The sequence below is a fragment of the Dipodomys spectabilis genome, unplaced genomic scaffold (genome assembly GCF_019054845.1).
Source record: "Dipodomys spectabilis isolate Male_0828 unplaced genomic scaffold, ASM1905484v1 ptg000095l, whole genome shotgun sequence".
In the NCBI taxonomy this organism is placed as follows: domain Eukaryota; kingdom Metazoa; phylum Chordata; class Mammalia; order Rodentia; family Heteromyidae; genus Dipodomys; species Dipodomys spectabilis.
In genome coordinates, this window is record NW_024870772.1 from 17,498,124 (window position 1) to 17,570,212 (window position 72,089).

The 72,089-nt window shown below is 40.1% G+C and overlaps 1 protein-coding gene across 1 annotated transcript; it reads right to left on the reverse strand.

Annotated features, from left to right (window-relative positions):
• Window positions 1-35,531: 35,531 nt before the first annotated feature.
• Window positions 35,532-56,702, reverse strand: Olfm4 (olfactomedin 4). Its single transcript, XM_042685586.1, has 5 exons — window positions 56,481-56,702; window positions 50,314-50,466; window positions 44,134-44,346; window positions 43,000-43,159; window positions 35,532-36,931 (listed from the first exon to the last, which is right to left on the reverse strand). Exons 1-5 carry the CDS (start codon window positions 56,676-56,678, stop codon window positions 36,120-36,122), a joined length of 1,536 nt encoding a protein of 511 aa, XP_042541520.1. The 5' UTR covers window positions 56,679-56,702; the 3' UTR covers window positions 35,532-36,119.
• Between the last annotated feature and the right edge of the window lie 15,387 nt (window positions 56,703-72,089).

Here is a 72,089-nt window from a genome sequence, read left to right on the forward strand (position 1 = left end):
AGTCCGTTAACATTAAGAGATAGGACTGAGAGGTATTTGGGAGTTCCTGCCATGTTATCTACCTTCTTGGGGGCTGCGAAAACTGAGTTCTTTCTATGGTTCTTGGATTCTCAGTTTGGGTGCAGTTTCTTGGCCTTTATTGCGGTCTTGTTGGTTTTCTATGTGTAGGACATCTTTAAGAATCTTTTGTAGGGCTGGTTTGGTGGAGATGAATTGTTTCAATTTTTCTTTGCTATGGAAGGTTTTTATTTGGCCTTCAGTTATGAAGGAGAGTTTAGCTGGGTACAGTATTCTTGGTTGATAGTTGTTTGTTTTTAGGGCATGGCATACATCATTCCAGGCTCTTCTTGCTTTGATTGTCTCTGCTGAGAAATCTGAGGTGATTCTAATTGGTTTCCCTTTAGAAGTGATTACCCTTTTCTCTCTGACAGCTTTAAGGATCTTTTCCTTGTTCTGAGTTGATCCTGTGTGGATTATAATGTGGCGGTGGGATGTCCTATTCTGGTCTGGTCTATTTGGGGTTCTAAAGGCTTCTTGTATCTGGACAGGCCTATCTTTTTGCATGTTTGGGAAGTTCTCTGCTAGGATCCTGTTAAACAAATTTCCTAGACCATTAACTTCTGTTTCTAGGTGCTCCTCTACACCCATTATCCTTAGATTAGGCCTTCTGATGGTGTCTTCCAGGTGTTGGATAGATCTATCATATTTCTTGGACTTGTCTTTTATGGTTGTATGTTCTTTCTCTATAATATCTAGGCTGTCTTCAATCCCTGAGATTCGATCTTCTGCATGGTCTAACCTGCTGTCAAGACTCTCTACTTTGTTTTTTATCTCTTTTCCTTCTAGTTGGTCAGCTTTGATGGCTTCAAGTTCTTTGTTGAAGCTCTGTTTTAGGTCTTGTATGAATTTCTTTACTTCCTTAATTTGGTGTTCAGTGTTTGTCCTCAAATCACTTAGTTGATTGGTTATGGTTTCTTTGGGCTCCCATTCCTTCTGTTGGGTTCCATTCAGCATTCCCTTTGTGGTCTCCCTGACTTCCTTCAGCTCTTTGTTAATGGATTCCATGAATGCCTTTAGTGATCTTTGTGTGTTCTCTACCTGGTCTCTCAATTCCTGTATTACTCTTTGATTAGCTTCCTCCCGTTCGTGGGATTCCTGCAGATCTCTTTGAGTGTTCTCAGCCTGCTCACGCCATTCCTCCCTTTCTCTTTGAGTATTCTCAAGTTGTTCACGCAAATCCTGTATCAGTTTTTGAGTAGCTTCCTCACGCTTATGATATTCCTGTATAAACTTCTGGGATGCCTCCTCTCTCTCCCTATCACGCTCATACAGAGTCCTTTGTACGTTGTCAAACTTTTCATTTATCATGTTTGCCACCAGTGTTTGTAGAGCTGTTTGGGAACTCTCCTCTGGATTATTCATTATCTCTTCTAACCCCTGATTATCAAGATTGGGAATTGAGATACCCGAATTTGCCATTTTTCTTGTGTTTTTCCGACTTACTCTGCCCATTTGAGATGAAGATAGCACCAGTTTTGTGCTAGAACACTATCTTAAGGCAACCATCAACCAAAGTTTGCATTTGTACAGTCAATAGTCTACAGACACAATCTAGTTCAACATCTATTCGACATCAAACAACTATATGTTAAAGGGCTTCGAACCACAGAGAAGAATTTGGAAAACCAGAAATTATTAGGGTTAGGGAGAGATGTGGGTAAAAAATAGGAATAGATTGGTGTGGGGAGGCACAGGGAGAGTTAACTATGTCCTAATCACAATGCAAGAAATAGGTTGGGTTGGATGCAAGTAGAGAGAGAGAGAAAAAGAAGAAAGGGAAAGGGGAATGAAAAGAGACCAGAAAAAAAAAAGAAACGTAAAAATTAATGTTATTTTAGAGATTAAAAGACCATCTATTTATAGAGGAATATGAATATGTTGAGAGAAAGGGAGGGACATAGAGGAGATGTGAAAAACTTTAAAAAAATGCTTAAAATATTATATAGGTATAAAGAGGTAGTACTGCTATTAATGAATTTAAGTCTCAGAGGTTTTGAATTGAGTAATAAGTTTGTGGATTAAGTGTGTACACAATGGGGGATAGGGTCTACTGGTTAACTACGGGTTTATCTGAGGATGTGCAGGACAAGAGTTAAGTCATATAAAGAAGAACAAAGAGGAAAAGATGGAAAGGATAGGAAAGTGAGAAGAAAAGATCAGAAATTCAGTAGAGCTAGACAAAAAACAAAAAGATAATTAAGAATGAAAGAAAAAGAGAAAGAAGACAAGAAAAGAAAGGAAAACACACATTCACGTATTCCTAAAATAAAAATTATAAGAGGAGAAAGAAAAAAAAAAAGTTAATGGAAAACAATTATTTTTTCAGAAGAGGCAAAAATTAAAGATTAATAAAAGTTTTAGAAAAGCAAAAAAAAATTTTTTTATATATATATAAGGTAACAAAAGACGAAAAAAAAACAAAACAAAAAAAAGAAAAAAGAAAAGAAGAAGAAGAAGAAAAAAAAAGTTCTTCGATTTTTTTTTTTTTTGGGAGGGGTGGGAAGAGTCCTGTATCTCCCTTTTGTCTGTAACCAGAGTCTGGTTGGAGTCTCTGGTCAGCTTGAGGTCCTGTGGCTTGATTGGTTTCTTAAGTCAGTTTGTTGGAACAGGCAGAAAAATGCTCTGCTTTACCCAAGATTTTGAGATCCCCCTCCCAGGTTAGTTTACTGGGAGGGTGATCTGCTTTGAGAATCACAAAAGAGGGGGATGCAGTGATGAGGCTAGGTTCTGGGTAGAGTTGAGGCCTTTCTACAAACAGTAGCTTTTCCCTGGGGCTATTTTGTGAAAAAAACTCACAGCACCCAGCCTGGAGCCATTCTCAGGGTTTCTGTTTTCCAATTGATTGTGGTGGCTGCTAGAGGGAGGGGCAGCCTCTGGCTCTGGTTACCCGGTGAGGAGAGCCACTCCAATGGCTGGCGCCTGAGCTGGGTGACTTTTCCCTGGATGGAACTGAGTCTGTGAGGTCACTTCGCCGTTAAGTTCTTGTGACCTGCTAAGTGACTCGTTTTATTCCAAGGCCTGAGCTGGAGCTAGCCGCTCCTCCGAGCTTTGTCGGTATCCAAGATGGAGATCACCGGTGCTGGGGGGGGAGGGGTGGCCTTCCCTCCTCTGCTCCCAGAGAAGGAGTGAGGAAGTCGGGCTTCTACTCACGCCGAGTCTTGGATCCTGGGTCGTCTCTGGTCTGCAAAGTGCAGGATGAAGTTGTCCGCTCCTTGTCGGTTCTTGCTGGTGTTGAGTAGAATCCGCTCGTCCGCTGCGTCTGGCTCCTTCGTCCTGGACTGTGTCTCAGGTGTGCCCCCGCGGCGGCGGTGGTCGCTGCCGCGACCCTGCCGCCGCAGCAGCAGCTGCTGGCAGGCGCTCAGATGTGTCTGCTTGGCTTCCCCTCTCTTGACTAACTCTCTGTCCTGTGATGGCACACTTGGTGTGATTCTCTGGCTTGGGACTGTTCACTGGAACTCTGAAACTGTTTTCTATGCAAGAGCTTGTTCAGATTCCAGCTTCTCCTCCGCCATCTTCCCGGAACCTCGATACTGTGCTTTTATGCTTTATTTGATTGATATTTTTGTTCCATTTGGTTTTAAGCACATATTATGCATGGTTTTATTATTATTATTGATTTCAGGGTAAATTTAGACTTGCCACCATAATTTATGTGTTCCCTTTGCTTCTTGTGTCCTATTTCTTCCTTTTGTACTTTTTTATCCAAACTCAAGTCTCATATTTAATAATCTTGTTAGTGAGTGCAATCAATTACCATCAATGCAAACAATAAGCTTCCTAAATCCTAGAGGGCCTAAAAATGTCCTTCTCCTAACTTCACTCTTCTACATTAATGTTTTGAGCAGGTAAAAATAAGCACATGATATATACTTAAGACACCCATAATACCTTCGGTCCAAAATAATAAGTTGGCTCATTATGAATTTCTAGATTTCCACTTATTTGCCCTAAGGACTTTGAAAACATATTTCACAATCTAATGGCAATTACTGCTGTTAAGAAGTGAGCTGCCATTCTTATTATTGAGAGATTACAGTTAACCTTTCTACTCTTCCCCTCCACTGGTTTTTAGGATTTTTTTTTATTATACTTGATATTCCACTCTGGTATTATTTAGTGTCTAGGTGTGAAATTGATGCATCAATCCTGATTTTTTTCTACTTCTTAGTATCCCAGGTGGCCAATTTTACAATTGCTCTGCTCAGGCACTATGAGCTTGACCAACCCCAAACAGATTTGAATTTAGTTCATGGTCTCAAAATTCTTGCTCCAACAGGTAAAATAGATTTTTGACCCTACACCTATCTAACATAGAGTCTAGTAGTCATAACCCAGCCCTGAGTAGTCTAATTTCCAACATTTGTCTAAAGTAGAAGCTTGCATCAGGCTGTTTAGGCTTTAATGCCCACTAAATCTCTATTTAGTGGCATTGATTTTTCTTCCCTTTATAAAAGGAAAGTAAGCACAGGTTTTGGCCCAAGACCTCACACAGTTCGTCCAATCACCCTTTACCCCCAACTCAAGGGTTATGGACTTTACATTAGCACCACAATGATGTCCATGCATCAGCATTAAGGCCTCTGTTGATTCCAGGATGATCTGAGAGAGGTGACTATGTCTCCCACTTATCAACTTGCTTTCTCTTTTTGTTTCCAGTGTTGAGCGCCCCTCCCATTTGGAGAGGATGGTGTTAGGAATGAGATGAGAATCTAAGCTGATGTTCTATCCTTGAGCTATGTTCCCAGACGAACAATCCTCTATTTTTGCTCTTAGTTATAGCTCTTAAGCATGCTTTACCCATCATCTCTATGACTTTCATTTGAAAAACATACTTAAGCATACTCAATCCATATTCTACCATAGCCAAACCAGAAAAATTCCTTGATGACCAAGGTTTGAAACTTGGGAATAGGTCCTTCCCTATTCCCTATTCAATCAGCTTCAAATACCCATTTATTCTATTGCTAAAGATCCCTCAATTTTAAAAAACTGATTGCTCAGTCACCTTTACTGTGAAAGCCAAATCCTTATTTTAGACTAGCAGTTTTCCTTGCCAGAAAGCCCTCTTTCTAGTAAGAAGCCATCAAGACTCTGGAATATGTTTTTTAACAACAACAAAAAACACAGCATTGCAAGTGCCTTAGCATAATGTGTTAATATCAAGCTCTAGGTTGATATCTTATTCTCTCATATCTAGTAACTACACATCTAAACTGAACTTGAAATTTCCTGAATCTGCCTCTATTTCTTCTGCCTGTATATACTACCCTTCCTGTTCCTGGGTATGATCACTTGCCCATCTTTTAGTCTTTTTTGTGCTCTAACATGGAAGTCTTTCTGTGACTGCTTCTTTCTTCTAGTATTAGTTTCTCTCCTCCACTAGGCATGTCAAATACATTTAGTAAAAATTGACACTGTCTCCTGCTTTTGAAGATTCATAAAAACATTTCACCAGATTGAAGTCAGGAAATTATCTCTAATTATTTAACCCAGTGTGTCTCAAATATTTGATCATGGAAGACTTTATTCCCCTATGTGAGTACCAATTTGCTTACTTCAGGAAATGCTCTAACCTCCTAACTTACATTCAGACTCAGAGTTTCCACTCCAGTTCCAGCTCCCTCACCTGCCACAGCCAGCCGCTTAATCCTGTGCTTAGCACCACTCCAGAGTGACACCAGTCCCTCATTCACTCTGTCCTTAGACAGCCTCGCTGGCTTCTGTAACCTCCATTTCTCCACTTCTACTCTCCTGAAGTAGAAAGAAATGTGTCTGCTAACGAGATACAGCACTCTTCAAGCCAAGACTCCACTTCTGCTTCTGTCTAACAATTACTATATCCTTGCCATGCTTCTCCGTCCTTGTATGCATGCCTTCATGAACACATCCATTTATCCCTTGTCACTCAGCACACCGGAAGCCCACTCTGGGCAGGTTGGTGAGCAGGAGCAAGCCTCCAAAATGTAATTGACAGAGTATTAGTTAGCTATGACTGTTGTAACAAATTACCACAGACAAGATAATATAAACAACAGAAATTTGTTGATTCTTAGGTTGGAGGGGCTGGGAAGGTGGCTCAGTGGTAGAGCGCTTGCCTCGCATGCCTAAGGCCCTGGGTTTGATTCCTCAGCACCACATAAGCAAAAAGAAAAAAGCCAGAAGTGGCGCTGTGGCTCAAGTGGTAGAGCACTAGCCTTGAGCTGAAGAGCTGAGGGACAGCGCTGAGGCCCAGAGTTCAGGCCCCATGACAGGACCCAAAAAATAAAAAAGAAAAGAAAAAGAAAAAAGAAAAGAAAAGAAAAGAAAAGTTAATTTTAAGTTAGAGGAGAGTGGAAGCCCAAGATCAAGGCATCATTAGATTTGGTTCCTTCTGAGGGATGTAAGGGAGAATCTGTTTCATACATTTCCTCTGGTTTGTGATAGTATGCTAGCAATATTTGACATTCATTCACTCACAGAATGTGCTTTATCTCTGTGTTAATATTAATATACATTCCTCCTGGTGGATGTCTGTCTCCCTTTTCCCCCTTTTTATAAGAACCCCTGTCTAGTGGTTGACTAATTATATCTACAAAAACTCTCCAAATACAATCACATTTTGAGGTTCAAGGGGTCAGGACTTTAGCATACAAATTTGTGTAAATATTGGTTGCTAGGCATGAACTGTGTAACAGAGCCAGTAGCCCCAAATGCAGTTATGGTAAGATCTGCCTGGGGCCCAGACAATGAAGGATTATGACAGGAGCTCAAGGTACTGAGTCCATGGAATACACTGGCAATCCAAGACAAGTGATATGGGCATGGCAGTTTACAAATGAGATGAGAGATCATTTAAGACACTTGTTCAAAGTGACCATACTGTTATTCAAGCCACGGGCCGTCTTGCTACAAAAATCCCTTTACTCCAACTTGCTGTTTCCCAAAAGATGATGAACCTCATTAAAATGAAATCCTTGCTGTGGAAATAATAGGGTTATTTTTCCAGCCCTCACTAATGCCTAATCCATACTGAAAAGTGGCTAAGATTTGAAACAAAGCAAAAGCAATGAGGATTCCTTCTCATCATTGAAATAAATCTGTTTAATACATAGGAAGCACTCCTGGTTAAATGTTTACCTTTTGAACTCTGTACTGAAGGAAATGGTTTCCTGAAGCTCTGCCTAATCTTTTAGCAAACTGTCAAACTAAAAACTTGGGTGCTTCTTCATGAAGATTTTAACTGCACTATTGATTATAGTGCAGCTAGAAACCATTTTCACTCTTATCTTCATATGATTTAATTGACACTGAGTGGTATTTTAATTGAAACGTTAGACTTCCTTAGTAGAACTACCCTTTGTTTCTAGCAAAGCAATCTAGCTTTTATGCTTTTAATCGCCATCTGTTGTTCAATAAATGTCAAATCGTTCCTAATGGTCTCTCTAAGCATAGGGTTGGTGTGTGTGTGTGTGTGTGTGTGTGTGTGTGTGTGTGTGTGTGTGTGTGTGTGTGTGTGCAGTTTTTTTTGTTTTTAATTTGCTTTTGTACTCAGTGTTCATTATGGGCAAATGAGTCCTTGCCGCAAAAAGTACCATTTCTCATGGTGCTTCAGTCCCGTTAGAAGGAAAAAATGATTAGAAATAAAGAGACAAGAGAAATGCTTCCTTTTAAAACAAAATTCTTCTTGGCAGTAGAGAGATTTAAAAAGTCTATAAAACATTTCCTCTCAGTATTTCTAGTGACTTTTAGTCCCATTCACAGCATAAAAGGAACAGAGACAGCCAAAACTCTTTGAGTCCTTTCAATTGTCTGACATAGTCAAATCTATTAGATAAAAGAAAACAAGTGAGGTGAGGGAATCCCCTGGACAGAGCCAAGTTCAAGATGTACTGTGGGGCACAATAAGGCAAGAGGAATAGCTTTAAAAAGAAACTCAGTGAATATTTATGGGAATCAGCAATGCAAGAACACCATTAGGCAGGATGTCCAGAATTGACCAGCTCCCTCCAGAGCTGGAAGAAGGTAGCTCTTGACGTCGACTGATCCTCGGCAGTTGAGGAAAGGAGGGAGACTCCAAAAGAAATGTAGAAAAGTATCGCAACAGACAGAAGACTTTTGTGCTTCTCTGTCTTAGCTTCTTGACATGGAATATCCTCCATAAAAGGTCATCTTCCAGGGTTAAGAAATGATGTCTGCTCCATGGAACCCTGGAGAGACCCAGAGATAAGGATGATATGGCCATGGGTAAAGGGGATGGGGTATTCATTGAGGCTTGTGTGTATCAAATCACCATCAGCTTTCTAAACAAGAAGCATGCTTGATTGCTTGGATCAGGATTTAAAATATTCTCTAAGAGCTGAGAAGTATATTCAAAGTGGTAATTAGAATTGGTTGAAATACAGGGCTATAAATGGGGGACTGGCACAACATTACAAGAAACAGATCATAACTCAACATTCTGACAACTTTTTCTTTGGAAAAGGTCAGCAAAGCTATTCACCAAGGGAAGTGGGCATACAGAGTTCTCCATCCCAGACTGTGACTGAACTTTGAACGAAGTACCTCTGTCAGGATTCTGACTCTAATTATCTGGACCAGCTTGCCTTTCCTAGGAACAAACGCTGAGGGGGCTAAATGGGCAGTTGGGCTTCCGGATGCCCTTCTGCTCTTTTTTAGCTCTCTTTCCCCCACGGGGCCAAGAATAAAGATGCTGACAAGTTCATTTTACCAGGTACTATGGTGAAAAAAGGTACAGCAAAATATTACAAAAATTGAAGTCCCTCAGACCCAAGTAGAATTTCTCACACTGAAAATAAGACCAAGCTTAGTGGCAGTCCCTTTGTCAAGCTGTCCCTACCCTAAGGAATGGATAAAACACTCACATGGGGGTTTAGAAGAAAGCTTTCATCCCCACAGCTATACAAAACATAAAAACACATGGCTGGATGATATTAAAATTCCCTGCTCCATTGCTACTGGTGTGTTATGTATACATACACCTACTCTATTGCTCATTAGGCTTGAGATAAGGTCAGAAATTATGTCCATTTTTGGTTCTCCACTTCCCATCTTTCAAGCTCAACTTCAGCAACTATTTTGAAATTAGAAAAAAGAAAGAAGGAAATAGAAGTATGGGTCAAGTGGTAGGACCCACTTGCCTAGCAAGCACAAAGGCACTGATTTCAAATCTTCAGTACCACCAAGAAAACAAGAAATCACAAACTAGCCAGAAATAGTGGCACATGACTGTAATCTCAGAATTGAAGAGACTATGCAGGATGATAGAGAGTTCAAGACCAGCTTAAGCTACCTAGTGAGTTTTCAAAGGGTCCTTAGGCCAGCTTCAAGCTCCTTCTAAACTTTACTCTGTCTCAATTGACCCCAGCAAACTTTGAGAGTTGGCTGAGTGGAGTATTGACTTTTGACTCCTATCGTCTTTCTATTGAGATCAAGCATCTGCCCTATTCCTGGGGATTTACTATAGACTGTGCAGGGACTTGACATTAGGCCTTTCATGCAAGACCAGTGCCAAGATAACTACCAGTGTGGGCATCAACAAAACTGTACATAGAGCTGCTCCTCTCCAAAACCAAATGATTCATTTGGATTTCAACTCTGTAATCAAGGTACTATCAAGAGTCAGGATTGTGAGGGAAAAGGTAGACCTACGTCTCTGAGCCATCATTCCTTCACAGTATCATCACCATCCCCATGCAATCTCATATTTACATATTTAACTGCCCCACATGAGCTAAAATGTCTTACTATTATATAAAACAACTGGGGTTTTCTTATTCCAACGTTAGTTCCTGTAAACATTACATTAAACTTAACTTTTTAGGAGATGAGTGCTTACTCATGTTAAAAAAGCACTTAGCATGTACAGTACTAGATATTATTCCCAACACAGGAAAGGGGGGCGGGGAGTATAGAGCATGGTGGTTCATACCTACTTGGGAGATGAAGGCAGGAGAACCTTGTGCTCAAGCCAATGAATCCCTTCTCAAAAACAAAATACAAGCTGGGTGCTGGTGGCTCACACCTATCAGCCTACCTATTCAGGAGGCTGAGATCTGAAGATTCATAGTTCAAAGCCAACCCAGACAGGAAAGTCTGTGAGACTCTTATCTCCCATAAACTACTCAGAAAAAAGCAGAGGTAGCTCTGTGGCTTAAGTGGTAGAGTACTAGCCTTGAGCATAGAGAGGTTCAGGGACTGTGCACAGGCCCTGAGTTCAAGCCCCAGGACCAGCCTTGGCTCAAGTGGCAAAGTACATGCCTAGCATGAGCCAGATTCTGGGTTTAATCTCCAGTACTGAAAGAAGAAGAAGGAAAAAAAAGCAATCAGACAAAAGGAAAAGAAAACAACTAGAGAGCTTTTACAAAATTGAAGGGTTATGGGTGGTGGCCATTTAACCTATCTTATCTCAGTGAAACTGTCTGTCTTGGACTCCAGATTCCAGAAGGCACTTAAGTCCTACTTCAGGTCACTTAAGGTCTGTTTTCTTCCTGACCCTCTGGCTCTGGACACATGGGGCTCACACTCAGAAGATGAGTCTGTGTAACCAAGGTAACACAGCGTTGTCTTAATTAGCCTTCTAAGATGTTTACTATAGGAGAAGACCAGAAGAGCTTTTTCAAGCCGCCTGCTGTTCAGAATTCTAAAGGTTAAAGCCTCCAGTAAACTGTGATTAGAAAAAAAAAATCAACGGAATAACTGCATAATGATTGGCTATATTTAGCAGGCTAGATTTCCAGAGTAACCTGGCATTTCTGCCCTGCAGCCTTCTTCAACACCTCAGGAAGTCTCCTAGCCAGAACATGTGATTCTTTGCCAGCCCAGCACCTGGAGTAGGGCTACAGCTCAAAATATCTCAGCATTTCGCATAATAAAAGGACATCCAATTCCAAAAGAAGAAGAAGGAAAATGGCTTACTATAAAATGGTTGGATGAGGTAGAACTGGTTCATAAAACAAAACTGTTATATAAAATTCCAGCGGTTTCTTTGTTGTTGTTGTTGTTGTTGTTGTTATTGTTGTTGTTGTTACTACTGCTGCTGTTGTTGTTCTCCAGATAGACAGGGAAGAGTTTGGGCCAGCAACAGAATCTTCTCTTCCACAGGCTCTGGATCTCTTTTTTTGTCTGACTCCATGAAACTCTTTTCTCTGCCTGCCAGTACTACTCTGCTACTCTTCTTCCCCTCGAAGGAAAAGGTCACTTGTCAGAAAGTCTGTCATTTTCACCTGACGGTGCCCTGGAATCCACTTAAGGGGAGGAAAGAAAAGACTAAAAATAATAGCCAACACTAATTAAGCATTTATTATGTGCTAGGAACTGGGCTACCTGTGCCATGTGTCACTTCCATCTCACAACTGCTGTGATATACTTGGTGATAGTCTAGCTCCCCATTCTACAAATGAAAATAACTGGGACTCAGAGAAGCTTAAAAAAAAAAAACTTGCCCCAAGGTCACCTAGCATGTAAAAGGCTGGACTTTGGACATGGATAGTCTCACTACCAATTCCATCACACAGTCCAGAGTGCTGTTCCAAAGCTTTTCATCACCACCAGGCCTCATTTGAAAAAGAGAAAATTAACTGTTAGACCAAAGATGACTTCAGATCCTGCCTGCTCTCCAGCTTGTCCGCCTGCGTAACCACTGGATCCCAGGTACTGAGAAGAGACAACATAAGGACAAGCTGGTCTTCAACATGGTAACAGAAAGCCAGGAGAGCTGCTCCCTGGGGTTTTCAAACCCTGTTTCTGGGTTCCAGGGGTTTCATGGTGGGAGAGGAGGCAGAACTGGGAACCCTCTGCTTCCTACCAGAGCCGTCCCACTGTTAACTGCCTCGCCAACATGGATTCTGGGTGGGATTTGATTGAACATAGAGATCCATGGCTCAGAAAAGTTTGGAGACCATTGAGAATGGAGCAATCCCCCAGGTGTTGGTTTCCTTAATTGCTAATCCTTTCTCACCACTGATTTACATGGTCCTACGCTCCCTGGAGAAGGAAAACAGCATAGACCTAGGGTGCTTTCTAGAGTCATTTATATGCCCATTACCATCTCTGCGACTGTCAGCTGTCCTCACAGAAAGCAGAGAGAGAGAGAGAGAGAGAGAGGGGTGGCTCTTATGGGAAGCAGACACATTAGGGAAGACTGTGACTTTATTTGCAGCCCAGGCGGACAAGCCTAGAAAATGTTTAAGGGTAAATGAAAATAAGATGAATCTGTGAGAGCCCTTCCAGCAAGCACATGTCTTCTCTTGTCTTCAACATTCTTTAACTTAGTCCCACAGCATTCCCCTGTGGTCTTTGTGCTGCTTCTAAGCCCTGTGAAATGTTAAAAATATCTGCAAACAGATGTGTGAATGTGTGTATGTGTGTGTGTGTGCGCGTGCACGCATGTGTGTGTGAGCATGTGTGTGAGATTTATGCCAGGCCAATTAGACAGTCCACATATCTCAACCAGGCCTTCTATGGAGCGAAGGACCCATGTCTTGTTCCCAGTTTGCATCTGACTCATAAATTATACTCAGAAGCACCCTCAGATTCCCAAGAGGGCAAGATACAGCATAGTGGACAATGGGAAATGCTGGAACTAAACTGCCAGGAATGAGCTCCCATCCCACTTCTATTACTTACAAGCTGTGAAACTTCATAAGCCTTCCTGTCCAAAGCTCACCATTCTTATGTACAATGGGAATAATAAAAGTGTCTACTGAGTGTTCTAAGCATAGAGTGCTAGCCGGTGGCAAGAATTTCATGAGCATGCCAGGTGCCTTGGCTCATGAACCTAATCTCAGCTACTCCAGAGGCATAGGTAGGAAGATTGCTGTCCAATGCCATCCCTAACAAATAATTGAAAAGAGGGTTGTAGACATGACTCAAGTGAGTGTTTATCAAGTGCAAACCCCTGAGTTCAAACTCCAATACCATTTTTCAAATCAGTTGCCTAAACATTAGTTACATATTACTACATACTATATATAACTACGAAAGCACCTACCAACTCCCTCCGGCTTTGCCATCTCAACCCAATCCTAACTCCATTTCCATTCCAGGAAGAGCCCGCGGGTAGCTGCCATTGGACTGGATCGCAGATGTGCAGGGTTAAATCAGCAGATCAGCAGGCATGGTTGGTGAAAGCAACCAGAAGTTACAAGGTTCCTGGGGAAGAGCGGCACTTCATCAGGGTTTTCTTCCTGGCCTAACTTAAAATGGAAAAGGCTGCCCCAAGCATCTTGTGATCAGAACAAATACTCTTCATTCATTCACCATGCATTTATTAAGCACATTAAAAAAAAATAATAGCCAACGCTGCATAAACATTCCCTGTATAAATGCTGTGTTAAGTGCTTTCCCTTCATTCACAAACAAGGCCATGAGGGAGGAAATGTTTTTTACATCTTGCACACAAGGCCCAAAGAGCTCAGGGACTCTGCCTCCAGTCATACAATACATGGCACAGCTAAAATTCCTCCCATGCCACAGCTCAGCTTTTTCAATCTTCTGTCCAAAGAAGTTAGTCCTCAAATCTAGAGACAGGCAAGGGGTGGCCTTCTGGCTCCTCTCCTCCTCCTCCTCCTACCCATCTGTGAATCAAGAGGTTGCAAATCTCACCTTCTTTCTCCCTAACTCATGGAAAAAAAATCCCCAGGCTTCTGTCTACCCACTGAAACCAGAGGAGAACAATGCTGGAGTAAGCATTGCTATTTAGCTATACCAAATCCAGGCTTCAGTTTAAACTTTGCACACAAAACCCCTCTAATCTCTCAGCCACCACATTCAGACAGAAGGTGCAAAGAGAAGCTGCCTTGTTTTCAAGCTATACAGATGTAATTGTGATTTAAAAATCTGTCTTGGGTGCGCCTGTCAGGCATCTTTTTTTTTTTTTTTAGAAATTGGGTTAGGTATTTTGGGCTACTTCAAGTACAGACTTTTTTTTCCTTTTTAGAGGAATTAAATCTTTTGTTTATTGTAATTAGCAGTGAGTATTTTATCAACTGAACAAAAACAGTAGGCCCAAAGTAGAGAGAGTGTAATTACAGAGTAATCAGAAGGCCTCTAAAAATATTCAATGACATCAAGTTAAATCTACAACACCTCCCCCACCTCTCCCCCCACCCCCACCCCAATCAACATGCTCCCTTTAGAGACACACAGAGATAGGGGGAGGGAAGAAAACAGGAGGGAGTCTTGCTTAGTACTTTAGCTACCCAATTCCCATTCTAACTCAGTGAAAGCCACAGAGCTAACACTCCATGCAGTGCTTTGAAATTTTTATTAACAGCAACAAAAAAATCCATAGAGCAAATCTTGTGCTAAAAAGCATTTTAAACTCAGAGGCCTAGATAGGAGACCCAAAGGAGTCCCCTAAATCCAATTTCAGGCTTTTAGGCTCTATGGGCTCAGCTGTCAGGTGCAGCCTGTACCTTGATTCACAGCGTCCTACATGTCAGGAAAACTATTTCCTTCCCTCAGTTGAAAGAACACAGGGACATGCACAGCCTTTTTTTGTCTCTTCAATAGCCAAGTTGCAAGATAGTGGGAAGGGCTTCTCTGGCCATTCTGGAAGCCATTTTGAATCTTTTTTGAACATCAGGAGGCTCCATCAAGTCCACCCACCCAACTAGGGACCCATGGCAGACAAAGGAGCATGCTCACTGAAGGCTATCACTCTTGCATTGTAAGCATGAATCTGCCTTGGCTGCGTTGGAAATTCAGGACCTATTCCCAGACCTCCCTGAACCTGAGTTCCCCAGCTCTTAGATGGTGACAATAGAACTCACCTCCTAAGGCTATTGTGTGAAGAAAATGCACACACATACACACACACACACACACACACACACACACACACACAATATTTGGCAAGTATTCAATTTAAGGCTTGGTTTGCATTTCTTACAGATTTTCTCTTCTTCAACTAATAAAATTAAAATTTTAAATGGTTGATTAGCAATCTTGGCAAAAAAGTTTTAGAAAAAAATTCTGAAAAGAGTGAAGCTAAAATGAGAATGGAATGTTGCTCAACAGAAAATGGGAATTCAGTTCACCTGTGACTACCAATGAAGGGAATGAAGTGAATATTCATCTCCTTGGGTACTTTGGTTGATGCCACTACCAGCAAGGACCAGACATCCCCCTTTGTTCTCCAGCCCACCCTCTATACACTCTCTACCAAGTCTTTGTGACAAAGTCAATACCAAGTCACATTTTTCAAAGACTATACTAATGGCTAAGAGGTAAAAAAAGATAGACAGAAATGATAAGCAACCAGATCATCTGACTTGCATTCTGCAGTTGCGTGATTCATCTGCAGTAAAGACTTCCTAGGGGGAGACTTGCTTTCCTGTCTACGTTCTGTTTCCATTTAGTCCTACCCCCTTGGGGTCCTAGGAATGGCCAAGCCATGGCTTACATGCTTCCAGTCTTCCCTACGCTATTCAGGCAGACATCACTAATCAGAAGCAACATTCTTCCTCTTTGAGGGAGGACCTGGCTTCAGTACTCAGCTATCAATTACCAATCAATCAAAGTCAAAGCAAATTATGATTTCTACTCTGGATTACTCAATCATTAGCAAAATGGCCAGAACTCAGAGAAGGGCAGGGAATTCCTTCACAGGCCTGTCTGAAGTCCATCTTCTAAGTTTTGGTTTCCTGTTTGAAGAGCTTCTAGTCTCCAAGCAAATGACTTGTCTGGAACAATTTACACCAAGGGAACTAACAACTACCTCAAAGATGCGCCTCTCTGTCCATCAATCCGAATTGCTCAGGTGAAAGTAAGAAAAGGATCCTTATAGGAATACCCTTTCATAGCTACCACCTCACCTCCAGATCCAGAACCAAGACCAGGAGCTGCCATAATGTTTGCTAAAAATGAACATCATAATTCTCCTCTATCGTTGTCATCACTAGAAATAAGGAAAACTGCAAGCAACTAACTGATGGAAGACTTCCTTTGTGCTTCATACCACAATTCTCCAAAGTTTCGCAAAAAAGGGGGGAACTTTTTCTTCCCCCAAAATAGAAACATGGAGATTCTGATTGCTAGGATGTGATTATATCAAAGTCCAAGCCAGTTGAAATTATTCCCTCCTTTCCTGGAGCTTTCTGCATTGCTCCTTACGTCTGGGGAGGAAAGCACCCAATAAGTGCCTTACTATGTCATTCATTTTCACACTTGGTTAGGTATGTGTTCTTACTGCCTGTTTTACAGATGAGATCACTGAGGTACAGAGAGACCAAAAATCATTTGTCAAAGTCATACAGCCAGTAAGTCCTGGAATAAGGACTCAAACCTGGGACTACACAGCATCTAGTGCCAAGCTCTTCCAACACCTTGCTGGCTCTGTGACAAGTGCTTCCTGGCCATACTCTAACCCAGAATGTCTCAAGACCAAAGTCCCTATTGAAATCATCCACCTTAAGAGATAAACAAGAAAGACTCTGATCCCCAAAGCAGGCCTTTAATACTGTTCACAGAGCAAAGTGTGCTTGCATGGTTAATACAAGTAGCTGGTGATGACTGAATATTGGTATCTCACCATGGGTCAAGAGTGCTAATTTAATGCTTCTCAGTCATCACCATGATGCTAAAGGCAGACAAATGAGAGCTCCAGACTGGAGATTCTAACCACAACCAAGTCATCAGCAATAATTGTCAGGCTGTATCTAACAGGAATCTCAATTATTTACTTTCTTTCCTTTCCATTGGTCCAAATTACCTCTCTTCAGAAATACCAAACTAATTTATTAGCCATCTATTCAATACCAAACTCTTGTTTATATGGCCATCATACTTCCTTTCTCCTACCAGTTGCTTTTTGTTGCTCTTTAGAATAAAACCGGGTTCCCGATGATGGTTTAGAAATTTCTACCTCATTTGGCCCTTGCTTATTTTCCTCACCTTTTATAATTATTTATCTGTTCTGCATCCATCTGCCCAAGTAGAACATTTGTTTGAGGAAAGGATATTGTCTGTCTTGTGCATTTCTATACCCCCAATATCTAGCATACTGCTTGGCTTACGCTAAGGCCCCAAATACTGGCTGAATATATAAATTGTTATCTCTAAAATGTAGATGAATATAAACTCTCATCTCAAGATTGCTTTGTTTGATGGGCTAAACGAGGATAATGTTTTAAAAACCAAAGACAGGGCTGTGTTGTCACACTGGTGTTTGAACATGAGTCTAGGAAAATCCTCAGCCTCAATTTCCCTGCTGCACTGTTATCTTTTCCGTGGACATATATGATAGCCCTATTCATTCCAGTAACTATAATGACTACTATTCGTAAAGTACTCTCCTGGGTATAGACAAGGCCCATATGAATAAGACACATTCTCTCTGTCAAGGTGAATGCAAATTTGGGGTGAGCACAGTATGTAAACAAGTAGCAAATATGATTATCTAACTATGTGCCCTAACCGAAAATCAATGAAGATTCAACATGACACAGAAAAACAAGAGGACAGCTCCAGCTTTTGAGTGAAGACCACTCTGAATCTGGGTTTTGCCCAGATGTCAGATTTTTCCTATCAGGAGGGTCAGACTCAGGTGGAACATATACCAACCATCACGTGCAGGGAACAGGAAGTGATTCAACATGGCTGCTTACAGAGTGTGAAGGGCAGAGGTGAAAAATGAGGTTAGACAGGTAGACTGGAGCATGGAACAAGGAACATTCATGCTAAGCTAAAGGATTTAATTTTTTATCCTATACAAGAAAGACTTTAAACAGAGGCAAACCTAAGTTTGTCCTTTAAAAAAATTATTCTGACAGCAGCCTGAAGGGTGACTTAGGAGAAGAGCATAGTCAAATCAAGAGAGCAAGCTGTAGCAATAATCCAAATTAGCAGGCTCCTGAAAGTATCGAGTAGGGGAGAGGTAAGACAAGCAGGACCACAGAGAGACCAGTGAATGAGGTGTAGGAGATTGCTGATTCGATTCCATTTCCCAAAAACAGCATACAGGGAGAGGGTCAAGTTTGGAATGAAATGTACAAAGTTCCTTTGGAACCTGTAAGTCTACTATGACAAAAAAATGGATAAGAACAAGAGGTTGTGACTGATGCTCTTATTGTTTTAGCCTAGCCACCGAAGCTGGGCCTCCTTAAGTCACGCACCATTACTGTCTCTTCTTGGGCATGGGAAATGCCAGTTATGGCCTCTTTCCTCATGGGGATGTACTGAAGCTTTGATGAGCTCTTTAAAGAGCTGTGCCACATTCAGACAAAAGGAGCTCTGTTAGCGAGGAGCATAAGGAACCCAAGCACAAAGAAGTATTTAAAAGGCTGCCTGAAGGGTAGGAGGCAAGCTTGCAGGGGGTTCACTCTAGTTTCATAATTAGATTTAAAGATTCAGAGATGAAAAACAAAAAGATACAGACAGCAGAAAACACAGATCAGTTCTCTCTCCAGATGGATTAACATTTGGATTGTTTTCCCCAGATGTGACTGCCCAGGATTAAAAACACACCATATTTCTCCCACAAGACGACGCTTTACACTGAAGCAATAGAGATCCCAGAGGCCCTGAACACACAGCTGTCGGCTCATCAGCTCACCATGGGGACCTTCCTCTGCAGAGGTGGAGAGGCTGGGACCAGCCAGCTTCAAACAAGATGCAGCTCTTCAGATCCCAGGGGGTCTCCACCAATCCTCACCTTTCCAAAGCCCAATGGGAAATGCACATCAGACGCCTGAGCCCAGCAACCTGGAAAAAAAATTAGAAGTTTGCTTGGTCTTACGCACCAGATGGCTCCCTTTCAGATAAGATTTTCCAAGTGTCCGCAGCATCCTTTCTTCTCGGCTAACCTTTGAGGCAGCTCCTTCTCCATCCTCTGCCTGCACCTGGCTCCTGCCAGCTGCTACGCCCCAAAGGGGCTTTGTGAAAATCAGTCAGACTTTGTAAGTTGGAAAACAAAAACAAAAAACCCAACTTCTCCTCCAAGTTACAAGTCTTTGGAAGACAGAGAAGCTTCTTCTGCTGTATGGTATGACTCCTCACATCCACTTTTCCTCTACTTTCCTCTTGATGCCATTCCTAGCACTTGAATACTCTCACTTATCCTTCAAAACCTTGACAAATAACCTCCCCCCTTCCATTCTCTGTCTTTCTATCTCTATCTTTTCCTTTGTCCCTTGCTCCTTCCTCTTTTTTTAATTTTTTACTTGCATTGCTGTGCTTATTGTGACATTGTTCACAATTTCACAATGCCAAATTATGGAACCAGCCTAGGGTTCCCATCCTTGGATGAATATATAATAAAATTTGGTTATATATACTAGAAAATTTCACAGAACTAATAATAGATTCAGCTATTCACTTTACTGATGAATGGATCCTCCCTCCTCTTTTTTAACTGTTGTATTTTATTTGTTATAACCCCCCAATTTAAGTCTATTTGCATTGTAGTGCTGTGGCCCAAAGCCCTCCCCCACAATCCTTCTTAATTCTCAGCCCTGGTAGCCTCCAGGTCCTGTCCAATCAAAGCTGTTTAGTCACTGATGGTTGGATTCTTTAGAATAGGTGAGGACAAGCAGCCTGCTGCAGGGCAGCAGTGGGAAGAGGCAGCTGTTTTCAAAATTAACTGTTTCCATTAGTTGCTTAGATTTCCTAAGTCAGTGTTGTTGCAGAAGGATATAGAGATGTCCATCAGGAACCCTGGTTATAGGTCTGAGATTATCCTCCAGCCAGATGTGCAGGAGGTTCACAAGGATACCTTCAAGCCCCTATGTGACTTTGAAGTCCAGAAGTAACAGGAAGGTTTCTAACACTTTCAGATCCTCAATTTCTTCATCTGCAGAGTGATGATACCTATGCTTGAAGATCATTGTCCAAATAATATGCAGTGAATTCTGTGGTACAAATAGGTACTTTGCACCAGTGTCTGGCACCAAATAGGCATGCAATCAATTCGTTGAATAATTCATTTGTTGGTGGAGAATATTAACTCAGAAAAGGCACCTCCCGGAGATGGGGGATGCACAGTCTGTGAACCAGACTGGATCTGTGATGCAGATTAGTCCAAGTATTTAGTTTTGATGCATATGGAACCTAAGATAAAAACTTAAGCTTTTATCTAGCTGCTCTGGTGCCCAAGAATATGCTGAGTAACTTTTCTAAGCCTTGACTACACAGGGGCAAATCCATTGTTCTCACCACAGGATTACTGGTTGTAATAAGCTACATGTGGCTGTTGACTCTCGAATGCAATGGATGCATATTACACAGCCCTGTAACTCAGACCCCACTAAACAAGCCTATTGTACTATTATCGTTTTCCCCCTCTAGACTATAACCACTTTGGAGTTCGCAAACTTTATCAGTCTTGCTTCAAGCTCTGTACTCACATCCTTAATATAGTACCTGATAATTGAGGGTCCCAGGGAGTGAGGGAGGAATAATCTGGCTGCTGTTTTTAAACTCAGACGTATAAAGACTGATGATTAGTCATGTGTGTTTCATTCTATTAGCATGCAGTGATTTCTGGTCAGATGTAGTGACCTATTTCCAGGCAGGAAACATCTCAGCTGTTGAATCAGTGATTGCATTGTATCACAAATAAAAATAAATAAACATTTTTCACAATCTAGTTATTATTGCTGTGCAATAATTGAGGATTTAGAGAAATTCTATGCTCCATTTTAATGTTGACCAACAAACTTAGAATCTCGAATGCACAGACATAATTAGTTTTGATTGACTAGATTTGCAAACTTGCTTTATACTGGGAATTCTGCAGATTTTCTTGACCACAGACATAGTCCCTATGAATTGCCACTGAACCAAAAACCCATACTTGTGACATATGTCCAAACTCGTGGTGGCTGTAGGAATAGAAAGGAAAAGGGAAGTGATCATTTTTAATGGACCAGCATCCAGTACAGGGATCTGTATATAAGTAAGAGTAATCCATGTTACCCACCAAATAAATGTTTCAAGTTCTTTTTTCCCCTTTCCTTTGCCCTTCAAGTTAGGAGTTACCACACAATTCTGTGATTAATAGAATGTCAGCAGAATAAACACATGTCACTTCTGTGAGGTCTGAGGAGCCAGTAAGCTATTTTGTATACTGGCTTTCCCTCTGCCCTGGTACCATGTCACAGGATGCATCCTTCAATAGCCCAAGAACCAGAGTGAAGATGATCTAGAACAGAGTTCCCAGCTGAATCCCCACAAATATGTGGCATTATCAAGAAATTTAAGTCACTGAGACTTAGGAAGTTGTGGGTGCTTCAGCATAGCATGCTTTCTCCCTGAAGAAAATAATGTACTAATTCACTTCACTCTGAAGGAAGGAAGGAAGGAAGGAAGGAAGGAAGGAAGGAAGGAAGGAAGGAAGGAAGGAAGGAAGGAAAGAAGGAAGGAAGGAAGGAAGGAAGGAAGGAAGGGAAGAAGGAAAGAAGGAAGGAAGGAAGGGAAGAAGGAAAGAAGGAAGGAAGGAAGGGAAGAAGAAAGAAAGGTAGGAAGGAAAGAAGAAAGGAAGGAAGGAAGGAAGGAAGGAAGGAAGGAAGGAAGGAAGGAAGGAAGGAAGGAAGGAAGGAAGGAAGGAAGGAAGGAAGGAATCACAAAGTAGGCATTGGAAACAGTGCTTAATGGGTCTCATGCATTCTGTTCATCTTGCAAGGAAATTGTCTTTGTTCCAGACTACTCATTACTGTTTTACACATGATGAAACTGAGCTTCACAAAGAATGGTACCCTTGGTGATTCTTCTAATAATTCACTGATCACATTTGTCCTTTATTTCCTGTTGTTTGCCTTTGGAAAAAATTCTCAAATGTAACTTATTCATTTATAGAGTTCTAAATTCATTCACTCACCTATTTAATATTTGCTTAACACCTACATTACTTCAAGCACAATCCTAGGGTTCTGATTTCTAGAGTTCTCTAAACATTTCCATTGAATTTGCCCAACATGACCAGTTGCCTAAAGAAACACATTGGAGATTGTTACAAATCATGACATGAAATATAGCAAGTTTTTTGTTTGTTTGTTTTGCTTGTGAGACAGGGTGTCACTGTAAAGCCCAGACCGATCTTAAATTTGCTATACAGCAACTCAGGCTGACCTCAAAGTCATGTTCTTCTTGCTTAAACTGAGATTACAGGCTTGAGCCACCACACCCAGTTACTATATCTATTTTCCACTGCCTTCACCTAGTGAAGCAAGGCGTCAAACATCCTGAAATCAAGCATGGAGTACATCCTGATTATTAGCTCAGTAACAGATCTGGGAGCCACTGAGGTCTCTAGAGGAAGCATGTAGTCTGGGTAGAGTCAAAGATATTTGGGGTCCTATAAATTATTTGCTGCTTGTCAAGAGCACTGAGACCCAAACAAGGGCTTGGACTTCTGTCTTCTTTTAGACACTGCAACAAATGGAGAGGAACTACAGTTAGCCTAGCAAAATTGAAATAGTGGTTTGCAATTCCCCACACTAAAATAAGGATTGAGAGAGATCTTAAACCCCAGGAAACTGCACTCAGGTCTCATATCCAGTCCAACCTTATGTCTTCCTTTCCTAGTTGTCTTAGTGTAAAAACCCCAGACTGATATATCTGGGATTCAACGCTTGGCTCCAATCCTAATCTGTTACTTCAGTGATTTTGGTGCAGGTGTTTTAATCTCTCTATGCTTTCATTTTCTCTTCCACAAAACAGTTATTATCCTATTTTACAAAATTCTCAAGCAGATTAATAAATGAGATCCCATATGTATAGCACAGAATCTGATGCATAGTAGGTTTTCGAAAAATAGCAGCAACTCACATTATTACCATCATCATTTTGCTTTGAGAGGGTAGAAGGAACATCCCTTTAAACAAAAAGAAAATTAGAGACTAGGTGCAGAGCCACTGGCTGTAAGCCAAAGGGGGAAGATAAAGTGTTATAATTGCCTCTCCTGGGAAAAGCAATAAATCCAAGCAGCTGTGCTGCTCCCACTCATTGGCAGCTAAAGGAGAGCTGGGTCCGAAGACTTCTGTCTCTTGCACTCTGCATTAGGCCTGGCAGATAGCAAGATGGGCAGACTCAGTTCTGCCCTCCAAAGGTTTATCATCTGTAGACCAAAGGAGACTTAGACCATCAAAAAAATGACTCTAATATGAGACAAGCTGAGAAGAGAACATGCAGCAGGTGATCATGCAAAGTGAGCTTTCATTCTGGTGAAGAGTTTTAAATCAGACTTCAACATGAATATAGAGGTATTAGGGATGAAAACTGATAAAATTGCAATAGAAGAGCATGAGAAAGGAAAAGTACTTAAGGTAAAGGAAAGTGAAGAGTGTGAGAAGGATTTTGTCCATTCAGAGAACAGTTTGGCTGGAACATGTGATGGGGTAGCCAGGAAGAGTGTGCACATGGATGGACTTGAGAGTAGGTTTAATGTGGTTGCCAATGAAGAGCAGCAGCCCCAAGACCCTGGTGAAGAAGATTAATCTGGCAACTATGTAGAACAGGTTGGAGGGAGAAGTTGGCAGCCGAGGAGAACAAATGCGTGAGTATGCAGCACTGGAGGCATGAATAATAGAAGCCAGGAACTCAGAATAGCAGCATGAGGATAGAAAGACTGATTCCAGAGAGGTAAAGACTTTGTATCCAAGGAAGAGATGCTTAAAGAGAAGCTTCACAATACGCAGGTCACCAGCAAGTATTTCCTGCCATGGATGTAGAGAGCACACATGCAAAGCACCCCAGAATGGCACTGCTGTCTACTCACTGTGAAGGGAAGGCATATACCTGACCTCTCTGCTCACTAGAATCAATCTGATCTAGGGCTTAAGGGTCAACCTAAGCAGTAACTTTGTAGCAAAGCAATGATAGCCTAAGCAAAGAATTCATTTGGTTGAACTGCCTTGGAATATTTTAAAGATGGGCAAGATTGAGGATGTTGTTCCTCAATCCAGATGCAGTTCCTCAGGCCAGAAGCTTGGGATAAGCTCAAGATGTTTTTGAAAAATAAAGGTAGTTGTTCACAGAAAAATGAAAATCTTAGGCAAAAAATAGAAATCTACTGAATTATGCATGTATTAGGATACAATGATAGAGTACGTGTATGTGATTGCATCTTCAACCAGTTCACACTGGGGAAAATAATAGTGTTGAAGGCATGAGATTAAGGAAAGTTTTATTTCCTTCCTGGTATTCTTATAAACTTTTGAATTTCCCTATGAATAGTATGCATTATTGAAGAATTACTATGAGCCAGGTAAGGGTATTGCAAATTACACACACACACACACACACACACACACACACACACACACACACACACACACTTAATCCTCATAATAATTGCTACAAAATAGTCATTATTCTCACGTCTATTTTAGAGTTAAGGAAACAGAAATAGAGAAGTTTTTTGCTCAGGGTCACCTGCGTAGAAAAGGAAGGGTTAGGTGTCAAGTTTGAACTCAAACCCAGTGACTCCAGTCTCTCTACACTTAATTATTGCATTAACTTTCTCCAGTCATAAGTATATATGTGTGTAACACTTTTAATTCTAAAATGCCCTTTATTCCCTCTGCATTTTACTTTTAAAGAATGTGGGATATTCAGAAGAAGAAAATTTGACCTTCAGGAACTAGACTCTTATTTTCTGCCAGGTAATTCATCTTTTATGATGCCAATGTCAATCACAACACCAACCACAGGAACTTCTTTAGAGTGGGAGGAATGTAGATTACAAAAGGTCGAAGAAAACAACCTTCCATTGTTAGCAATTAGCCAATTAAGTAAACTATTTTAAGCAGTTAACACTAGAACTCCTCTTTACAATTTACAAGTAGATTAAGAACAAATAAGAATGTGCTTTTTAACTTCAAAATAAAATACAAGGAGGAAGATCTATTTCCCTCACTGAGAGCCCTACCTGTGTTGGTTAGATTAGCAGAGCAATGAAGGAGAAGCACCATAATAATAGCTGGGTTTGACATACAGCCTAGTCCCTTTTACCTGTGTGAGGACCAAGAGAGAGTCACATCTTGGGTCTTGACTCCCTTATTCCCCTTTGTAAAGAGCCTAGGTACTGTTTCCTTCCTAATGATCTCTGCTTCTAGGTATAATTAGTATAGAGGATACTCCAACATCTCACAAGGCTGGCAGACTCCCAGGAACATATTTGTGGTCTTTTCTCCTGTGGAAAACAGGACTTTTCCCTTCTCAGTTAAAGTCTCAGTTAAAACCATAGGACTCAGTAAAAAAAAATTTGCAACCAAACAACCAAAAGGGAGGTGATGCTAAGGAGAAAAAGTGGGGTGCTGTGGGAGGAGAATAAGGCTCCCTACGGGCTGTCAAATCAATTCTGACACATGCTTTTCCTTTGGAACGGCATTCCAATTCCTTTGTTCTCATACACACACACACATTTCTTAACACTTTTTATGGGACTATAGGTTCATAATCCCAAGAATCACTTAGCTAAGTTATAAAAAATGAGAAAAGGAAATTATTTTCTGTGCATATAGCATGACTCTTCCCTACCGCTGACGTTGCACACCCTGGGCTGGCAGTGCCTGGCTTGCTTCTCCTCCACACCGATTGATATTCTGTTCACAGAACAGCACACAGGAAAGTCAAGGCCAAACACCAATGATGCACCAGAGAAACAGGCCAAAAGCAGCTGTTTTCTGAGACTAGGTCCTCATACCTTCTTACTGTTTTGAGGTAGCCTGAAACAGGAAGAAGAGTAAGTCCTGCACTGTGTCTTTGATAGCAAACACACCCAAGATGTCCCTGCAGGAACATCAAAGAATCAAAATATAACTCTGAGCTGCACAGATTTTGGTCAACCAAGCAACCTTCCAGTGCCCTATCTAAATTCATCCCTTTATAACCACCAGACTGTTGGTGAGCTAGGGACTGGTCCATGCTAAAGTATACAAGGTCATATGAGTTGTGCTAGTCCTGGATGGTGCCCAAAAAGAACATAAAAAAGCAAAAGCAAATACAAGATTAACCATGGTCATACCTTTCGGCTGGAAGAGAGGACGCTTATATTTTATGCAAGCATCTTCCCGCTCTTCTCCCCGGCTCTTAAGTGGAGTCTAATCTTGTGGGTCAGCCATGTTGCTAAATATTGGGACCTATTTTATCAGATAAACCTTTCGCATTTCATGGGAAAGAAAACTGAGACTTAGGGTCTGAAAAAACTGACCAGGGTAACACAGTTAGGATATCCTGGAGTTGAGAGGATTTGAACTCAGTTTTAAATGCCCTGATTGCACCTCAGTCTTTCCCAATGATGGCATACTATCATGCTGTATACAATGCTGAAGTGTGTTGTATGATGCGTGTGTCTGGGACTTCAGCATGGGTCAATCCAGCAGAACAAACCTCCCAGCAATGTATTTTGTCCACTTTCCCCACTTCTGAGAGTCCCTTGCCTAGTGAAGGAGTCAGGATGAGTTATCAAACTTCACGACTCTTGTGTGTAGGAGAAGCTGTGACTGTATCCTCCCCTGACTCTGAGTACTTCAACCACAGAGCTGCATCCTCAGCATATTGTACCCTCCAAAAAGTTCCATTCAGGCCACTGAGCCATAAATAAAAAGAGTCCACAATGCCACTTTCCCAAAGCCGTCTCCGTGCAGCCAGGACACCATAGTTTTAGTGCTGAGTAGTGCTCTTAGCCAACACTGAGGGCCCAAAGAGGAATCAGGGCTCCAGGGACCCGGTGCTCCATTTCAATCTCCATTTTTAGTGCAGCCTGATTTCTTTCAGGCCTGCCTTGGCTTTTTTCCAATTGACTCATGTTTCTGCTTGTCACTAAATTGCTATGTGAAAGTAGAAGCCATGTGTCTCTTTGAAGCTTCCCCAAGGAAGATCAATAAAAAAAGTGAAGAAATCAACAAAAAGGACAAAACAAATGACCTTTTCCTATGAAGTATCCATGGTTAGGGCGACTTTTGATTTATGGTTCCAACTGGAACCCTCTGAGAATGAAAGGGAATCCACTATCAATATTTATGCCAGGATAAGAAGTCATAAACTAAACTGTCCACACAAAAGAAGATGCCACCCTTCTGTGTAGAATGCAAGTCTCAGAGAACAGAGTCCTTATGACTGTTCTTGTCTTTGTAAGTGTTGAGGGATATTGTTGTAGCCTTTAAGAAAAAGAAAAAAGGTTTACCCTCATCCCCAGAGAGGGGATAGAGACAGGAATTCAGCAAAGGTCTTTCCTGCCAGTATGTCCCTCAATCTGTCCAGCTGGCCCTCATCCATACTAACTCACACCTTTATCTAATCTTTATGCTTCCATGACTCAAACTTTCCAAGCAAAGTTTTAAGAACCAAATCATTCTGAACAAATTCTCTTTGCATTTTAACTGTGAAGAAGTTGGAGGCAAAGGAGTGGCTCTTGGAAGCTTTGAATCCATACCAGGCAGACAGAAATGCCTTGGTTCTCTTGTAGTAAGGTTCCTTTATAATGGAAAAGGGCCACCTCCTCCCTCACTGTGCAGAAGGTTTAAAGGGAATGTCCTGGCTCTCCTGCATACTGAATCCTTACAATTAACTGTCTCTAGGCTTTGTCAATAGAAGATTAATGAGAGTCTCATGCTGAGGATACAAGACAAGCCAGTCATACATCTCTGCATGTCCCATGGGCAGAGGGACCTGCTCTAGACTCCCTTATCTCCTGTTGACAAAATGATGTTTCTCTTCCTTCAGGCAATGACAGCCATTCAGACCAGAGGTCTGCTGTTGTGTTGCTGACCTGGTCTAGCCAAATGACAGCAGAGAGAGAGAGAGAGAGAGAGAATGAATATATATCCAGGGTACTTCTTAATTAGGTGCATGGAATCCAGTGTCAACTAAGTCATTTAAATACCAGCACCATTAACCACTTTGCTGTTGAACTACCTACCAGATGTATAACAACCATATTTACTTGTCTGTTTGCAGCTGGTTCTACCTTCTCTGGGATCATGCCCTATTCGTACAAATAGCTGTTTCCCCATCTGCTTAGATGAAAGAAATGTGATACAGCCCCAAGACATGGCCTCCCACAGGCACACAAACAAAATGTCCAGCTCAGGATCAGGAGGGAGAGCAACATCAAGGTCAAATGACTGCAGCCATCTGATTATTATTAAAAACAATATTTAAGAAGAACAAACATCCAATTGCCACCGAAGTAGCTGTACTTTATTTTTCTGCTGGGAGAAGAAAAGCTCTCTGAATGTTTTATTCAGCAGGAACTAGAACACTGTTATTACAAACTTTCTTCCCAAAACTAATTCCCTGAGCTTATGCTGCCAGAATTCCTCCTCTCCGGGGCATTTCTGCCTTCACTCATTGACTTCTCAGCTCCTGATAGGAAACCTGCCACCCAGGGAACAGCAAGCAGAAGATTGCCTCAGTGAAGCTGTGGGGTTCTTTGTGGTTAAAAAAAAAAAGAAGCCAGTTAAACCATGTGGGATCATCAGACAAGCTCACAATGCTTCCATGACTTTCCTAGACTCTTTTCAAGTAGAGATAAAGTCTGCTGAACTCCCTGGGATGGTCCCTAACCTGTAGTGTCACTTGGGATTCTGGGTAAAAACTTCTTGAAGCAGAAGCTTGTTAGCCAAATAATGTCAATAGACTAGGCAAAGTAAAAAAAAAAAAAAAGACTAACAGGAAGAATATAAGGAACAGGGAACAACCCCCCTCCCCAATTCTAAAAGCTTCTAGGTGATTCTACATATAGAAAAGGTTTTTACCCAGATGCAAGGAAAAAGAAGTAAGATGCCTATCTTTCTTGGGACACTGGTGGATCACTGGAGAGTGGTTCACCACACAGCATCTTTCGTCTCCAATGGAGTCTGACAGAGCAGCTTTAAAGTTTAAAAGTGAGATTTCATCTATGGAAATCCCATTCAGACTCATCACTGTTGGAGGAGAAACTCTCCCTCATTCTGTTGGCATCAGGCCAAACTTGCCACTGGGGTGTGAACATTAAATATATAAATATACACTCACACACAAGCACATACACACAGAGAGATAGCCTTGAGTTAAGATGATTTGACTTTATAATAGTGCAAAGCAATACAAATTCAGCAGAAATCATGCCCCAAATTTTGAATTTGGATCTTTTCCCAGGCTAGTAATATTTGGTATAATACTCTCGTGCTGTTGAGAAGTGGCAGCAAGCACAGCTCCCAGTCAGCTGTGCGATCACAAAGGGAAACAACTGATACTCAACAGTGTGCTGTTGCTAAGCTATAATGTTTGGTAGGTTAGATGTATTCGGTGCATTTTTTACTTGATATTTTATACTGAACGATCAACAGATTTATTCAGACATAGCCACATCACAAGTTTAGGAGCAGCTCTACAAGGGATGACCAGGGAATTAAGGAGATGCTGAAAGATACAGTTACCATAGACAAAATAAGAGCATCAGGAATGACAAAAGCAGTAGTCACCAATATCTGAGGGTGCCAGATATTGCCTGTCGGCACCATCATCAACTTCTAACTTCTCCTATCATCTTCTCTGTGTCACAATGGAAGAAAAGATTAAAACCTCATTTCCCAGTCTGTTTCGTAGAATCTTGGATTTTAGATTCAGTCACAAAGATGCACTTAGGTTAGATCTGGAAGGTGGAAGGCTTTCTGTAGTTATGGGGAAATAAATGAGCCCTATAGATGGGACTATATGGTCTGTTGTATATTGTGTGGACAATGTATGTTCTGCCACTTGTTTTCCATCTACCAGTGGTAAATGGTAGTAGCAGTACGTATAGGCTCTTCATTTCTGAATGTAGATAGTGGATGACCTTGAAGTGTCAAATGGTAGCTTCTGTTTGCTACTCCTACTGTCTTTCCAGTGATTCTGTCAACACTAGCTCTCCATATTAGGTGCTGTTCTTATAAAACCTAGCATGGTGAACATAGTCATCAGCCCATTTTCTTTTTTTAATTTAACTTAATTTTTAAAATTATCTTTAAGTTGTTGTACAAAGGAGTTACCATTCCACAAACCAGTTCCAGTTTCTTTTCTGCTATTCGCCCACTTGAGTATATATTTCCCAGTCTGCCTTGCAGCTAAACTATGACCTGGTGCTAGACTGCCAGTAGGGATACCGGCACCATTTTCAGACAACAGCTAAATCAACCTCTTGCATGAGATCCTCTGCATGCTTTCCCTTCTGTCTGCTGCATGAATACGAGCCCAATGAACTTGGAAGCTATCAGCAGAGACGTTAGAGTCACGAGATAGAATAAGCCTGCTTAGAAGAGAGTCACCTTGAAAACTCAGCTCTCTCCCTTCACAGTGACACCAAACAAAACACAACTGGAATGTGAAGGGGAGAAAAAAAAAAGGTGTGGGGAAGAGGGAGGTGTGAAAAGAAACAGCAGGACAAAACAGCAAAGGTGCTGTTGTGCTCAGCCACCACAAAAATCAGATTTATCTAACAAAGCAGTTTCCAGTACCACCATTAAAAGAAGTTGGTTCGGTTCTTACACAGAACCCTGGCTGGTAATAGCCACCAGGGTGAAAGTCAGAGTAAGTCACCAGGAATAATGATGTAAAAAATAGTATTGGGGGTTGGAGTATAGCCCAGTGGTTTACAGCTTGCTTAGCATGTGAAAGCGCACGCACACACACACACACACACACACACACACACACACACACCCACACACACAACCAAAAAGCATATATATGTAGGCAGAAAGGCAGACTCCAACAAAAAGACAGGAGAACTGGTACCCATATGGGCAATAAATGTGCTAATTAGATCAAATGTGTCAATCATTTCACAATGGATATAGAATTAAAGTCATACACCCTGAACATATAAACTTTCTATTGCCTTTTTTTTTCAATAAAGCTGAAGACAAAAATGCAATTTGAGAGTTGGAATCATGCAAACATTTCCTGTGTAGAGGTAAAGAATGAGATTCTTTTGATGACACATAAGCCCTGGCCCTGGCCATCCTCATACCATCTTCACATCACTGAGCTCCAGCCAAGCCACATGGAAGACATTAAACCTACTACAGGGCTTCCTTCAATAGTTCTGAGTGGCTGAGGGCTAGGGAAGCATCCTCCCATGGGACTCTTGGCTCTAAGAGATACAAGAGAGGCAACTAAGAAATGCTTCTCCTTTGGAAGTCTGAACGCCATCTTTTTCTAGAATAGGCCTTGACTCCACGGGTTTTTTCCCCCCTGAATGAGTTCTAGGAGCAGATGCTGATCTCGGGACACGTGGGCACATTTCATGCTACAGATGTGGGGCCTGGCAAGTGAACTGACAACTCAAATAACATCTCTCACCCATGAGCCAGGCCAGCTGGTCTGTTTCACTGGCTATGAGTGTGCTTTAAAAAATACACTTGCCTTTCATTTTTCTGATGTGTCACAACTCACCCTTTTGTTGCTTTGGAACATTCCGGAGCACAGGAGGCTAATCACCCTTCATGACATGCATCTGCTTGAGATGGATGAAGGCTCATACCCAGAACCTTCCTGTGTCATCCTGAAGGTAATTGTGCAGCTATCCTGTCCTGCTGTTGTCAGTAGTTCACAAAGCAAGGCGAAGAAAAAAAACACACTACTGAGGTTAGTGAACAAATCCTAAAAAGTAATTATACTTTAATAAAAGTGACTTGCAAAACAAAACACTCATCCCTGGCCTGGAGATTGATACTCTGGTTGACTGCAGCAAGAAAGTAGGAAAACATGTGCATCTATTTTAGTCTTACTCATAGAGCTGAATCAAAGCTAGCTTTCATCAAGACTGAAAAGAGGAAAAAAGAAAATGGGCTGGGTTTCTACTGCTCACAGTGGTCTGCCTTTTGGAATCAAAGCATAGAAAGCATCTACTTTAAGGACTGATGTTGGAAGTGAGGACAAAAGAGGATGTTCCCTTGGAATTCTTTCAGGCCAAATTGCACCTGCTTCCTAGAGTCACTACTTGCAACAACTCCTATGGGGGGGAAGGAAAATTCCAATCCCAGTTTTACCTTTTGTCAACCCAATAGCCATTCTGAATCTCATCTGAAGGGAGAAGCAGAGATGACTCTTTGTGAAGGGCAAAGGAGATGTCAGGACATTTACTAGACCCCTTATAAACTTACTATCCAGAGGACTCTGAGCTAGGTGACTATTTATTGGACCCAAAGACACTGAATCTGAGAGAAGTGAAGAATACCTGCCCAAACCCATACCACTTGTTGTAGTAGAAGGGTTCAGGATGTGGATCCTGTGCTCACCGCTACTCCACATCATTAATCTAGACTCACCTGCATAAGGATGTTCATGGCACATAGTAGAGCTCTGAAGAAAAGAAATCCTCAGGAACAAGGAACAGTCTATGCTTTGGAAGTGTTGCCACCTAGATATAATCGATACTCTGAGCTAGACATCTCCTTTTTAATAGCAATTCCAGGCCATTGGGTCACTTCAGCTCACCACATCCTCCTGTCCAATCCTAAGGAAAATACTTTTTGAAAGTGTAGTGAGCCTCAAGAACCTCAAGGTACTTCGAACCCACTAGCTCTCCTCAAAAGGAAAACTTAAGGAGCAAGCCTCTACAACACTCTGTGCCCATGACATCCTGGAAAAGCCATAAGCACTGTATAGGTTATGAAGACATATCAGTGTCTACACAGGCTGGGCCTGAGGTAAACATTAACTGCAAAGGGGTGTAGGATAACATTTTAGGCAGAATAGAAATGTTTTGTTTCTTAATTGTGGTAGAGTTTATGTGACTATGTATTTGTCAAAACTCACAGGATTGTATACTTCAAATTGGAAAAATTTACATGTGTAAATGACACCTTGATAAACCTTATTTGAACATCTATTCATATATATGCTTATATATCAAATATATTTATTTTATGCGATGCGTATTATATACATATATTATAAATATATTATATACACATATCATATACATATATTATAAATATGTTAATGTATGCAGTTAATATATCATAAGCATATTTTATTTATTTATATAAACTGTTTTAAATAAATGCATTACATTTATATATCATATAAAGTGTATATATTATATTATAATATTTATATTACTATATAACTCATATACTATATAAACATATTTGTACATAATATATTTATATCTTATAAAACATACTTATAAATATATTACATATAATATATTTATATACTTAGTATCTATAATATATAATTTCAATAAGGCACTGCCTGATAAATCTCAAAATGAATTTTCCTTTGGGCAACTGCATTGCAGTAAACCTATGAGCCTAAATCTATCAGTTGTTCAAGTTTCCCAACTGGGAGATTTCCCACAGGCACAGGCAGCCAGTGCAGGCTGTTACACCATGCCCAGTGAGAAGGAGGTTGTAGAGAGAATTTTCCAGCACATGCTTCTGTAGCAGCTAAAGTGAGAAGCTGATTGCTTGGGTTACCTTGGCTTCCTGCCTCCTTTGCCAAATCTTCAGAGGTCATACTGTATACTTGATAGAAACACTCATCTGGAAAATTGCCTTAAGCCAGATTAAATATAACATCAGTGTTTTTAAACTATATTTCACATGACATGCATGTCTTTATCTTCCTATCTTGTTGTAGTTTGAAGGCCATACCTGTCTCTACACTCAGCCCTGGAAAGAGAAGAGAAAAATCCTTCTAAACATTCTAAACATTGTAGCTTCCAGCTGTTTTAAAAAGCTTGGCATGGATTTAGAGAATAACTACACTAGCCTACTCTGTTTTTCCAGCTCTAGGTCACTTGTCCTTCTACACATTCTCTGTGGTACCAGGGCTTCCCTTTCTGACACAGCCAGTTATTCCTGTGTTTTCTGTCCAAAACCTTCTGTTTGAAGAAGAGCTGGAGACTTCTGAACCATGTTATTAGCTCAGTTGGAAAAAGAATGATACCTACATGTATTCCAGCATTGGAAATAATCAGATCAGCCATGCAAATTAATAAGAGCATAAGGTCATATACCAAAAGATAACAAGGAAGTCTCATATAATAAAAATTAAATGAGTTTTTAAAGGAAAATGAAAATCAAAGAGCCAGCCCACTTCAGACTCTCTTAAAAATTATTGGCTTTGTTCATTGTTAGGTATGAGCACCTAGATCCTGGTGCTTGGAACCATTCTCCCTTGTTCACAGCAAGATGTGAACTGCCTTGTTAAACGTGTGGGGGAAGCCGGGTGCTGGTGGCTCACATCTATAATCCTAGCTATCTGGAGGCTGAGATCTGAGGATCACAGTTCAAAGCCAGCTCAGGCAAGAAAGTCCACAAGACGCTTATCTCTAATTAGCCACACAAAACCAGAAGTGGAGCTGTGGCTCAAAGCAGTAGAGCCCTAGACTTGAGGAAAAGAACTCAGGGACAGAGCTTAGGCCCTGAGTTTAAGCCCCACAACTGACACCCCCCCCCAAAAAAAATAAAAAGTTTGGGATGTGTGTGTGTTTAAAATCAAAGAAATAAAAGATGCTTTCTTCAAATTATAATTAAATGCTTATTTTAAACAGTTCAGTATGGAGTTTAAGGAACTGATCCTGTAAGACTAGGAACCTGAAAGATGACAAAACCATCCCAACATAAGAATGCCTGTGTCTGCAAGGTTTTCAACTCTGCACTGGTATACTAGTTACTTTAAATGGCATCTCTTCCTTTTAAAACTTCTGTTTTAATTTTCACACAAGTTCAAGGCTTAAAGACAAAAAGTGCATGCAACAATTGATATGACTGAATATGAATCTCACATACCCTCGAAGTTTCTTTATTATATAACCTGAAGTACATCATTCTACCCCTGTCTTAGATCCATGTAAATGAATGTTCATAGAAGAGAAAAAGAAAATTAATTTTTGTGTTAGTACTAGACCAAGAATTCAAGGCCTAGACACTGTCCTTTACCTTTTCATTTAAGAATAATGCTTTACTTGAGCCATAGCTCCACTTCTGTCTTTGTGCTGGTTAATTGAAAATAAGAGTCTCGTGGGCTTTCCTGCTCAGCCTTGCTTCACACCACAATTCTCAGATCTCAATCTCCTGAATAGTTAGAATTGTACATGTGAGCTACTGGTACCCAGCAAAAGAAATTTTATTTATTTATTGTCAGTCATGGGTCTTGAATTCTAGGCCTGGGCACTGTCCCGGAGCTCTTCAGCTCAAGGCTAGCACTCTACCACTTGAGCCACAGCGCCACTTCTGTTTTTCTGGTGGTTAATTGGAGTTAAGAGTCTCACAGATGTTCCTGCCCTGGCTGATCCCCAGATATCAGCCTCCTGAGTAGCTAAGGATTACAGGCATGAGCCACCAGCGCTCAGTAAAATTTAATTTTTTGACTTGTGATTTTCCCTTAGAAAATGAGTTAATTTCTTTTTCATAAAAAGCACACAATAGAGAAAGGGAATTAGTTGGAAAGTTTGGTTCTCATCTCCTGGCCTATCTTTGGAATTAAATTACAAGGTAGAAGATTATACTGACTTTTACCATGGGTGGACAGTAAGAGAAGAAAAAAAGTTCATCATCCAAAGAGCCTTCAAGGATTTTATTGCAGTGTACAGTTTAATGCATAAAAAGCCCTTTCTCTAGAAAATACAAAACACTTTACAGATATAATATCACATGAAAATTTTATTTTTCTGGTATGCACAAAGCATCATTCCAGGAGCTAGTGAAGAGAACAAAGTGAGAGATTTCGTCCCTAAGGCAACTTCAAATTGAAATGTGCCGAGTGAAACCCCAGATTCCTTCTAGGCATTTAAGAATTAGTGGGGTTAAGGATCGGTCATTGAGAAAATCTATATAAAGAATCCCAGAAGCCATACTTAGGGTCCTCTTTAAGTCCCTTAATTTCTAGGTTCTACCACACTGTATGCATCATTAAACTCATAATGCTCCTAGATATCTGACAATCCCACCCTGGAAGGTAGAAAATACATCACTAGAGGCAATGGTTTCCAAGAGAACTTAACAAATCAAGGCAAATATTCTCACTCTCTAGTTAGGTGCAACTATCCATACTGAATACCACTAAAGAAACACTCTTCTTGATTCTCCAGCAGATATCTAAATAAATGGAGAAGAGCATTTCAACAACCACTGTATTTTTAACACCTAGACGTTTTCCTGAGATTCCTGTAGGAAGACCAGATTATACTCCAGTAGGTAGCCATCATTATAAACATAAAGTTTTTGATCAAAAGGGTTATAGTTAATGCTCTGTATTATTTCCTGCATCTTTGGCATTACAATGGCTAGATTTCCTTGCCTGCCTGTGTTTGTGTCATAGTAGTAAAAAATCTCTTCTGTTCTGGTGTTCAAAGTACGAGTAGCATAGAGCACCCCACATACCATAAAGGCATTAGAAACAGATGATTTGTATTGCTTGGTAACCCAAGTGTTTAGCACCTCAAGTGAGGTGTCATTGAGTTTGCTAATCACTATATTACCAGTGCTGGCTTCAGTTGCATAAATGACCCAAAGTCCTTGTTCATCCACAGCAAAGTCAATATCTTGCCAAGCCACATTAGCATATGAAAAACGGTTATTATAGGCAGCACCACGGAGATTTCGAGTCACAGCAACAGTGTTGTCGGTCAGGTTAACTTTAGCAATGTTCCCAGTATTGTACCAGTTGACATACATGTTCCCTTTGTAAACTGCAATACCACCACCTTGGCCATAGACAATCCGATATTGTTTAGCATATGTGTACAATAGTAAATCATCCAGTGTGTTGTAGAGTCTGTAATATTCCAGTACTCTTGCATCTGTATTGAGAGGTGCCACCCAATACAGAGTTTTCTCAGGGTTCTCAGGAGAGTAATCCCGACCCCAGGCACCATACTTGTAGGAAAAGCCTTTATAGTTGAGCTGAACCACTGAGGGTTTGCTGATGTTCATCACACCACCGTGACTGCAGCTCCCTGTACAAAGAAGAAAAATGGTCAAGGGCATTCTTAGAGAAAATGAATGATCAACTGCTTAGCATCTTAAGAACCAAAAGCATCCCTTGATATTTTTCTTGCCAAAGTTTAATGAAAACAGCAGCTCTGCTGTCAAAAAGTCACAGCTTTTCATAGTACCTGTCTCTGGGCCACTCTACTGTTAGACCTACAAAGAACCACCACAGATGGACTTGTAGTCCATACACGGGGATAATGAAACTGCCCACATCCATATTTTAAAATTCAGAGGACCCAGAGAGAAAAGGAAAGACTTTATCATTTATTTTCATCTATCAGAAAGCATTTTGCACAATTCAGAAACCTATTCATTTTTCTCATGAAGAAATCAAAAAAGTAAGATCACTGCAGAATCTTCCCCTATTTCCATAAAGCCACAAGGTGCTATTAGTCAGAGGTCACTCCCAAGAGAGAACTGTGATGAAAGGAAAATCATCCTGGTTCAGTCTCCATGCCCTTCCCCACTGTGCTTTTCCTGAGACCCCCCAAATACATATTCACTAGATACCAGTCCTGCTCCAAGATAATCTCAGAAGAGCAATTTTAAAACCCAACATTTTATAGATCCAGAATGATGGTCCTATAACAGTGGGAATTCAGCCTTGAGAAGCCTTTAAAGGTATTTTAGGGCACTACTGCCTGCTCTGTGCCCAGTGCATAACCCATACCATAAATCACGTGGTGATCGTCTTGCTACAGAGTTACACAGTGAGTCCTGCTGTTCGTAACCCATATGCTACCATGCAATAGAGGATGACAGGCAACTATTTCATCCCTGCCATTCTGAAAGAGTCATTGTCACAGTGTGTACAACCAAGTGGGACCAGATGCGCTGGTCCATTGAATTGACATTCCCCGAAATACTTGGGTAAATGACTCAGGCTGGGCAACTGGCCCTTCTCATTTCACTCCCTCTGAAATGCCTGCCAACCCAAAACATTTATGAGCTATAAAACATGAAATAAAGTTCCCCTAGTATTTTTATAAGAACCATCCAAAGAGTTGAACATTTTTTCTGGGATCTTAACAAACTCTCTTTAAAAAAAAAAAAAAAAAAAGCTGGTAAGAAATTGGTGGTTTATTGGGTAACAAAGACAATCCAACTTCAAGTACATTTAAGGTCATTTTTGTTCATCTTTGCTGCTCAGAGCAGAACAGGTAAAGGAAAGAAAGAACAGAGCTTGAATCAGTGGACCTAGTTTTTATATGCCTGGGTGGGGGGGAATTGGGGAGATATGGAAACCATGTGAGTGACAGGAAGCAAAAGCAGCAATTTTAAGAGTCACCTGTGATTAGTACTGTGGAGATGGCAGGACAAAGTTTTTGTCTCAGCCCAAGAAGGAAAGAAGCATTCTTTTCCTTGCTGAATGCCTTCTCAGATTTCTCACACAAGTTCTGCTCAGAGGTAGAACTGTTCTTAGAAATCCTGTTTCTATTTTTCAATCTGCTGGGACTTTTTGATATGTGCTTCTTAAATACTCTCAGAATTCCACAGTTGGTAGGAAAGCCAGCCAACCATACAACAGGTAGAGAAATGAAACAACTCTGTACCCAGCCTCAAATAATTTTGCATCCCATTAAACAGAACACAGTCGCAGGTTTATTTTAATAATACATGCGCCATTTCATAAATAAAAAAGCACTGTGTGTTCAGCCAGGAGACTGCTTCCTACTAAAGAAATAATAAATAATATTATAAATTATTATTTCTTCTCCTAAAAATGATCTCTCAGATGAATGCTTGTTTGCTTTTGTTTATGAAACAATGCATGAATTATTAAAATAAAGTTAGTGGTGTGTTCAGTTTAATGATAACAAAAACTGTTCTAGTTCCCATATGCTACCAACTAGGTTTTCTACTTAAAATATCTTCCTGAGAACTTATTTATTCAACTACATTTCACTGTGAGGAAATGAGAGGAAGTTGTGTGTTTACTTTTAGGTTAGAAGGTTTCAGAGTTGTTTACTTCATTGAACTTTACCTTCCTGGAAAGAAAATGCCCCAAACTAACTATAATAAAATATTTCAGGAAAACTTACGATATATATGTCTTGTTCAAGCATTAAAGATAAAGCCCAGACTATCCTAGCTGCGTATGTAGAAACAGAATCTTTAGATATAAACAAACCTAAATAACTTTCTCAAAAAGTACCTATTCTCATTATTACTTTGATTACATTTCTATTTTTAGCATAATACTATTATTATTGGTGATCATCTTAGTATGGTTACTATTGATGATAATGATAATAGCTTATCATTTCATAAGTTGACCAGAAAATTGAAATTGTACCTAATGTAAGTATAAAATGGAATGTACCATTAATAGATTTTCCTTGCTTCCCATCCATTCCTAAATGCTCTCCTGTCCATGTTGTAATTCCTCCCTCTTTATCCCTTTATCCTTTTATTTGAGTATAGTTAAGGTCCTGGTTTGATTCTGATCCAAAAATTTTCACAAGCTTCACCAGCAGTGAAAGCACCACTTTGCATTTTCTGGTGCTAGAGTACACAGCACAGAACTATCAGGAATGGAAGTACCCTTTCAGCTTCTCCATAAGCAGGGAAGCAAAGCTAACAGATGTCAGTCGGGTAGGTGTATTGTTAGAACTATCCTATCACTCCAGAAATCACAGTGCACTCCTCCAGTAGAGCAGATATGCAAGGCAGCCTGGTACAGTGAAAATCCAATCAGACAGGTTCCAATTCAAATAGTGTCTTTCATACTAAGTAGTTACGTATCTCTGAACAAGTTGCTTCACCTTCCAACCCTCAATTTCCTTATGCTAAAAGAAAAATCATAACTACTCTGCAGAACAGTTGGAAAGAATAGAGAGAAGGCTTGTAAGTGCAACTCAAGATGATAAGTCCAATCATTACGATTGTATAAGGTTACAGGTGAAGTTTTACTTGACTGTCTCCTTTTCTGAGTAGTGGCTTCTAAAGGTTTCTTTCCCTATCCTGGTAATTCCAGTACCAGTACAGAGACACTGAATTACTTTTGCAGAATAAAGGAGCCAAAGATTAATCAAATCACCTAAACTCAATTTACTTGTTCACAAACACTAGCCTGGCTACACAATTAAGGTTTAAAAATGTCTTATTTACTCCACAGATCATAAAGAGAAGAAGCCTTTACACAAATCCAACTTTGGTTGACAAATCTCTTTATCATGAAATTCATGAGTTACTTCCTTGGTAGTCTGAAAATATCCAGGGAAGCCATAGACATGACATTTCAGAATGGGCTTTTTATTTTTTTACCATCACAGGGTTTTTAAATTTTTTTACCATCATGGTTAATAGTGTTTTCTTTTAAAAGCAAACATTACAACTGGAGGTATGGTTCAAGTGGTAGAGCAAACCAGTCTTGAACAGAGAAGTCAAGTGAGAGCACAAAGCCCTGAGTTCAAGCCCAGATACAAGCACAAAAAATGAAGTAATAAATAAAGAATAAAGCCAGATATTATAGACTTACAGAGGAAACTTAATTTTATTTCTGTCAGTTCTCTCACCTGGGCAACTGAACTTCATTTGAGTCAAGAGAAGACTATGATTAACTTGTAAGAATTAGGTAATTAAAATGATCATAATTATAAAAACAAACCTAAATTGACTGGATTATTTCATTAGACTCTGCTCAAAACTCTAAGTGTGAGGTTTTAATAAGTCATCCTGGATTGTCCATATCCCATGGAATCACTAACCACGTACTAAACACCTACCATGTACCAACAGGGACTACCATCCCCAAGCAAAATGATGACTGATAGCTAAACATACTCATCACATTTTGCAAATATGGAGTTCATTTAGATTTGGGGAGGGAAAGGCAGGGTGGAAAGCATGGAAAGTGAAATCAGTTGTTATAAGGAAAAAAGTTAATGAGCAGAGGCCAATTATTTTAAGTTAGAGAGTCCTATGAAATGAAGCAGAAAAGGATGCTATTGGCTACCAAAAAAAGGCATAACATGCATTTTATTGAACTCAAAACACATGTGCTGGTTCTAAGTTCAAGCTGACCACAGGGTTAGCAAACACAGTCATGAGGGAGGAGCAGGACCACTTTATAGCTGAGACTTGCATATAGTCTTTTTTTGTTCTGTGCAACTCTGCAGTGAAAAAAGCAGACAGGCCAGATTTTAAAGTCCCATAATAGTGAGTAACTTTAATTAAAGTCTCCACAGGCTCACAACTTTGTGGTGCCTGGGGATTTTCCAATTCTGCATTATCAACCAATCCAAACAGAAAGAGAGCAAGTGAAAGAAATTGATTTAAAAACACGACAAAAAGTCAGTTTAATACAAACATCATAAATATAATATGAACAAAGCTGGAGAAGGGCCAAGTGACTTGGCAGGGATCCAGGCACTGCCAAGGTTGTGGGAAAGTAAGTGGAAATCTGTGTTTAGTTTGCTTAAACAACACAGCTGCTGGGCTGAGATGGTTGACAGAAGTGTTAAGTATGACGGTCTAGGGGAAATTCTGAGGAAAAAAATAAATTTCTAACAAAAAAAATAATAATCCAACAGACTTAATTTACTTTCCTCTCTAGATACTAAACAGTGCATTTTCTCCCCCAACACTATCGTCGGATGGCTGATGATTGACACTCTGAGACGGCCCTGAATTTCAGCTCTGTTCCTAACTACTGAGAGCTTCAGAAAAAGTAGCATTTTTGCTACTCATGTCCTCTCCTCTAAGACAGTGAGGAGCTAAGTTAGGTGGCCCTGAATGTGTTTTCTTGATCAACAATGCTCCTTATTTTAAAGAATACACAGACATCTGTGCCAGAAAAGCCTGTCCCATTTGCTCAGGGAGAGGGATATCTGCTGCTTAGTTATTATCAGAAGTTGCAACATTACCTTGACTCCTGCTGCCATGAGCCCTGTGGAACTACAGCACCAACTTTCATTTCCATTATACATTTTATACCACTGGTCTCAGACTACATTCAGCCTAAGTTTGTTTGTGGGCTTTGCCCTAAACATCCTCTGTGTGTCTGAAGATCTTCAAACATAGAAAGAGGAAAGTGTACCCTGAAAAGACCAACAGGCCTACAACTATGCCCATATCTAAGCCTTAAAGAAAACAGCTATATTGACAAGGATCCAGAAACTCACAGACGAGAATTAGTTTTTTTTAAGCTGCACAATTTGATGAAAAGAGACCATCTGCATTCAGGCAGAGATGCTCACGACCTAAAGGACAAGTCTGAATGTTATGACTGGGAGACTAGAGGAATGAACTTTGCTGCATAAAGATCTATCCCTGCCTCTGTCCACAGCAAGGTTTGCATGTCAAATAATATCATTGCTAGTATTATGAGCACGGATTACACTGCCCTGAGCTTCCCAGGCATTGTCCCATTAATCTCCATAGCAACCCTACAAGGTAGCTACTGCTATTCTCCCATTTTACCAATGAAGGATTTTCTCCCCATGCAGCCACAGAGATGGGAAGCTCAGAGCTTTAGGACTCCAAAGACATGCCCTTGAGCCTTCACTCCACTGACTCTATTCATAGATGTATTTAACAAAGCACCTCCTCTGTGTTATATTTTAATCATTGGAGAGTGAGGTGGCATCCTTTCCTCCAAGAAAGGATCTATCTCTTTTATCCTCATTGACACAGAACCTAGAATCAAGAACACAGAATCAAGACCCTATACCCAGCTTGTCAGGGAAATCAGCAAGTCCAGCCTGTCTGGGAAAACAGAAGCCACACACATAGATTCCAGAGGCTTTACCTTACACAGCTCCCCTGCCACCATAGAGATCATTTTCCTCTTGGTAAATATAAAGAGAATATATGCAACTTGTGGGTTTTGCTTCAAATCAGCTCTTTGTTTGTGCCTTTCCTCTGTGAGCCACAAAGCATGACAGCAGAATTACTTGAGGTAGGAGGATTTAGGACATGGAGGAGTAAACTTAGAACTTCAACCACTGCAGTCCTGAATCCCTTCCCTACCCCACTGCACAGCTCATTCCAAGGCCTGACTCAAGTGATAGACATATGGCATGCTTACCAGGAGCAGGGGGAGGCAAAGGAACAGCATTCAGTTCACTTTTAGACTTTTCACATTCTTTCAGCTTGTTTTTCAGAGCCCAGATTTCTTTGCGAATGTGAAGGACATTGTTTTTGTCTAGCGTCTCCAGCTTCTCTACCAAGAGAGTCATATTCCTTATCTAAGGAAATAAAAATTCAGAGTGACTTTATATTATTGTGCAATTTCTTTCATAAACATTCCGGGGCTGAATTTGTCATTTAGTGAAACATTGCTGCAGAATACGCCAGAGATTCTTCTGAATGGTTTCATTTGGAAGAATACATTTTATGGTTTAGCGTGAATGCCTGTCACATCTCAGGCAGATGTGTGTGACAAGAAGAAAATGGCAAAGATTTTAACAGCTTTAATAATAGAGTTGAGGCTCATTCTAGGCATCTACAAATGTCCATTAAAGTTCATTTCTAATAACCTTCCTCTATAAACTCGTGTTTACTCATGTTGTATTATAATTAAGTTTCTAATGAATGGTGAGGGCCAGAGAAATCTTAAATTCTAAAATATATATAACTAGAATTCTCAATTGTAGGCCATGTTATCACTATGCTAATAAATTTTCGTTGATATAAATTAACCAGCCATAACATACATGTAATGGGCTTTACCCATAGATCTAAAGCATATAAGAAATTTCTTAAAGGAGGTTGCCAGTAGGTATAAAGAATTCCAAGAGGGATCAAGGATGAGGTGGTCATTTAAGAGGGGAAACAGACTTAATGTGTTCACAATTAGGTAACTTGTAGATTTCTAGATCCACAAGGATAAATTCAGATCAGAGAAGATCTAGCATGGTCATGGACAATTATCCAGACTTAGGTCATCTCCTTTGTAAGAAATGAAAGGCCATCTGGTTCTGGGCAGGACTGTGACCATTAAACTACCCTTGGCTCCTCAGTCAATGAGATTCCAATATGTTTAACTTATACAATAACAATCATGTTTCTATCGAGAACAGAATGTTAGGTGTGCCATGTTGTCAGGAGAAACAGAATTAGAACTGAGGGGATTGAAGTTCATGTCCAAGTACTAGCATTTTTTCATGGTCACTGAAGAGAACATATTGCAGACTTTCTGAGAAGTTCATTTATTCCTTACCTCCACTTCCAACTGGTCAATAATAACTGAGCTTCCAGCAAAGTTGTCCTTCAGTGTTATGATCAGTTTTTGTATCTCCTTCATTTCTATCTTGATCAGCTCAAAGTCCAATTCTGTGAAAGAAATGCTATCCTTTTCCATGACCTCTACTCGGACAGTGAGGTTTACGAGTTTCTTTTCATATATGCTGATTAATTGGACATATTCCTTCACCTGAAGTGGAAGCAAAAAGTTTAAGTCAGTCCCCAGGGTAATATATTTTTAAAAAAAGGTTCCTCCACTGTCTGTCTGTCCAATCCTTGAAAATGATTTGACTTTTGTCAAGCACTGGTTTTTATAAAGAATTTGATCAAAAATTATATTCAACTACATTTTTGGCCTATCTAAATGTAAGCTAAAAGGAACATGTTACTATAGCTAGGGAAAGATTTTGCACTTACCTACACTAAGAACAATTTGTCCCAGAATCATCATTCGTGTTTTAATATCCACTTTGATGTTGGAAGACATTACCTCCCCAGACTAAACTGGTTTGAATCCGTCTCCTGCCATCTCTGCTTTCTGTGCATTTGCAATGTATTTGGATTTCTCCACAATAGTGCTACTAATAATTTAGTTAGATTTCTTTCTTATGGGATGCTGTGTCATGTGTTGTAAGATAGGCAGCTGTTCATATTCCAGTACCACCCTCCCACCTGCTTATGATAACCAAAAATGTCTTCAAGCATTACTAAATGTTCCCTGAGAACTAAGTCATCATTACCACTGCTTTCCCTTTGTTTAGAACCATTGTTCTAAATCTAAGAATTTCCTAGAAAAAGGGAAAAGGCACCCAGTAGTTCTTCTTTGCTGATCATATTCAATGACTTTTAAGACCCCCTGCCTTCTACAAAGTGGCATTAATACCCAATTTAGTATACAATATGTGCGTGTATGTGCAATTATAAAGTGCACACGGCATTGAGCTCACATTTATTCTAAGAACTGATTATTGCAATCAGACCTTTAAATTACACATTTGTTGCATATATTTGAATGTCTGATCATTAAGTTAAAATACTTCCAAAAAAGCCTTTAATGGTTTGATATATAATTGGAATCTCCAAATGGATATTTCAATAAACGGTGGTACGTTCTATATCTGATCTCTCCAAAAGAAATGCCATGGCTTTTTCAAGTCTTGCTCATTAAAAGTTGCTGGTCTAACTTGGTTTTTAAATTTTTTGAATATATGTGCTCCAAACTGCATGAATGTCGAGTAGCTGATCCAAAATACCTGAATGAATTCAAAGCCAGATGTTGACCCCTAATCCTTCTAATACCAAAGGCAGCCTGAGCTTCTGTCATTTTAGCCTATCCACTTAACCCCACTGTCCAAATTAGAATAGACTCATAGGCCAAAGACCTAAAGGCCCAGGGCTTCAGGCAAAGAGTATTTTAATGAAAGTTGAAAATGCAGCCCTTGGCACTGCTAGTATCTCCTCAGGCAACCGATGCTCGCTGCCATCAAATGTGCCATCACTCCAAGGCTGATAGAGCTCGTGACATTTTGGCGAAAAGAGAGGTTAAATATACATCTATATGAGTGTATAGGAGGAAGGTAAAACCCAAACAAGTTCCCCTCCAAAGATGCACACAGATACATGGTAGCCACATTTCAATTTCTACATAAATTGGGCATAAAAGCCTGCCTGTTGTAAAATAATAATAACAAAGTACCAATCCATTGGAAGTTTGAGAAATGAATTTGCTTGTTGGCATTTGGCCTTGCCAGCTCTTGGAATAAATAAAACACTCTCAGCTTTCCTGGAACATTCTAGGGCACGTCACAGCTGCTATGCTGCAAAAATGAGTGATTCAACAGTCATCTCTGGTAAGTAAAATGTGTCTCTCTGCAGTTCTCACGGAGAACTAAGATATGACCTGGAGCCTGTGACCTCTGACAATGTTCACTGCACCTGGCTGAATTCAGCGACAGAAGGAAGAGCCTCACAAAATCTGTCCCAAGGAAGAAAATAGGGCCAGAATTCTTTCATCTTGCAGTCAGAGGAAAGCTCAGTAGTGTTTAAGACTTATACAGAGAGACTTGCCAGGCCTTGTCCAGGCAAGCAGACCTTGAAAAATGGACCAGAAAGACTTTACAGTGTGAACTCTGCTAATTTAAGCAGATTATTCATATCAACCTTCCACCTGAATGTGCCCAACAGCATGAACAATTCTGAGAACAGGCCAGCTCTTCTTTTCTGGGAGTTTCAGATCCATCTAGGCAGGCTACCCTACCTAGTCATGAGTCTAGCCCTATATTCTAGGCATTTGATACACTTTGCACATTTGTCACTTTTCTAGAAAATCTCTAGAATTACACCAGTGGAATTCAGCAATATCTGACCACATCCTTAGTTGTCACAGTTGGGGGAGGCAATGGGTAGGTGGTATTGGTATCTACAGGATGGGGATGCCATAGAACATTCTAGTAAGAATATGGGTCTAGCTATGAATAGCTATCAATATCTTTACCTAAAATTTCAGCATTGCTACAGGTCTGAGTGTTAAAAAACCTCATATACTTGTCTTCAAACCACCAATCTAACATTCAGAAGTAGCATTTCATTTTGTTTGTTGTACACTTATGTCATAATAAATTGCCATTATTTCTTACCTTATAATAAATAAGGATGTTATATTAGTAAGCTAAAGAATTATTCCAATTCATATTTCAGCCAATTCCTCAAAACCTATGATCATAATTATGACCAGATTGCCTGACATAACTAAATACAGTCTACAACATACTGTTATTTTTAACATATCCTTAAAAAGAAAATACAATTAAGTTAATGGAGCTTGATATGACAATGAAGACAAGCACCCGGATGCTAGAACTACCTGACCTCAAATCTGACCTCAGTATGTAGTGAGCATATACCTAATTTCCCTAAGCTTCTTGCAGCTCACAAGATTATTGTAAAGACTAAAGATAATGTCCATAGAGTGTCTAGCTAATGAATGTGTTATCAATTGTATAAATTAACCAAGAAACTGTGACTTCAGTGTTTTCCAAACTGACCTTTTAATTTATTTCATTTCATTGCACAAAACATTGTTTAATCAATGTTGTTTGTTTAGGAGTTGTCTAAATATCTCCCAGACCACTTCAATCTTCTCATGCGTGAGGATCTATTTGCAAATGTGTCGTTTTTAATAACTTGCCCCAAAGACCATAAGCCTTCAGAGGAAGAAAAACTCCTTTTCTGTCACCCCCTCCCTAAGTGAAGTCACAAAAGGCCAGGCCATGTTATAAACAACATAAAAGTAGAAAATGTTTTCAGCATCGTATGCAGAGGCAGCTCTCTGTCTTCTCTGTGTACAGACAGATAATGAATCAATGTAAGGCAGTCAAAAACCCTTTTGACTGGTCTGCCCAAAACAGTCATTCCCCCAAGTCCCTTGACAAATGGTGATTTCCAAGGCAACCTAGGGACAGCTACAATAATTCACCTGGAAATTCAACAGCCCTGAGCTAAAGAGCTAACTTTGGATTTGAAAGTATTACTGTCTTACTGCATCTCTTCTTGGCTCTGCACAAGAGGCTGTTAACAGCCTGGCCATGAGGAAAAGAAGCTGGTATGATTGCAAAGACTCAAATTCCTGATCTAGTTTAACCAGCCAAGAGAAGAACAATGAGGAGAGATGATGCTAAGTGAAATGAACCCCAAGATATGGACACAAGAGGCCTTTCCTTGTTGTTGTTGTTGTTTTAAATGTACTATGTGATTTTGTTTTGTTTCCTTTGTATGTTCTTCATTTGTTGTCACTGTACTTGATTTTGGTACCATGCATCTTGTATATACATTTGTCTAATTTGGGGAGGGGAAAGGTAATAACAAAATGCTGAAACAAGCCCCACTGCAACAATGATACCCACAAGACAGTATATTGGAAATGAACTTTACAACTTTGGGTTGGGGGGGAGGAGTGAAAGAGGGAAGGGAGGGAAGGGATAGTGGGAGAACAACAAAGGAGGGGGTAGCAATGCTCGACAAGAAATGTACTCATTGCCTTACTCATGTAACTGTAACCCCTCTGTATGGCATCTTTACAATGAATAAAATTTTTTAAAAAGAATTCTTAGGAAAAAAAGTTTCTTCACCTTTATGAACTTCAGTTTTTCTATCCCTAAAATGGAAGAGCAGTTACCTGACCTTGTTCTGTTAAAAGCTTATTTGAAAAGAAAATAGAACTAGAAATGATTGGGGAAAAAACACAAATAAAAGCCACTACTGTTATCATTGTTATTATCACCTTTCCTATCAAACTGATTATGCAAATTCCAACTGGCAGGGAAACTCCTTTATTGGCTTCAATCACAATTTGGGGGAGGGGAGCACTGGCCATTGCCACTTTCAGAACTAAAAGTTGTCTACCTACTCAGCACTTTTTTCCTTTCCAACTATTAACAAAGCATATGTCATACCCCAACTCACCCCGCACACACACACACACACACACACACACACACACACACACTACAGACTACAGCACTGGAATTAAAATTTTGGCAAGCCATTTATTCCCCTGGAGCAACATGAGATTTCAAACTGCCCTTCACACGCCTGGCAGCAAAAATGACATGCAAATCATTGTTTTCTACTATTTCAAAGCAAGTGACTCCAACTAAAAAGATCTTTACCTAGGATTTTCCCCTACTTGTTATGTTTTTATGCATAACTTCTTATCTGTTCTTGATTATGCTGGAATAAGGCTATGAATATTAATGGATGGAATTTATAATTTAGTGCTGTGCCTTTTCTGCTGATTAATTCAAGGACATTTTATTTCTTAAGAAGCTAGGTTGCTGGAGTCGTCAAACACATTTTCCTGGACACTCATTTAAACTTAGAATATTTATCTACCAATTCGAGTTGAAAGTAGGGTCTCAGCCTCACCATAATTTTTGCCTTAAAGGATAATGATGTTGGATGTTGAAGTGCCTAAGCTTAAATTGCTCTGGAAAACTTATTTTGAATCTTGCGGTAAAGCCAGATCTCCTTGCAAATTAATGGGGTTATATTAAATAATGCATAATGTGATTATACCTTAGCTTGGACTTCACCTGTATATAAAATAGGAGTCTTTCTAATTGATTTGTAACTTGGCTAAAAAGCAGGAAGGGGTCAAAATGGGGTTACGGAATCACATTGCTGCAGCCAGTTCAGAGAAAGGTAAACATTTTAAAATAATTTCCTATGGCTGGAAAGAAGTAGTAAGTAGCAGGTTGTATTTAAGGTTTTCCCAAGGCTGAGAGAGCTATTAGTCTTGATTTAAATTCCCAAGAAAGCCTTTAATTTTAGTCTAATGTTAGACACAACTAATAAAATCTTCTTCCTGTGAAAATAGAAATCAACTATCAAGAAAAATAAGAAAGAAAGAAAGAAAACAAATTATACAGATAGGTAGGTAGACAGATGCTAAACAGATAGATAGATAGATAGATAGATAGATAGATAGATAGATAGATAGATAGATAGATAGATAGATAGCTAGATAGATAGATAGATAGATAGATAGCAAAAGGAGAAAGGAAAAAGGAAGCAGTATGGCCAAAAGGAAGAAGAGGGAAGACAAAAAAAGGGATGGCATACAAGAAAGAAAGACCAAAAAGAATACAAAATAACAAATAAATAAAAGATTAAAGAAGAAAAGGGAAAGAAATTTTAAAAGGTATGGACAAGACTGAGGCAAGTAGAGGAAGAAACAAAAGCAATCAATAGAAGGAAAAATACAAGAGAAGTAAGAGAGCAGAACTATGGATTGTGGGGGAAAGGAAAGAAAAGAAAGCAAAACCAGATCTAGAAGAAAACCATAGAGAAGCAATAAAACAAAATAAAAATTATAGTATTAGGGCCTACAGGGGAATTCAGGACCTCTTTCCAACCGTGCAGGCCCACAGCCTTGATGTGGGCTTTGCCCTGGCATAGATACCCTCCATTCTCATTCCTTGCTGTGCTCTCATTTGCCCCGCTATTAGGAATCCTATAAAATAATGCTACAACTCCTAGACATCTTAGACAAGGGAAGAGTCACGACTCATAATGTCCCTGAATTTTCCTTACAGTGCTTTTTTTTGCTGATTTATTTGTCCTCATCAAGATATCACCTGAAAAGTAAATGCTTACTTACTTTAGAAAATTCTGCCTCAAACCTCTGAGACAGGTTGTACGCTGTGTACTCCAAGCGCTCCACTCTGTCCGCAGGAAAGGTGGTGTCTGGCAGGGAGATGGCACACTGGCAGATTCCACGGTCATTCACAGAGCCGGTAAAATTGGAAAAGGGCTGAAAATAACAATTCAGTGAACATTAGTAATAAGTGGGAAGATGAGAATTCTTTCTTCTTTTCTTTTCTTTTTTGGGGGGAGGAGGGGAGGATAACAGGAATTGCAGGGATTGGCTTGTCCAAAGAGCACTGGGAGGCAAGCAAGTGAAGTCCAATACACAAAGGAACAGGATCACAGGAACAAGCGGAACTGCATTTCCACCTGTTCCATGAAGCCATTGAGTCAAAAGCCTTTAGGAAAGGGAAGGCTCTCCATTCTTAGACATCTAGAAAGACATCATTACTGTTTCTATGCAAAGAATAGGAAATAAAGATTTAACAAGAGCCCTATGTTTGACTGTCAATTCTACCACTCTGTGGGACTCTCACTCAAATTTATTCCTCCTCAATGAAATTGAGGTAACCTAGTTGTAGGGTCTGTCTTTAGGAAGCCATGTTTGTCCTCACTAAGTTAGGTGAGCCAAGCCACCAACACATGGCAGGTGATCAACTACTGTTACTTCTTCCTTCCTTGTATTACTTGATCTTCTTTTGTTCATCTTTACCCAAGCCCAATCCAATTCCACCCTACTGGAATGAAGAAAGGATCAAAGATGATGTGGGCTATGGTGAAAATATACAGTACAAATTCATATCTTCTCTTCAGCCTGGAAATTATATAAATAATATTTTTTCAAATGAGGACAAACCAGCTATTTGTTAAAAATTGAGTGGTATAAACCACGCACAGTGGCTCTCGTTTGTAATATTATTACTCGGAAAGCTGAGATCAAGAGGATCATGGTTCCAGACTAGGCCACGAAAACAGTTCTCAAGACCCTAGCCTGTCTCAACCATTAAAAAACTGGGTGTAGAGGCAAACGGGTAGTGTAAATAGGAGGATTGAAATTCAAGCCAAATAATCAAAGTGAAAAGGACTGAGAATGTTGCTCAAGTGGTAGAAGACCTACCTAGCAAGCTCAAGGCACTAAGTTTTGGCCAGTGCCACCAAACCAAAAAAAAAAAGATAATAAAAAAGAAAAAGTATCTAAGCAGTGTATGAACCAGGAGTTTTGTGCAAATTACTTAAATAAAGTTACTCTAGCATACCATTTGCAGAAAAGTCATTTTAAAATATTTGATGTTTCTTTAAGATATTCAGGCTCACACTTCGGTGCCACTGCATATTTTAAAATGACAGGTTTGAAAGATCCTGTTTTTCTTTTGTCCCCTTTGAACTACCTCAAGGGGATCCTGGCACAATTAACATTTTTTTATTGCTACTTTTGCCTTACAGAGTCACTCTTGGCAGCCAAACCAGCTGTGCCTTTTAATGATCTCATCTGAAGATCAGCCCAAAGCTCACCTGTGGAGCATCAGCCTGAAGGGGCTCTTTATGAATCTCTGAAGAAAAGAGAAGTGTTTTTCAGAGTCTGAAGAAACTCAGGCCAGGTCTCTCTAAGTTCAAAACAACCGGCTGAAGTTGTATGCTCTACGCATTTAATGTCTACTGATCTCCAAGACTCCTTAAGAGCTAGGAAGGTAGCTCATTGTTAGAGTGCTTGCCTTGGATGCATAAGGCCCTGGGTTCGATTCCTCAGCACCACATAAGCAGAAAAGGATGGAAGTGGTGCTGTGGCTCAAGTGGTAGAGCTGAAGAGCTGAGGGGCAGTGCCCAAGCCCAGAGTTCTGGCTCCACAACCAACAAAACAAAAAAGAAAGAAAGAAAAGAAAAGAAATGTGGCCTAGATGCTTCTAGAAACAAGATCTAGCCCATCAATGATCTCTGGAAGACTAAGCTTCTTCCAGTTAATTTGTTTTTGTTCTATATTTGGATTATGTTTCTTTAAAAGTGTGTGTGTGTGTGTGTGTGTGTGTGTGTGTGTGTATACAAAAAATTCTCCATGACTTTCTTGACATTGGCCTCTATTTCCTTTTCCAATTACACCCCATGCCTATAGGAATAGGGAGTAAGCAGGAAGGACAAGCAGTTTTATGTTGCACATAGGGTAAGGAGTAGAGAAGGTAGGGGAAGGGGGTTTTGCCAGGGATGAATAAGGACAAGACAGCATGCACCAGGAGCCTGTCAAAGGTGACTCTTCTTCAATTCTATCTAAAGATAGAAAGGTTCTGGCTTAAGCATGTCAAGTCTCTTACAAGAAGAACCCATGTACCATGAACTTTTTGAAGAACTAGCTTATAATAACTGTCTAGTAAAGAAGAAAAAAGAGGAGGAAGAATATCTTGCAGTACAATTGACAAGGGGATGTTAATTAGCTGCTCAAGACAGAGCTGGACCATTCCTAGTGTTTTCTGAAAAGCTCTGTCAACTTAAGAAACAGTGGATCTCATCAAAAAGTCTCTAGACAGTCAACTAGGAGCCACGAGCTAACAACTTTTAGCCTTGAAGTTCACCTGAAAGACAGGCAAATAATTATGAGCCTGCTGACAGCCGTTCCCCTGGCTTCTATTGAACATCTCTGTCCCTACGCTGTGGACTCCTAGCTTCCATCCTGCTTATCATCAGCCCAGCATGCTCAGCTGACATCAAAATGGTCCATAAGTTTGATCAGTGTCTCCCATTAGAGATATTTCTGCTTCTTGAATTCAAAGACAATGAAGCTAATGGTGATGAGTCTCTCTCTGTGGTGAATGCTTAAACTCTACGTGAGCCTAATGTGGAGAATGGGAGACAAAGGCAAGTGTTTGTCCCCTCGGCCCATGGAAGGATCTGTGACTTCCTTCTCTTCTTTGTGGAGGGCAAATAGGATCCTGCATGCCTCACCAAACAGATGATAGTTCTGGGCTCCCACTCAGCATGTCCTCAACATGTACTATGGTCTACAACATGACAAACTCTGGTGCTAAAAGATGAGTAAGACTGTTTCCCACCCAGAAATCATGTCCATGGTTGTTTAAAAGCCATACTGTTTTTGTTTGTTTCTTTTTCCAACCAGCCCCAAAGCCATATGACAAAAGTGCAGGAATCATCCTGGGCCCCACTGTGTCAGTTACTGTGTGGAGCAGATCCCTGGGCCTTTCCCTCCTCTGTGAGAGGAGAGCTGATACAGCTCTTTCTGGGGGGCCCACGAAGATCTAGTGCCTCAACTTCACCCCAAAGGTGTGACTCACATTTGTGACTTAAGGTTGCAATTGGCTCTAATTAACAGGCAGGTCTAAGTGCCCACAAAGACTCAAGGCATAAAATAATGGTACTCAACATGTTCAAAGTACAGAAAATGATACATTTGGAACTTGCAAAATGACAGTTATAAAAAGGGTTTTCCACCACTTTGCTAAGAGCTCATCAAACTGACATCCAGCCCCAGAAAATTAGATTTATAGTAGGATTGACACCTAGTCCACCATAAAAGGAGGCTGGCGTCGTGATACTGACTCACCACAGGGAGATAAGTAAACTAGGAAGGAAATTAAAACCTCTAAGTGCAATTTAACTACCATTTCTTATCTACTTTTAAATATTTGTCTTCTTACTAGACAACATACATTTTGAATACCTCTTTTCCTTGGCCCAAATTTTATTCTATTATTGATGATGCGCTTTTTTTTTTTACTGGTGATAAAAGTTTATAATAAGTTGTTATTATTGTTTGGGAAGGTAGGTAAGGTAAGAATGGCACCCAGGAATGGAGGAAGGCATGGTAAGCAAATGTAGTCATTATACACAATGGGCACTATGTAAAAAATGAGCTACATAACTTGGGGGTTGGGATAAGAGGAGAAAAATGGGGGAGAACAAAGAAAGGGGTGACTGGCCAAGAAGCACTGTACTCATATCTGACTTATGGAATTGTAACCTACATACAACTAAACAACAACAATATAAAAAAGATGAAATACACTTAAAAAAAATTTTAAAGTTATTGTTAACCTCAAAAAGAAGAAGAGGAGAAGGAGATAGCCAGTTCCAATTGTTCCCAGAAATTATTTCGTGTCATAGGACAGAATTATGTTTCTGATTTCTGACAATACAGAGTCCTTGTGCCTATTTATGGTTCTCAAATCTTTCTCTTCTCAAGACTTGAAAAAAATCATACTAGGTGAAGTAAACTAGACCCAAAGAAACGTAGGCTCCATGATTTCCCTCATTTGTAATCATTAGTAGGATAGTCTAGGATAATCGTAGCAGAGGTTCACTATAGCTCAATAGCTATGTACCATATAAAATGATGCTAATCAAAATGAACTCCATGATGTGGAAACAAGAGGGGTCTGTGGTTGTTTTGTTTTTCTTTCTTTTTTTTTCAGTGTACTGTTTGCAGTTATTTCTTTTGTCTTTCTTTTTTTCTCCTCTGGCTTATTCCCCATGGTTACCATTTCCTGATTTCGGTGCTCTTTGTCTTCTATCTAAGTTTCTGATTGGAGGAAGGGAAAGAGAATCACAGAAATGGTGGGACAGAGGGCAAACCAATGCAACAGCCATACTCACTAGACACTATGTTGGAAATGAACTTTACAACTTGGGGAGAAAGGAAGTCAGGGGAGAGAGAAAACAGGAGAAAAATGAGAGAGAGATAACACTACTCCAAAAGAAATGTACTCATCAACTTACTTATGTACCTGTAACCCATCTGTACATTACTTCTACAATAAAATAAAAACAATTTTCTTCTTTAAAATAAGTAATTTTTATCTGTACTCCCTGGAAGTTTAGAAATGGTATATTGGAAACAAACTTTACAACTTTGGGGCTGGGGGAGGAGTCTGGGAGGTGGGGGAGGAAAGGGAAATTGGCACAACAATAAGGAAAGAGGTAACAATGATCGACAACGTACTCATTGCCTTACTCATGTAACTGTAGCTCCTCTGTACAGCATCTTTACAATAAAATGAAATTAAAACTAAAACATAAAAAAGAAATGGTAGTCACTATAGGTACCCTGGAAATAAGTTGAAACCCCCATGAAATAACTAAATTAGCATGAGTAGACTGATAGCCAAACTATGTAATTTGCATGCTTAGTAACTCGAAGCCAATGACTTCACCTTAACAAGCCTCAGTTTCGACAACTCTAAAATGGGACCGTTACTTTGACCTAACTCTCCCTGATATTCCCTCTAAACCCTGTTCAAAAACCATATGGTTATCACATTTGCATTGCCTGCATATTTCTGATGCTGCAATGAAAACCACCAATAAAAGTCTCTCCCTTTCCCTTTCCTATTCACCCTTCCTGTTCATGGAAGCAGCTAGCTGATCTGAGTCAAGATCCTCAAAATGCATGTCCATTTCTCTTCCTTTGAAGGAAATCCAAAGGGAATTCATCCCCCAAGGCCTTCTGCACAGGGAGCTGTGCCAGACCTATTTCTGAAGTGCACAGTGGCTTGGTTGGTTTCTTTTATAACTGCAGTCATTTGGTGTTCCAAATAGTCCTAGAAACTCCCTATAATGAAGACTGAGAAAAGTCAACATTCCTTTAGGAAATACCCATGCATAGTGGCACTTTCCTGAGCCAAATATCTCATCCCTTTACTTGCTATCTATCTATCTAGGTACAGAGAAATGGCCAGACCTCAGCAGGAGCCCATAAGTTCTCACTCGCTCACCGTCTCTTGTTCACCTTCCAGGGTCCCTTCTGTGCAGCAGCAAATTCACTGAACAAACTTTCCTGGAGATGCTGCTTACTGGGTCCATTTCCTAATAGTTCCTTTATGGAATGGGTATCAGTATCACCTGGGGAGAACTTCTTTTAAAATATCTGATTTGTAGTCATCTTTCCCAACCAGAACCCAGGTACCGGGATTTGCCATCTTCCCCCTACTAATGGTCTTAATATTAGCAATCTGATTTGAGAATCTCTTCAACGCATAGATTCTTTCCTCCCACATTCCCCAGCTAACAATTTAATTATTTGACTTAGATTTTTAATTCATTTCCAGGGCACCTAGAGTGAACAGAAAGAGTCATTAATCTTTTAGAGTGCCCACCTCTAGCCATCCATGAAATTGTATTCAGGTCCCCAAAACTGAGAGGAAGGGAAGCTAGCTCACTTAGGTTCTGCAGCCTCCTCACCTGGCTCACAGCACCATCTGCTGCCCATGAAGTGGCCATGGGTGCCACCCAAGACGTTCCAGCTGGCTCTGTAGGCTGAAGTTGAGCTGAAACTGTAATCGATGCATGGGAAGCATCCATGATCGGAGGTGTCACAGTTCCTGCAGCAGGGCTAAGGAGGCACAGAAGGGCAAGCAGGAAGGCAAGCCTCCACTCCATCTTGTCCTCTCTGCTGAGCTGCTGACTTCTGCCCTGAGCCCAAAGATTCTTATAGCATCTACCAGGGATTTCCCCATGGCCAATTTATGGAGAAAGAGGAAACAACCACGGGACACATGACCCACCCCAGAAGGGTCATGACACCAGAAACTTGAGTCATGTCCACACCTTGCCACTGAGCCCCACTCTGTGACCTGCCCTTAGATTAGATTAGTCCCTGCCAAATATTAACTTGAATGTGTCCATTCAAGGCCACAATCTGGTCTCCACCTCGGTACTTCCTTGAAAGAGATGGGATCAAAGAAGTCTTCTTTGTGGATGAGACTAGAGGTTTGGGAAAGAGAAGCAACCTGAAATCCTGGGGCTAGAAATCACTTCTAGGGGTGACCTCCCATTTTACTGAAGTCTGCTTTCCAGAGCAGGGAAACTACAAACCCCCCTATCCTCTAGAGTATCTGAGCTTCCTTTTTCAGAACCCACCATCCACGTTGTCTCTGACGGTCTCTTGCGATGCCTGATTCAGAACCAAGTTCTCTCTCAACAACGTCACTCTGAAGACAAGACCCACAGGGCTTTGTTCTCTGGTAATCCAGACAGAACTCTGCACTAGACAGCAAGTACCACTCCACAGTCTGATGAGAGGAGAGAAAGAAATCAAGTGAACAAGCAATCCCTAGAGGGCTGAGTGCCTACCTCCCCAAGACACCCAGTCAAAACTCCTCCCAAGTGAGAATCTTGCTCTGGTAGCAGTCTGTGTGACCTCCACTGCTCCCAGCTCTCTATGTGCTGGCCAGGCTTTGGAAATTCCAAGTTTACACTTCATCCTTATTCTCCCAGGCTCCACAAGCTCTCAGAATACATTGCTAATGGGAGAAATTCCTAAATGTTGAGTTCACTATTCAGAAGCTCAGGGGAGGGGACAAGGAGGAAAAACACAAGTGGATGGATAGAAAATGAAGGAGGAAAAAAAAAAGAGATGGAGGAAAAGGCAAGTCTGTATCTTTGGCCCAGCACTCCATACTGCCCTCTACTCTGAGGATTTGATGGACATCCCACAGAGACTAATCTTCCCAACTTTAGGGTCTACATTTCCCTGCTACTCAGAGTGGTGCTGCTGCCTCTATTCACTTTCCAGAGTGAAACACACACGTTGAGCCACCCAAGGCTATCTTCTCGCGCCAGTCTTTTCTCATTTCATGTCACTGTGGGTATCAGAGACAACTAGAGGAGACTAAGAAGGATATAGGAACATTTCCCCAGAAGCTTTCAACAAACAACAGGTCTACCCAGACCATCTTTGTGGTGAAGACAATGGTCAGCAGTAAGTAATGCATGGCTTATTGTTAGGGGTATCTGTAAGTTCCCGTCTCTCACTCAGATTCTTCCCTCCGTAGGAAAGCAACATTTAACAAATAAATATACAGACACCCAGTTTGAAAATATGTTTTCATTCTGCAGCAAAATGAGTCATGTTAACAAAATGCAAAGCTAAACTAATTTTAAAAGGGTGTGGGGGCAACTGAAGTTAACCAGTGCAAACTATGGTGTGAATGCAGAAATACAAAGAAGATAGCCATTGCTACTTTTTTGTTTAGGAAATTTTATGCTTACTTCAGCAGATGGAATCTGCCCAGAGATCTAGAACCAAGGCTGCCACTCAAGTCCTCTCCTCTTTCCATCTCCTGCCTGAGTCATTTGAGACTCCCTCACTGCACCCTATCATACACCATTTTTTAATAACTTGGATATCAAAAATGCAAACTATCAAGCCCTATGATGATTAAACTTCTCATAAATAACAAAGTCATTTTAATATAAGTATGTCCCCTTACACTATTTGGGATATACTTCCTGAAAATATGTATTTTCTGTTCCATAGTCAAATTGAACTAGATAGCTTATATTTTATCAGGGGACACCCCACTACTCATGTAGAATATGGACTATAACATTCACTGTTCCCTATCGGCAGCAGTCCAGCCATGGCCCCTTTGACCATATGTTCTAGTCTCTTCTATGCCCAGCCCAAGACAAGAAAAACAGAGGGAATGTATGACAATGAAAAGTGACCTATTATTCTGACATCAAATGCTAGGAATATGGATAAAAAGAGGAAGAGAGCATGTCTCTATTTTCTATCTCAACTCCCCTCTTTCTCCTACTTCCCACCAAAGCAAAGGGCAAAAATCTGTTCTCATTTACTGGTAGCCTATGTCTGAGATTATAATGAGACTTTCTTGTCCTTAAAAAAAAAAAAAAACAACAACAGCATATTGGTGCCCTTGTGAGGGGGGAAAAAAATCTCATTAACAATGGTCTCTTGTTGTCATGACTACCTATGAGGTCTTCTATGGCCAATCAGCAGGTCTTTGCAAAGACCCTTTACCAGACGGGTTATACTCCTGCAGAACAGAGCAGTGCTTCTCCTCAATACAATAGTAGCTTAGCCAGGAAAACCATCACCCCACTGTGCTCATAAGCTGCTTTGTTCCTGTACGCCTCCATAGTTTTCAGAATAAAACTTTAATCTATTTGGTAACCTCAAATGCACAGAAGCATTGGTGATGCCTCAGTAATGAGATTATTAATAATAATAGTTAGATCGGTTCCTCTGAAAATACCTTTGTTCTAAGAAACAACAAGCTTCTTGTTATTTCATCAGCCTCAGAGATAGAAGAAAATTATCAGGGCTGCAAAGCAAACATTATTTTATTTATAAAAATTTATTCCAACCCTAGGGTCCCTTTAGGGAAAAAGGTCACTGAAATTCATTTGACTAATATGGCATTCCTCCCTGACAGCTTGAAAGTTATTATTCATGCACTTCAGGAAGTAATCCCCAAAGCAGAACTTCCTGAACAGGTGCAACACCCAAGGAAGATAAGTATATAGATATCACTTTAATCCATCTGTCATAAAAAATAAAAGCAAATGCAAACACACCGTGGTACTTCAGAAGAGTTTGCCTACAAAGTATCAGGTATATACATGGACAATAGAGGCTATGTTTAGTCTACAGATTGTCTAGGGAGCCTGTGCTGGGGTGACCCTTTGCATGTCACTTGACTTTCATCTCCAAAAGCATTTAAATATCTGTTAGAAATGCCAGAAATTATATGTAAAACTAATGATTAATTGACACCATTCATTCATTCTGAAAAACAGTCTCTCTGTTAACAATGTGTATTGTTAGTCCCTGCAAAGTATCAGGCCCTATGAGGAGCTATTATTTACCATAGCTAAGATATGGAACCAACCCAGATGCCCCTCAGTAGATGAATGGATCAAGAAAATGTGGTATACACATTGGAATTCTATACCTCTATCAGAAAGAATACATTGCTCCATTTGTTAAGAAATGGAAAGACTTGGAAAAAATTATATGAGGTGAAGTAAGCCAGGCCCAAAGAAACATAGGTCCCATGGTTTCCCTTATTTGCAATAACTAGTATATGTCTGAGATAAGCAGAAAAGGTCAGATAAGATGATGTTAGGCTAAATGAATCCCAAGATAAGGACACAAGTGGTTTTTCTTTCTTGCTATTGTTTCTAATGTATTTATAAGGTGATTTTTTTTATTACTGTTTATGTCCCTCCCCCATGGTATAACCCCTGCTTTCACTGTATTTGATGTTGGTATAATTTGGGGAGAAGAGGGAAAAAACAAATCGTTTAAATAGGGAAACAGGTGGACCCATTGCAACAATGAGATGTACAAGACACTATGTCAGAAAAACGAACTTTACAACTTTAGGGGTGGGGGAGGTAATAGTCATGGAGATGGGAAGGGCTGGTAGGGAAAAACAAAGAAGGAGGCAACAAATACTTGATAAGAAATGTACTCATTACCTTGCTCATGTAATTGTAACCCCTCTGTACTGTATTTTCACAATAAAAAAAACTTATTTAAAAAGAAAACGAAAAAAGAAAGCATGAAACTTGCTAAGGAAAACGTCTAGTCAAGGATGACAGGCCACTTCAGGGAATAGACTGAGAATACAAATGACAAATTAACCACAATGCCAGGTGCATGAATACTGAGGCATGACCAGATAGATTGTGGAATCTCAACCTAGGTAGATTAAGGTGGGAATAATTTGCCAGGTGGCCTTTATTTCAAATCTCCACCATCTAGCCCAGTGTCTAATTAGTGTTTACAAATGGAGGAATATATTCAATAAGTGAATGAATTAATGAATGCATGACGTAATGGATTGATTTAACAAGAATTAAGAAGGAAATTGTTAGATAACTATTGGAGAAAATATGCATTGTTTAAACTGGTGGTGGAAGAAAAAGGGGTGGTAGTGAATTCCAAGCAAGAAAAAAATTACATGAGTGAAAGAACTTGGGCAATCTGAATTCCCTCCAGGGTCATGATCATACACTTGCAGCCTTGTGTTGCCAACCATCAAAACTTGCCCTCAGATTGGAGCTCCTAACACTGTTCCTCAGCCTGGCTTTCAAAGCCCCAAATCAACATTCTCATTCCCCTAAGCATTTCTTCTATCAGGAACTACCTATACTTAGCCATTCCATCATGGCTTAGGACATTCAAACCCCAAATTACAGAATTTTCAATCATATACTTACGTTTTCAATCTGCAGCAGAATCATTAACGTTGACAAGGTGTAGAACTAACTAAGCTAGTCAAAAGAGAAACTAATAGAAGCTAGTACAAACCTCTGTGCAAATGCAGAAAGCCAACAACAGGAGTGTTGAAAGTTTGGGAATGCTAATTTGTTTAGAAAAAAGAGAATTTCACCTCCCCTACAGTGGGAGTTCAGATCAATGAGCTGTAACAATGTTTAGAAGTACTTTCTTCAGTCAAGAGACATCCGCACTCACCACCAGAAGTCGATGGACTTAGGAGTCATCCAACCCCAGCAGATGGAATCTATGCAAAAATCTAGAACTTAAGGACTGCCCCTAAATTCCTTGTGCTGCCTCCTGACTGACTGATGGAGACCCTCCTTCACTCCATTCCAACAATATACAAAGGTTTCCATACTCCTTGGGTACTATAAATCATTCAGTTTTCAGTCAAAGCCTTCCCTAAGCAGAAGTGAAATATTTTCTATTTTTACTTATCTGCCCCATTGTCAAAGCCTCAGCTTGCCTCACATCCAAACCACTTGAGTTATGATAGCCACATTCTCAGCAAGAACTGTTTTCTCCATGGTTGGTTGCCTGTGCCAGACTCTGATCTGATTGACACTTTGATCTTGGAAGTCCACAAGTAAAAGGAGTAAATTTCTATTGTTAATAAACTATGAAGTCTATGATACTGTGGTATAATAGCTCAAAGGAAGATATTCTTCAAATACCAAACCCAGGGCTGAGAAGGTGGCTCAGTGGTAGAGCGCTTGCCTTGCATGCATGAGTCCCTGAGTTCGATTTTTCAGCACCACATAAGCAAAAAAGAAAAAAGCCGAAAGTGGCACTGTGGCTCAAGTGGTAGAGCACTAGCCTTGAGCTGAAGAGCTGAGGGACAGCGCCTAGGCCCAGAGTTCAGGCTCCACGACCAGACCCCCCCCCCAAAAAAAATACCAAATCCATACATAATGTCAAAATTCAGCACTTAAGTCAATGTGGTGAGAAAGACAAAATGCCTAAAATCATTCAGCCCTAATAACTTCTGAGGCAAGATTCAAAATTATAGTATGTCAGACTTCAGCTTTATAAACATGGTAACCAGTAGCCACATAAGACCACTGAATACCTGACATATGGCTACTCCAATATGTACTGGAGTTCAACTACTTAGTATGAAAGAAGAAAGATAAAAATATCTCATTGATAAGTTTTATATTGACCATATATTGAAATGATAATAGTTTAGATATGTTGAGTTAAATTAAATATTTAATGTTAATTTCATCATTTTTAATTTTTTATGTAGCACTAAAATTTGTTATTACACTTGTAGCTTTCATTCTGTTTCTCTTACAGTACTACACTAGAGCAAGCAGTATAGTTAGCTTTGATAGGAAAGCTTCTAGAGATTACCAGAACATAGGAAGTTGTGCCAAATATCTCTTCCAACACACAGGTGGTTAGCTAACCAGCTGAGTTGCTGTCATTTAGATTTCAACATTCATATTTCTTCACAAGTGTTCAATGTTATAGGAACTCTCTCTACAGGACCTCAAGATGAAATGAGAGATTTTTTTCTGTATATTAAAAAGCTTATTACATGAGAAATTTTTTAATGTATTAATATTATTTGCCACTAAGTGAAGAAATCATGTCAAGAATTATGTCTCCAAGAGCATCACACGGAGACTTATTTGAGCCCACATTGTTTTAAAGATGGGAATATTTCATGTAAATTTCTCTATTTGAAGTTTCTCAGGAGAAGGTCTACTTACCTTTTGGTCACAATGAGCTGGGGCTGAACTGTATCAGCCCCTCTAAGCGGTCCATGCTCCCAGTCTCCTCCATCCTCCACCTTCTGTCCTGTATGTAGTGGCCTGTCTTACCTATATAGGCCTTTCAGGACACAATTATTATCACAAGTTTTCAAATTTGAAGAACCTGTTTTTCAAAAGCAAAACAAAATTTCTTTAAAAAAGAAAACAATAAGCTGGGAATGTGGCTTAGTGGTAGAGTACTTGCCTAGCATGCATGAAGCCCTGTGTTCGATTCCTCAGTACCACATAAACAGAAAAGACCAGAAGTAGCACTGTGGCTCAAGTGGTAGAGTGCTAGCCTTGAACAAAAGAAGCTCAAGGACAGTGCCCAGGCCCTGAGTTTAAGCCCCATGACTGGCAAAATAAATAAATAATAAATAAAGAGCTGAATAGAGCAGTTCAAATGATAGAGCATTTGCATAGCAAGTACAAGAATCTCAGTTCAAACCCCAGTACTACCAAAAGAAAAAAGATTGTCATATTTTGGATATTGAATTTCTCTCTCTTTCATCAGAAAATTATTGGCATAATGTTAAAATACTACCTAGGATGAAAGGCTATAGCACTAAACTTTGATTTCATGAGTTCTGGAAAACTATCAGAACACCAGAGACAAATTTTTAAAGCCACTGTTGAAAGGGAACAGTTAATGTATCATTAAGTGAAGCAATGGCCAAATACATGCAGAAAATGTATTCAACTAAATTTCCACAAAAGCATCAAAGAAGTCCAACTTCACCTATAGTCATATGGACACAAAGGAAGACAATGGTTGGTTGTCCATCCTAGCTCTCATTTAACACCTCACCTTGACACAGCTGAATTACTGATAATATTTGGCTCCTGGGGAATACAAAGCAAAATGAAAATGTGTAGCCTTTGTTAAAAAATGACTAAGCATTTTAAAATAGCAGAGCAGAGCATTAAGCTCAAGTCTGAGATCCTTCTAGAAATACATATAGCCTCTGAGTGCATTAGCTCTAATGAGGGGCATCTAACCAATTCAAGAGAAGATAGGAAGAAAGTTCCTGAAAGAAGAAAAAAATCCCCAAGTGACCCTGGAAATATTATTTTCTAATCTGTCATCAACGTGAAAGAGGTACTCTTGGACCTGTCACCACCTTTAGAATCCTAGGGACAAAGAAATGTGATAAGAGAGCCTGAGGCTCTTCTAATTTAATCACACTTTCAAGAATTTTGTTCTTTGGTGTCTGTGTAATATTACACAGTTTCAGAATTCTTTAGTGAATGCAAATCTGGCTACCATACTTACAGTTCAAATGGCTATGGCTTTGGAATCATCATGAAAATTAATATTTAATGAAAAGTTTACAATATTAAGATAAGTACATTGGTAAAGTATTCTCCTGATTTTTTGAAGTTCTGTTGCTTAGTTACAACCCACTGGTGATCAGACCAACCATTACCAAACACAAATAGTCTATATTCCAACTTAACCCAGCACCTCCCTTCTCTTTTGGGGATGAACATTTCAGTTTTGCTATGTATGCCTGTGCTTGATTGAATCTTTACTTTATATGTATATGTATATAAATGTTTTGTTTGGGGTTTGATCTTGGATTCCCAGTTTTTTCATTTAGGAGATAGAGAAAGAAGTATAATATGTTTGTTTGATAGAACTGTTTATTTATTTACAATATTTTATGTGTGTGTTCTATATTTCAAGCACTGTTCTAGATGCGGGGTGATACAGCAATGGAACAAAAATCCCCTGCCCAATGGATCTGACAGCTTGATACAGACATAGACAAAGTGAGTAAATAAAATAACCACAAGAGATAATCAAAATGGAAAAAGGAAGCAGGAAAATAAAGGGAGCAAGGGTTCCATATTGAAGTAGGGTGGTACAAAAAAGCCTGGGTGGAAAGCAGACCTTGGTGTATCAGTGCAAGAGGAGTAAGGAGAAAGACATACCGCCAGTGAAATGAGAAGGCAAAGTCTGAAGCTGGCATGTGATGTGAAATTGAATGGCACAGAGAGGAGACTAGTATAGTAGTTATAAAGTAAAGTAGAGGAGAGTGGTCTGATGTCAGGGGAGTGACATGTTGCATAGAACCTTTCAGGTCATTATGAGTATTTGGGCCAGGCACCAGTGGCTCACACCTATAATCCCAGCTACTCAGGAGGCTGAGATCTGAGGATGACGGTTCAAAGCTAGGCCAGGCAGGAATGTCCATGAGACTCTTATCTCCAATTAACCACCAGAAAAGCAGAAGTGGCACTGTGGCTCAAGTGGTAGAGCACTCTCTTTGAGCTGAAGAGCTGGGGACAGTGCCCAGATCCACAGTTCAAGTCCTATGATGAAAGAAAGGAAAGAAAGAAAGGAAGGAAGGAAGGAAGGAAGGAAGGAAGAAAGAAAAGAAGAAGGAAGGAAGGAAGGAAGGAAGGAAGGAAGGAAGGAAGGAAGGAAGGAAGGAAGGAAAGAAAGAAAGAAAGAAAGAAAGAAAGAAAGAAAGAAAGAAAGAAAGAAAGAAAGAAAGAAAGAAAGAAAGAAAGAAAGGAAGGAAGGAAGGAAGGAAGGAAGGAAGGAAGAAAAGAAAGGAAGAAAGAAAAGAAGGAAAGAGAGAGTGCATTTGGGCTGTTACTATGAGTAATTGAGAAACATTTAAGTAGAGAGCAACATGGTCTCATTTGTATCTGTATGGGGTCACTCTACTGCTCTGATGAGCTCAGATAATGAGGAGCAAAGTAGAAATGGGAAATCAGGTGGAGAATTCTGGGTTAATCTGAGCAGGAGAGGATGGAGATATAGATCAGAGTGACGCAGTGAAGATGGCGAGGCACAGACATTCTAGATGGCTCTTGGTATTAGAGATGGAAAACATGGGCTTATGGACAGTGAGACAGAAAGAGGATTCAAGGGGGATTCTGCAGTCTTGGCTATTAATGAGTAAAGGGAACAAGTTGTCATTAGTCAAAATGTGAAGTTCACTGAAGGAGCATCCTCAGAGGGCAAGTCCAGATGCTCAGTTGGTAAATGTAAAGTTGCAGATGGTTTTTGGACAACCAAGTTATATGATGTTTAGATCATTGGATATATGAGTCTGGAATGAAGATGTGAGATCTAACCTTGAAATAAAGATTGAAGAATTCTTATCAATGGTATACAGAACCATGAGACTCAATGAAATCAGCAAAGAAGGAAGTAATGATAAGAAAGCAAAATAATCTGAGATCTGGGAGATCCTAAAATGGAAAATGAAAGAAAAGTGGCACGAACCCCAAAGAGATGAAGAGAAGCTGTCCATGAGGTCAGAGAAAAGCCAGGCAACGATGACATCCTTGGAGCCAACTGGAGAAAGAATTTCAAGGAAGAGCAAGCAATGGACTGTGTCAAATGAATCAAATGGGTCAAATAAGATGAGGAGACAGAATTGATGCCTGGAATAGCAGCCAGCCTGTCATAGTGACCTCCCTGAGCACGGTGGGCCTGGAAGTGTGATGGGGTTTAATAGAGAGAGAGAAGAAAGAAGCCGCAGACCTCAAGTTCAGGCAACTCTGAGAAGAGTTTTATTTAAAAGGACACCAAATCTAAAGACCAAGTGCAGTTGTGTGTAAAAGCACTTAAAATGCTTATGAAAGCATTATGTAAATGATGAGTGCAAGTATAAGAACTAAGACCTGCTGTGTGCTAAAAATATGGCTTTCAAAAATGTCAGCTAGTAAAGGTACATGACTGTATAAACAGATGAAAAGAAATATAAAATTTTTATTGTTTTTTAGAACTATAAGAAAGTTTCTTCCTTGCAAACAACAACACTTTTAAAAACATGCTATGGTATAAACAATTAAATACGTAAATTCTTTTAGTCTAAAAAAAACCAAACAAACATGTCAACTAGGCTCCAAAATCTTTGTGCCCAATTAGAGTTTTAGCATCCTCAATGATCATGTCCTTATTATACCCAGCATGTTCAAAGCAACCACCAAATCCTCAAGAAATCATAGTTCAAAGACTCTTGGTGGTAATGTGTAGGATCTGCTAAGCTTCTCCACCCAACTTGGTTTCATAATTGGCCCACAAACTATAGGACAAGGAAAAAAGTGAATGTTCTATACACAAAGAAAAACTACAGTTACTCTTTAAACAAAGAAAGAAAGAAAGAAAGAAAGGTCCTTTGTTCTTCTAAGTTGTAGTGCTTTCTTTGGAAACGTCTCAATCTAATCAGTACATCTTGTTTGATTACATGATCAAACAAAATGGGGAATTTCCAGTAAGAAAAAATGTCCTCACCCACAGCTTCTAAAACAGAAAGAGCATGATGGTATCGCAGATGTCGTAATTGTTCAAAATGAGCACTTATCCTGTTCAGGGTACCATAAATCTTGGCACTGGAAATATGAACTCAAGTGTACAAGGTGCCTGAAAGATGGAGTTCACAGGCTTATCATTGGTGCCCCATTCTGAGGGAGGAAGTATTCCATCTCTTGAGGCTCAGGCCTACAGACCACTGAAAGACATGTTGTCCATCTCAGAGCCCTGAGCTTGAGAAGGCTGAGGGATCACCCTTGGAACCCAAAGTGGTAAGCCAGACACCTATTCTGTCAGATCAAGTTACTCACCAATACATTCATTCATCAGAGTGGATAGCAGGCAATCCCTTCTAAGCTAACACAGTCTAATAGAAATAAGATGTGAGCCACAAAGGCAAGGCTTATATGTGACTTTAAATGTTTGAGTAGCTACATTTAAAAGAGTAAAAGGAAGCAATGAAATTAGTATCAATAATACATTTTATTTAGCACAACACAGGCTAAGACTTAGCATTCCAATAGAGTCAATATTAAAAGTTGTGAATGAGCATGTACAGCGACTTTGCTTCTTTTGTACCAGGCTTTGAAATCCTGTATGGGTTTATAGCTTCAGAAGTTGCAGTTGCTGAGGAACCACACTTTGAGTACTTAACTAGCCAGCTGTGGCTAGTGGTGACCAAAGGGCCAAGTAACAAAGGACAGGAGCACTGAGGATTCCACCTCAGGGAACTTCCTTCTTGTGGTCTGGGAGAAGGAAGCAGGTACTGAAGAAACTAGAAGCACATGAACTCCCAGGTTTATGGTGCTACAAGCACCTCATCACTGGTGAGTGTACTATGAATGATTTCTCCATACCACCATGGTTACCAGCTACTATGCTATCAATGTCAATAGCTCTCTGAGAACAAGGAGGGCCCCACAAGCTGTGACAAGCAGGTTGGTGTCAGTTCATCAGAGTCTGTGGCTATGTCAAGGAGCTTGAGTTGAAGCACACAGGGAAAATTGGAGATAGTGCTCTCTCTTATAGGCCAGCTCCTCTGCAAGCTATGGGCCTGCTGGGCTGAGCAGGGCCTCTTCCGGTTTCCCTGCGAAGTCTCAACTGCAGTTCAGCAACTGCAATTGGGCAACAGGGTATGTCCACAGTCTCTGGCACAATGTCCCACGGGCCACAGACCAGCCACACCTGTCCTTGTTGTTTGCAAGGAAAGACAAAAAGAAGGGACAAGAGCTAATCAAGAGCACATTCTGGAATGATTTTTTTCTCCATACAAAGCTAAATATATTGTGTTATCCTCTTATATATAATTTTACTTTAATGATAAGCCTAATATCTGATGGTGAAAGATAAATATATTGTTATCTTCTCATATATAATTTTACTTTAATGACAACCCTAATGTTTGATAGTAGAAGACAGAGGTTAATTCTATTCCTTGGTTTGGGACTAGTTATATGATGAGGCTCATAATAAATTTAGTGAAAATCCAAGCTAAACCCCTATATACTACAATGATCTTCTGTTTAAAAGTTTGCTTTTTAAAATACTGTTGTAGGAAATGCTGAAACAAGGGTACAGGTTGACTTATTGTAACAATGAGATATACAAGACACTATGTTAAAAAAAAACTTTCCAATCTGGCAGGGGGAGGGAGGAGTTGGAGAGGTGGCAAGGGACAGGACGGTGGGGGGAAAACAAAGGAGAGGGTAACAATGCTCGACAGGAAATCTACTCATTACCCTACTCGTGTAACTGTAACCCCTTTGTAGAGTATCTTTACAATAAAAAATATAAATTACAAAAACAAATGTACTAATTACTTTCTTATATAACTGTAACCCCCGTTAATCACATTTTCAATAAAGAAATAAAAACTAAAAAAAAATACTGTTGTAGGAGGATTGATGAGCCTGAGTAGGAAGTTAGAAGCTCTGGAACAGACAGAGGAAGGGATGCCTAGAGAAAGGCCTTGGCCACCATGAAGAACACTCACCTTTTAGCTAAAGGTGGGAAGGGGCAGAAATCAGGTGGATGGAGGAAATAGCCAAACTCCAACTAGCTAAGCTCCCTACGTATAACCATGGTGAGAGGTACATATCAGAGGTCTCTGCCTGTCCTGTGAAGATTTAGTCTCTGTGAAAGTTATCATCTTGGTTAGATCTGATGCCTACTTAATTGGCTGAAAATGAATCTAGGTATTCTTTTTTTTTACATATGACTAAGATTTATACTTTGTTGACAATGTGCAGCACATTATTCTTCATTATCTGGGTAGACTTCATCTAATCCATTGCGGGCCTCCAGATCAAAAGCCGAAATCCTCCCCCCACAAAAAAAAGAAAGGAATTCCATCTCCAAAAAGCAACACAGAAATCTTGCCTGAGTTCCCAACATTCAGACTCAAAACTGCAATATCAACTCTTACTAGAACATCTAGCCTGCCCTACGGATTTCAGTACCTCAGTCCCCATAGTTAAATGAGTCAATTCCTTGAACATGGGTGAGTGTGTATATTTTGTATGTATTTGTCTCCTATTCAAATGCTTGCATACAGATCCTATAGGCTCTCTTTCACTGGAAAATACTGAAGAATAAAATTTCCAATAGGCTATTCCATCAGGACCTCAGAGTATCTTCCTCTGGTCTCTCCTGAGAACAGGAAGTGGGAGCAACATTTCAGTTTGGCCCTTGCAGCCCAAAGACAGAGGCTCTTCTCTAAGGAAAAAAGAAATGAATGGCCCATCCAGGGATCGAAATGATGGTTTTGACCCTTTTACTTTCAGCTCCACTAATGTCACCAGGCACAAGCCAACTAACACCAGTCTGAAAACAGAGGAAGTACTGGGAGGAGGAAACATCAATAGAAACGTGCCCATTTCCAGGTTTTCCTGCCAGGGGTACCTGTGTGACTCTTGCAGAGTTCCCAGAAACTCTGGTCCAACAGCCACATACCTGCTGGTGATTCTGACCCCATCTAACTCTCACCCAGTTACAGGGAGCACTAGGAGTGGAGAGAAAAAAAAAACAAACATGAATGTTTGCTGGCGCTTTAATCTTCTCCAAACACTTGAAATATTGTTGCGATGTTTTATCTTCCATTGCACATGGAGGAGATTAAAAAGCCATGATAAATGGTGTGCTCTCTGGGAGGGAATTGCCATATATAGGGCAATACATAATTTCCTGCTTCTGGTACCGTTCAGGATAATTGTCCTGGTAACATGAAAAACAGGAGGGATATTAATTTAAGATTAAAGCACAATTATAAGCTCTGTCATACTGTTAATTTCTTTTAAATGTTCTTTTGAATAATTCCACCTTTGCAAGATGGAATAAGCCCACAATTAAAAACTGCATTAATAAATGAATAACTAATTAATAAATCAAAAGAACTCTGAAAATACAATGGGCCATGCAAATGCTAAACAATAATTGAATAGGCCAGATTTTAATCCTTCCGATTTCTGAAGGAACATTTGGATATAGATGATAACATCTCCCTCTGGATTTGGACCTGCAGATGCTGTGGTCTTTGTTGACATGCTGCCCAGGGTAGTTTAGGTACTGGCATTGCAGGCAACAGCCGCGCTGCTACAGAGCCAGGAATAAAGAGCAGCGGATCACCATTCTTCCTCTCCAACCTGAACACCATAATGTTTGAAATCCCACACTTCCCTTTGTCCTCCAGCCAGAAATTCTATCAGGGTAATTGGGGATTCTGCTAGAAAATGCAAATGTTCCTATAGGAGGACTCTTCCTGCAGAGGATAAAGGTAAATGGTTATTGTTGCATATGTAAATCTCTTTAATATGATTGCTTTCCTCCTAGCATCTCATAGAGGTGTCTTTTTGGTAGCATGAGTTGAGGAAGAGGGAGATCATTCTGTGGCAAAGGGTAATAGTAGGTAGAAAACAACAGACCTGCCTGGGTGTGGTCCAGAACAGGAGCATTTGGTGAACCTAAGTAAGAAACCATAAGGTATCCAGCAGCTGATGAACGATAAAGAAAACAAGGTGCAAATACACAATGGAATACTATGCAGCTATGAAAAGATTGAAATTCTAGGCTGGGTGCTGTGGCTCATACCTGTAATCCTAGATGTAACTGAAATCTGAGGCTTGAGGTTCAAAGCCAGCCCAGAAAGAAAAGTCTGTGAGATTGTTATCTCTAATTAACCACCAAAAAGCCAGAAGTGAAACTGTGACTCAAGTGTAGAGCACCAGCCTTGAGCAAAAACCCTAAGGGAGAGCAGTCTGGCTAGACTGAGTTCAAACCCAGTACCAACGCAGAGAGACAGAGAGAGACAGAGAGACAGAGACAGAAAGATAGACAGAGACAGAGAGAGACAGAAACAGAGACAGAGACAGAGACAGAGAGACAGAGAGAGAGAATGAAATATTTTGGCATTTGTGATAATGCCACACATGGAACAGGAGATTATTGTGTTAAGTGAAGTAAGCCATGCACAAAAAGCCTCATATGGTATGGTCTCCCTCAAACATAAAATGTATTTTTAAAGATGTTATTATAGAATTTGAGAGTAGAATGTTATTTACCAAAGGCTGGGGAGAGCAGGAAGGAGGCAGTTCATCACTGGGTACTAACTTACAGTTAAGCATGGGAACTTCGGGTGTGCCATTATACAGTATGTTGACAATATGTAGCAATTTTGTTCTATATATCTCAAAAGCCAGATGGAAGGAAAGATTTGGATGTTTTTAACA

Coding starts and splice junctions, on each gene's coding strand:
- Olfm4 (XM_042685586.1), bottom strand. CDS start 56,678: ATGGAGTGGAGGCTTGCCTTCCTGCTTGCCCTTCTGTGCCTCCTTAGC. Junction 44,347..50,313: donor TTGAGGCAGAATTTTCTAAA/GTAAGTAAGCAT, acceptor CTTCCACTTCAG/GTGAAGGAATATGTCCAATT. Junction 36,932..42,999: donor TTTGCCTCCCCCTGCTCCTG/GTAAGCATGCCA, acceptor TTCTTTGTACAG/GGAGCTGCAGTCACGGTGGT.